Consider the following 61,012-nt stretch of genomic DNA (forward strand, 5'->3'; position numbering starts at 1 on the left):
AGTAAAAGTTTATTTATATAGCACCTTTCACAGGCATAAGGCCACAAAGTGCTTCACAACAAAACATGACTATCAATAAAATACACACAATAAAAGCAAAGACAATACATGATCATAACAACCCACAAATAGCTAATTGAAAGCCTGAACAAATAAATGCGTCTTAAGTCTGCATTTGAAGACATCAACAGAATCAGAAAAACGTATAGACGGTGGAAGGTCATTCCACAACCTGGGGGCAACAGCCTGAAAACATCGGTCACCTCTAGTACGGTAGCGGGTGCGTGGAACCGTCAGCAGGTTCTGATCCACAGACCTCAGAGCACGCACAGGGGTATAACGCTGAATCAGGTCACTAATGTAGAGGGGAGCCTGGCCATGTAAAGCTCTAAAAACTAAAACCAAAATTTTAAAATGTATCCTATAAGACACTGGTAGCCAATGAAGTTCTTTTAGGATTGGGGATATGTGAGACCTCCTGTTAGTACGGGTTAAAATTCTGGCTGCAGAGTTTTGTACTAATTGCAGCCGAGAGAGCTCCTTTTTGTTTAAGCATAGAAATAAACTATTACAATAGTCTAACCGCGAAGACACAAAGGCATGAATGATAAGCTCCAAATCATTTCTTGAAACTAGATTTCTAAGTTTTGAGATTTTTCTTAATTGAAAAAAGCAGTTTCTCGTCAGCTGCTTACAGTGCTGCACTAAAGACATGTCTTTGTCCAGGATAACTCCCAAATTTCTAAGGCTTGGCTTAGCAGACTGACCTAAATCCCCCAAGTATTGTTTAATCCCAGGGATTGCATCCTCAGGGGCAATGATCAATGTTTCTGTTTTGCCTGTATTTAGCTGCAGGGAGTTTTCACTTAACCATTTTTTGATTTCCACAAGACAATGAAGCAAGGAGTTTAACTTACTGATTTCCGATGGCTTAAAGCAACAGTAAAGCTGGATATCATCAGCAAATAGGTGAAAAGAAACATCATTAAACCTTTGTATGATCTCTCCCAAAGGGATCAGATATAACAAGAATAGAACAGGGCCTAGAACAGAGCCTTGAGGCACTCCACAGAGCAAGTCTGCAGACTCAGACCTTATTTGGTTAGCTGTAACACTGAAACTACGCCCAGACAAATATGAAGTGAACCACTGCAGGACTGACCCTGACAGCCCTACTTGATCCCTTAATCTTTTCAGCAGAACCTGGTGGTCGACGGTGTCGAAGGCTGAAGACAGATCCAAGAGAACTAGAACAGTGTGTTTTCCAGAGTCAGCTGACATCATAATGTCATTTGACACTTTCAGTAAGGCCGTTTCGGTAGAGTGTTGTTTACGAAACCTTGACTGAAATGGCTCATGGATGTTACTAAATAATAAACACTGCTCTAGGCAACTGTTTCTGTCAGACTCCACGTCATCTATTCTTCAAGGAAATGGTGTGGAGTCATAACAAACCCAGTTGTTTTCCATCAAGAAGAAACACATCACCATCAAAGGCATCATAAAGATACATGTAGGCCTATATATATCTATGCAAAGGCATCAGATCAAAGTAAATTAGGCTAGTCATGAATCAACGCTCCTACACAAACATTACTTGACAGCAGTTGTTGGCAGTTAATTTAAATCACAGATGTGAAGTAGACACAATAATTTATTTCTGTTGTCATTTTCAGCCATAACTGTAACTTAGGTATAGGCTATAGATAAACATTGTGGTCTCTTGCTTAGCTAATCTTTTATTAACCAATTCTAGCCTTACGAACAGCATCATCTCACCACTGGTCAGACTAACTGCTAGTTCAGGTGTTCAAGATCTTTTCCACACTGCTCTGTGATCTCCAGGGATTGAGAACTCATATCGCCTGTATGTGCCTGAGAAGCCTCAGGGGCTGGTATTACCCAAAGTGAGGACTGAGGATAAAAGAAATAAGGGAGGTCAGGGAGAAAAAATGCAGAAGAAAGCGGAAAGAGTTACATTTGGGATTGATTGACAAGAATGGAAATGGGACTGCTAAATTTGTGGGCCAACTTGAGTGTCTGGAGCAAAGAAATCCAGTAGAGATTAACTGCCTGAATGAAGAGCTGAATAAACTTAAGACTTGTTTAAACAAAGCTCAGCAAGACAAAGATGAGCTCAGACAGAAGGTGGCCAGACTCGAACACAATGATAAGATACTGCAGACAAAGATCATAAACCTATTGGCAACAGTGCAGGATCATGAGGAAATGGAAAACTCTCTAACCAAGCAGAACAAGACCATTAGTGATGAACTAGCCAGGCTTGAATCTCAAACAGACAAAATGCAGGATGAGGACGATAATTTGTGGGCAGAAGTTCAAGATCTGCAGGAAAAAGAGAATATCCTAACTGCAAAGAACCAGAGCCTGAGTGATGAGGTGAATCTCTGAAAGACAAACATCAAGTAAAGATTGAACATGTACCTGAAGAAGTGCATGATCTTCAACGTCAAGTAAGAGAAGCTCAGAAACTTTGCAGGGATAAATATGAGGAAATTAGCCGGCAGAAGCTGACTAATGATGAATATCTGACAGAGATAAACAAATTGAGACTAACACTGCATGGTTCTCAGGTTAACAAAGTCTTTCTGAAGGAGCAGAATGAGAGCGTCACCAAGAAGTTGGCTCCACTTGAGTCCCTGACAGTGAAACAAAATGAGAAGATTGAAAACCTGAAGAAAGATGTGCAAGCTCTTCAGTACCAAGTAAAGGATGCTGAGCAAAGCATCTGTATTAAGGATGAGATAATAAGTAAGCTATCCCACAACCTTGCTTATAAGAATGAAGAGTTAGAGGAGCTTAAAGGGGTGATAGAATGCAAAACCGATTTTACCTTGTCATAGGTGAATAACGACAGTTCAGTGGGTAAATAGGACATACATAGAAGCTCAAAATCCCATTGACATGCCTTTCCTCTGAAAATCTCACATTTTGAAACTGCCGCTGAAAACGGGCGAATCCCAACAAAGCTAAAAGATGACCTCAGGATCTCAGAACCTGTAGCTTTGTCACGCCCATGGACGTATAAGGAGAACGGTAACGCCCCGACATTTACACACAGGCCACTGACCTGAGACCAGCTCCTAATGGAGGTGGCGTTAGGTCAATTAGATGTCCGACTGCTTGTGTAGTTTAACGGGATTTACAAAGAAGGAAGCATGGAATACTTTCCAGGATATTGACAAGAAACCAGGGTCGTAAATGCAGAGTTCCAGGCTGTACAGGGAATGGAGACACTTCTCATAGTCTTCCCAAGGAAGCAAACACTCGACGGGCTCGGCTAAGGAAATCCCTGAGAAGGTCGACACTCAATTATTAATTTGCTCGAACTTTGGACAATTTAAAGCAGGATTTGCTAAGCTGCTGTTGCTGTTCCGACTGCATGGTCATCCCAACCACAAGCTGTAAGTACCAGGGCTGCCAACTCTCACGCATTGGCCGTGAGACACACGCATTTGACTGGTTTCACACGCTCACACGCCACACCCCCGATTTCTCAAGCTGAAGTGTCATCCCGGTTGGTCAAATTTCTGAAAGATGAGTTTATCTATAGATCTAACAGTTGGGCCACTCGTGATCGACTAGTTGTGCTTTCAGAGACTGTTAGGGGGTTCAAGAGCGCTCCCTGTCTGTAGTTTCGAATTGTCGCAAACTGAGAAAATTTTTGCATGAGCCATCCCAGGTGCATTTCCCCAGCTTCAGGTATGAGCTCTGAGTTTTACAGACCCGTCCGCCGCTTCGTTTCCACTCTCTCTGTAAAGATAGAGGTGAGCAGCGCGGCTGGTAGCGTAGCAACTTCAGTTCATGTTAGTGGACTCGCTCGGGGGGAGCAGTGACAAGTTGCATCCGTGTAGTCCTCCGATAATGCGTAGCGTACAGCCGCCTCTAAACTTTGTCAGCGACCAGAGACCCAAATGGGCATCTGTCTGTGCGACGATCTGAGTGAGATCCACCATATCAGCGGAGCAATGACATGCACAGCAGACTATATTACAACTCTCCACATCTCGGACACAAATGGGAGGAGTTATATTTTGAATGTGCATAAAGTTGTAAACAAGAGCAGAAATCTGATGAAACACATCAGAGCTATACTATACTATATATACGATACTGCAACGTTGGGCCACTATGGTGCTTCTCTAACCTCTGTGCATCTCTAAATGTAACTGTAAATAATTCATTCAATGTTTTATAAAATGAACAAATAGTCTTTATTTTCCCAAAAAAGTAAATCCAGTAAGGGGGGCCCAGAGGATGAGGGTCAAACATTACTGAACCTTGGCACAAAGGTTAAAGGATTAGAATTTATGCAAAACAGTGGTTCTAAATCTTTAGAATTTCAGTGGTCCTAGTTGATTAATTTAACTTTCTCCATTTGTTTTGCACAAAACTCTCACACATTACAAATCCCAATTTAAACCCTGAAGGATAATGATGCTGAAAGAGCCAAAGAAATTGCTTTGTTTGCAGCAAAATATGGGTTGGCCCCCCCAAAATCTCACTCCAAGGTTTTGGGAAAATTTGGCAGCTATGCCCTAGGGAGAGCCCCCCATCCCCCACACATAACAAATCCCAATTTACACCCTGAAGGACAATGATGCTGAAAGAGCCAAAGAATTGCTTTGTACACAGCAAAATATGGGTTTGCCCCCCCAAATCTCACTCCAAGGTTTTTGGAAAAGTTGGCAGCTCTGTTAATACTGGTTCCACTGGCTCAGATTATGGAAAACAACTAAATAAGATACCGCGAGAAACAAATTTACATAACCTTATCGCCAGGAGGCTATAGTCCAATACAAAAACTGATTAAGTGCATTTAACAAATTAACGGCTGGATGTGCCAGAACTTTCTGAAATTAATTTAAATAAAAACAGAGATTGTTGTATTTGGAACAAAAGAGGAACAATTAAAAGTCTGCGCTCAGCTTCAAACAACAATGTTAAAAACAACAGACAAAGCCAGAAATCTTGGTGTAGTCATGGACTCAGACCTGAATTTTAACAGCCACATTAAGACAATAACAAAGTCAGCCTATTATCACCTTAAGAATATATCACGGGTTAAAGGACTTATGTGTCAACAGGATTTGGAAAAACTTGTCCATGCTTTCATCTTCAGTAGACTTGACTACTGTAACGGGGTCTTTACAGGTCTCCCTAAAAAATCAATCAGACAGCTGCAGCTGATTCAGAACGCTGCTGCTCGAGTCCTCACTAAGACCAGGAGACTGGATCACATCACTCCAGTTCTGAAGTCTTTACACTGGCTTCCTGTGTCTTAAAGAATTGATTTCAAAATACTCTTGCTAGTTTATAAATCCCCAACCCAGTCTCATATAAAAACGTACACTGACTACGTTGGTCCTATGTGCAATAACGTAGAGGGGTTACAATAATGGTCCTTGAATTGTATGACTGTTACGTTTTTTCTGCCTATTCTTTTTCTAACGTTTTGCGTCCAAGCCACGTGACTTTCAAGATTCCGGCCGTGAGAACAAAAACATGGCGGACATTTCTCTCATTTTTAGTGAAATAATCAATATTTTGACTTAGTTTCTGCATAAAAATGCGTTTTGATTACATTTCAGGCGAGAAATATATATTCTATTTTCATAATATTCACTCAGTGAATGCACATAATCACTCGCTTGCTCGTTGTTGCGAAGATTTTTCAGATGTCCACCGGAATAATGTGAAACTGACACGTTTTGGTTGCTACGGACGCTGCGTTTTGATTACATTTCTAGCGAGACATGTATATTTCATTTTCATAAAATCCTCTCAGTGAATGTAGCTACATAATCACTAGCTTGCTCATTGCTTTTAATTGCGTTTTCCGATATCGCCAGAATAATGTGATACTGACACGTTGTGGTTGCTATGGACGCTGTTTGGCCTAACATAGCTAGCTAGCGTTAGCTGGGACCCCAGACCCCACATAGGAATCTATTGCGATTTCACTCCATCTGACGGATCAAACCCTCGACCAATACATGCGTTGTGTCTGAGGTGGATTTGCTGATCAACACATTATTCCGCGGTAGCGGGAGAAACTTATGTTGATAAAGTGACGAGTTACGATCGGGTTTGTCCGCTGTGTTTAATTTTGAAAATCAACCGGATCCTCTGTGCAATTGACTTCCTGTGTTGTGCGATCTCATTGATGGGTTTTGACGCGTCAAGGCCCCACGAAGAAGAAGAAGAAGAAGAAGAAGAAGAAGAAGAAGAAGAAGAAGAAGAAGAAACGCAGGAAAAGCTAAACGAGGAGGAAAAGGAAACGTGGAGAAAACAACCAAGCTGAACAAATGAATCACCTTGACCCCGAAGATGCCATATTCTTGGTTGATGCGTTCCTGGATGAGAGCAAGGTAACATTCACACGTTAGAGCCAGTGAGAGTTTCATTCAATATTCTGCCAAAAAGTTTCACCTTCTTTTTTATTTTTTAAATGTAGAAATGATTTTCTATCTCTGTCAATACAGGACCAATAGACTGAATTTGTACAATGTAATATTATAACATTGGTTTTCTAATGAGATGTTTGTAGGTGGCGATAACTTTGGGAAGTGGTGGTTTATTCTGTTGCTCGATTGTTTATTTAGGTGGATCAGCATGAACACACAGAAGAAGGTTCAAAAAATTCCCCAAAGCTGTGTGTTTGGCTTGATGAGGACAAAGATGGTCAACCTCTGCCAAAGAGATCTAGAGCTGGGGAGAAACGAAAGCGAGATTCAGCCACTGGTTGGTTTTTTGTTTTTTTATTTCATCATTAGTTGCATTCATTATTCATTGAGCAAGTTCTAAATGGATATCCATATTTTTGCAGTTTCTTCAACAAGTGTAACACCCTCCTGTGCTCCGTCTACCAGCACAACTGAAGACACTGTGACCATCGAAAATTTAGGTTTTTTTCCCTTAAAACTTGTTTCCTCTTTTGTTATGTGATAATTGCCCAGATTTATCATTGCCTTCTTCACTTTTCATTTTCAGACACCCTCATTCAAGATGTCCGAGACCTCTTGGGAAGTGGTGCTGAACAACCTCTCCCCTCACACTGGAGGAACAGGCAAACTTCCTCTCTGGAGAATTGGACAGTGATGAGGCCCGTCATGGTGAACAATATGTTGTCATCTGAGAAGCCCAAGGAGGGGGTTTGCCATCACTGTGGACACAATGCTACTGTAGTGATGTGTAGGGACTGTCTACCACGATCACTCTACTGCACAGCCTGTGACCTTTCCACACATGAGGCCCTGGTGCTTCATAACAGAGCATCCATGGTGGAGGGGTTCTTCAGACACCTGCCACCATCCACCTTTGTTCAGCAGCACGAGGGAGGGAAATTCTCCTATCATGAAAAAGGTAGTTTTTTAAGTCTCAGGTTATATAGGCTGTTTACATTTTACACGAACACACTCACTGTTGTTTTTGGGTTCATTCACTCTAATATGTAAACTAATTCTGCATTTTAGATTGCATGTTACCAATTGTTCCTCCCTGCTGCGACTGCTCCACCGGGAAAACAAGCTTTTCAAAGGGAAAGCCAGTTATTTTAATTGGAATAAATGGTAACATTTTTATTTTTTATTTATTCATGTTCTGTTTTTGTTTGTTTTTTTAACAAGAGATAATTGTTTTTCTCTGAAATTTCAGGAAGATACAACCTCTTCCTTCCATCAGTAAACTGCTCCTGTGGAAAAACCTTGCCAGTGACCATAAGTGATCTGGTTGAAAGTGGTTACTGGCCAGCCACTGTCAATTTTGAGACCTTGTACATGGTGGACTTGTTCACCACGTATGAGGATCTAAAAATCACCGCCCCAGGGATGTCAAGACAAGCTTTTGTCAGCATGCTCGAGGGTCGAACGAAACTCTTTGGGCGAGTGAGTGGATTCATAATTTACGTTTGTTTGTTTGTCCGGATCACCTTTTAAATAACTGATTAATTGTTAGAACTTGTTCTTACAATCCTTGATGATTCAGCATACATTTCTTGACAGAGCCCTTTTGTTCATCATGACCATGGTCTGAAGCCAACCTTCTAAACAGTTACTAACGGTTTTGTTTTGTTTTTTCTCAGAGTGGTAAGATATGTGGGGACACAATGCAGAGGGCCTTCCTCGAATGGGCCTATGCCAAATTTGAGGTTGACAAGCTGTCTCAGGTCCAGCACTTTCAGTGCCCTGCATGCACACCCTCCATGTTGGCAGTTGCAGTGGATGGGAACCGCAAATTATATCGTTTCAAAAGCCAACCAGGGTGTGTAACATTCATGTACAATTAAATTCTAGCCACAAGTTACTTTTATACAGTAAATGTAACCTGCATTTATATATTTCTTTCAAGACCTGATGGGTTTTTTGATGGAGTCTTTTTGGCCAGTGATCCTGAGGTGTCCTCATTTGTTGATTACATCCATGGAACAACTGGACATGTAAGCACAATTTTATATGAATGCTTGCCTTTTCTTTTCTAAATTTAAACATCATTTAGTTTATTTAAGTAATAGAGTGGCATTACTGCATCAAATGCCATTATACCATGATTTACAACTTATTTTGTCAAATGTAACTGTAAATGTCTGTTTGTGCCCTTATCTGTTTAAGAATCCAGGGAAAGGGAGATGTGGTGCGGGTCAGTGGACAGCAGCACGAGAGTCCGCCAACAAGTCTGCAAGCAAACTAGACGAGGAAGGTGTTGAAGTTGCTGTCTGCCGTCATGGGGTTCTGCTGAAGGGACTGAATATGTTCCGTGGAGAAATATTTGCATACCCGTTATATCTCCAGAAACAGCTCGCTTCACATACTGTCCAGTTTTTTTGCTCTGATGTGGTCTGCAAATATTGGCCATATCTGCAGAGAGTTGTGGACCACTGTCCAGAGTTGGAGGACTTGCTGAACATGCGCCCATTTCTCTCCATCATGCATGCAAAAGCGCATTCATGGATGTGTGAGGTAAAAATGACAATTAGATGAATTTCTTTCCATTTGTACAACATATTATGATTGTCTGCCCTCTGCCCCTAGTTTTTGTTTTCCAACTGATAACATTCATGTAAATATGTTACAGTTAAAATGGGGTGGACGCAATCAAGAAGGAGCTGGAACAACAATCGGGGAGGAGGTTGAACAGGTTAACAGCTTCCTCTCCAGAGCAGCCATATGTTCCAAGTACATGTCAAAAGCCGGTAAGCATTTTCCATGTATAGTTGTGTCCAAATTGAGAATACAAGCTAACATATTTTTTGTTTGTTTTGAGTGTAGCGCTATTTTTTATTACAATCTTTGGTCTTCAATTGGTTCTCTCAGAATGAATCCTTCTCCACATAGACCAAATCAGAAGGTGTAGCACCTCTTTACAATAGAGTGCTTCCTCGTGATCAGGTGGAGTCCAATCTCTGCAGGTGTCTAACTCCCTAGAAGACAAACAGTACCAGATGTTATAAATGTTAATATTTCCCATATTTCCACTTCTGAGAAGTGGTTTGAACACTGATGCTTTTTTTAGGGTTCTGTGCATAGTGCATGCTCCCTTTTGAAAACAACTGTCTCGTCAGCACTTTTACACTGATCAGGATACTCTTTATGATAATTTAACTTCTGACACATTAAGTGTATGATTCTTTCCAGTTTTATGTGACAATATTAGAGAACGATCAATGTAGTATCTGATCTTTGTTCCTCAGTGTGAACCTAAATTACTGCACAAACATTGTGTGTCAAGTCCGCACAGACATGCTGACTATCCAGGCAAGTGGCTGGAACAAGCGAAAGGCAGAAAACCTTGACCGGACACTGGCCAAAAGATACATCAAGGTACTGACTAGGCAAATATATTTAAAATAATTGTTGTTTTTAAATTGTGTCTTAGCATTTGTTAACACAGATATTTCATTTGGACAGACTGTACAAAGGATCACAGAGGCATCAAAGGACCTGGAGAAACTCACCACTGAGTTATCTCTACAGCAAGACACAGTTCAGCAGTGGGTGGCTGATGTTCAGCAGTGGTCCTCAGGTACAAAAAATGTCATGGCATATTTAAAGAATCATTTGGCTCTGCTCTTATACAGGGGATCTGAAAAGAGTCTGATTGTAAACTGAGATGGGCATTAATTAATTTGTTTGTTGTCGTTAAAAGGAGCAACAATCCAAAATGACCTGCAGAAGACCATCGAGGGATTATATCTGGGCATCAAACAGCGAAAGTTTCAGCTGTATCGTCAGTCCGGTGAGAGCAGAAAAGGCCACTAGGAATGTAGATATGTGAAAAAATGAAATCACTACTGATTTATACATAGTAAATATAGCAAGATTATAAGAATAAAAGTAAAAAAAAAAACATCATTAGAAGATGAAGTACCTTTCCTACAAGCCAGGGCAGCATACTATTTTTTTAATTGTTGTTTCACAATTTTTCAAATTATATCGAAACTTGTGATGCAAAAATGATCACACAGCTTCTGTCACAATAATCGTAACACATACTGTACATGCATATTGTGAAGCCTTATTTTGTATGGTGCTTTTGTGTAGTAATCGTGTGAGTGCACACTCATTTTGTGTTTTCTCATTGTAGGTGGGAATAAGCGAAGGCATCAACTGAGAAGAAAGATTGTTGTTGAGAAGAAAGCCTTGGAAGTTGCCATCAATGACCACAATGCTACTGTGGGGGAAGATGAAAAACTGCCTCCTCCCAATGAACTCCTGGCTATGGACAACTACTCCTGGCCATGGGAATGTAAGTACTTCCTCTGAAATGCACTGAATACAAATTGTTTGATGCACACATCTTGATGTACATGTGGAATCTGGGATTCTAGCTCATCCTGTCAGGGTTTAGTTCTCTATAGTACTAGAACAACATGCAAAATATCTTCTGTCCCGATATGTTTTACAGGTCATGGTGATATGGAGCAGAAAAAAAATGTTTTTGACAAGGCAATGCTGCTGGCTAGACTGAAAGAAGAAGAAGTTATTGTGGTTCGTGAAGTCAAGCAGCACATGGAGTACATGAGGAATGTTGCTGGACTGATTGAAGAGTTCACTGAAGACATCAATGGGAAATGTAAGGACAGTAGTTAGTCTTTTTCTTCAATGTGCTTCTCTGGTAACCATTTGGCTCATTTTTTTCTAATTTTAATGTTATATTCTCAGGCAGTACAGCCGGATTAATGGAGAAAGGACGTGAGGGACTACTCTGTGTGCTGAAGAGAAGATTGTGTGAAGTTGAAGCACAACTGGCCACAGCACGCACAACATACAAAAGTATTCTTGGACTGCAAACATTGTCCTTAGATGACTTCTCGGAAGAGGAAGACTCAGAGAATTCTTCCTCAAGTGATGAGGAACTGGGAGAGTAGTTATTAGAGGGAGATGTGTATGGCTCTAAGAATATGTGTTGAACCCAAACAGTGGTGTAAAACTTGTATGTGAATCCTGAGGCCATTACTGCTGTTGGAAGATTTCTTTGTGTTTAGAGCATGTACTGCAAATTCCTCTGAAATGTAAACCCCCTTATGTTAGTTAGTCCCCACCCTCTGCCCCTAAAGCAACAGAGTGCTATTATTATGTTCCACATGTTAGTATAGGAATTCTCTCTCCCTCTTCTTTTACCTTTTCTACCTGAAGACATATAGTCTTTATTTTGAACAGGGCATAGTCACTTTGCTCTAGAAAACCAACTTTGTTAATTTCACCCAGTAAAGTGAACTCTTGTTTCAACTATAGTCAATGTCTCTGTTGTTTGATTCATTAATAGTTTTCAGTAGTCAGTTTCCTGTTTTATCCCATTGTGTAAGTTGTTCCTTTCAGGTAAGTCTGTAGTAAGCATTAGGCCTATATTCCAAGGCTGGGGTCATCAACTACACTTTTTCAAGGGCCAGAATATTTCTCGGCAGACACTATCAGACGCTCTTGTAAAATAAAAATGAATATTGTATCCCAAGTAATATTTAATAAATCAATTTGCCTTTGAAATATGTTATTTTTAGCCGTCAGTGTTGACAGACTCATATTATCTGTAAAATAGCAAGCCACTATGCTTCATATTCATAAGGCTGTAAACTGCTAACATGGGGAAGGTGATTGTCGCTGGACGAGGCGGCCAATCACAGCGAACTGATTGACATCCAAACGGCTAGTGACATGAAGGCTGCTCTCCGTGGTGCTGCAAGCTTGAGCACCTATTGGGTGGCTTGTCACCATAAGTATAACACACTGAAGACATTGGTAATGCATGTGCTCATCATGTTTGAATCAACACACACCTATGAAGTTGTGACTAAAGGAACTAGGACTGCAGGCGCATAAGGCAGGCATAACAGCTGTCAAGCCCGATGTTAAAAAGGTTTTTGCAAATGTTTTGTTTTGTGTCTAAATCATATGACTTGTGAGCTTCCTGTTGGGAAAACAAAAACAGCAGCCATGAAGTGGAAAATTTAACGTCTCTTGTTTTAAAGAAATTTGTGTTTTATAATGCAGAACTAGGCCTACAGTAGATTGATGTAAAATACGTCAATTTTAAAAATCACACCTTGAATTATGAAAAATAAATTACCATTACTATGGAGATGAGGACAGTCTGCTTTGCGTCATGTGAGGAGAGCATGTGGTGCGCTGGTCTCCTGTTTTAGTTAAAATATCAACAAACAAAAAGTGTTGTTTTTTCTTAGCATAGATCATATAGGCCTACATGCAGTATAATTATTTATTAGGTGCTGATGTCAAATATAAAGTGTTCTTTTCAGTGGTGGATTTTTTTTGTTTTAACACCATAGCTCCCAACCACACCTTGGTGACTAATTATAACCCATGTCAACATCTTTCTATAACAGCTGGTTTCATGTCTGTAATCCTTTTTGTCTCATAATTATAAACCTTCAAATATGCTCTGAGGTCAAGGTTCAAAGGTCAATATCTCAAAGCAGGAATAATATGGAACCGTCAGATTGATATATGTTACTCTCCAGGTCAAGACCTTTCCAGTGATGTATGTTCATGATGGTCTAGCTCTATGACAAAGTTTTAATTTTTTCACATTTTGGACATGTGCTCTAACAGGCTCTGTTTCAGAGAGCACTTTGAGTGCTTCAAGTGTGTGTGTGTGTGTGTGTGTTATTGTTAATGTTCTATATCTTTAGGATTTCATTCAAATCATTTATATCTGCCACAGCAAATAGGCTACACAATGCATATTGTTAAAGTTAGCTGTGCAGTGCTTTATTGGATGGTATAACCTCAGCTGTAGCCAGGCACCCTGCTGGAACTATAACATACAATGAAATAAACTGCTTATTTTCCAATCACAGATTATAATATGCCTAAAAACAGAGACAGTGGTCTCTGGGTTCAGGTTACATTAGACTCAGGGGTCACCAACACGGTGCCCACAGTAGCGGTGCACAGGTGTCCCAAGGACCACATGATAGCCTTCAGGCCTGTTGTAAAACTGAAAATTGAATATTGATGATATCTGTTTCTCACCTTGTTAAGTCATTGTTGAATATAAATTGTGAGAAATAATTAACGTGATCAGTGTGTAATAAAGCTAAGTCTAAGTCTAAAGCTATGTCTTCACATAGATGTGTGTCATTAATCATTAATAATCATATATAACTGAAGGCAAACTAAGCAAATTTGTTACTTCAGAAGCATGAATCAAACTGGTAGCTTTATATGACTCAGGACCCATGAAGTAGCTCTCAGTTTCAAAAAGGATGGTGACCACCTGCGGTAGACAGTCCACCTTCGAAATGGAATGAGGCCCGCGGCAAAGTGGATCGCGCCCCTATTTAAATGTTGTCACAAAGTAGCATCACGTTTTTACGTGTGGGCGACGTAGCTGCGAGAGGTCGATGATTGACACCTGGGTTGACCTGTCACAGAGGCACAGAGGTCAGCAGATTGAGTTTGTGTCCCGGAGGTCCGCTGTCCCCGCCACCGCCATTCTTACTGTGCATCCTCACAGGTAGGTAATGGACCGTGAATGAACACACTTACTGATATCAACGTATGCTAACGGAACCTGAATAATGAAGTTAGTAGTTAGCGCTGTCTAAGCCATCATTCGTTAATTATTTATCACCATGAATTTATAGGGATTTGTCCAATGACATAGGGGTTTATCCAGCATTATATTAGCCGCACCGCATTTAACGTTAGCTGCAGTTGGCGGCAATGTGTAATGTGCTAACCGTGGTCATAAGGAAAGCTTTATAGTTTTAAAGCATAATCAGGATATGAGATAAGAGCTACAGTAAGACAAGTGGTAAAATCATACACACAAAAATACAATACAATACTTAGATGAAAATACCAATCATTACATGTTGCTTTTTTTATATTCTAGTTTTAAGATGCCACGAGGGTCAACGACTACAACTTGCGTGAGCTGCAAAGCAGCTATTGGTGTGGCCACCAAGATCTGCAAATATTGCCAGTCTGTACAGCCAAGAAAGCAAAGACTGGCAAAAAAACTGGAGAAATTTGAGGCCAGAAAGGAGACGTGGTTGAAAAACCAACAAAAAAACCAAACCACCTCTCATGTTGTTGATGAGGCATCCGTCTTGGTATGTGTTTAACTTCTGTATTTATTATTTACATAATTACCGCCCCCAATGTTTCAGACACTTGTAATTGCTTATATTTCTGTATATATTTTATAATATTTATCTTTATTTTCAGGTTGAAAAGTTAAATACATTGGGGTACAAGGCCATAGTCTTTCTTGGAAAGAAAACTAAGAAGCAGAAGACCTGGTCTGCACAAGTCCTCCATCCAAAATGGCAGCTGTCAGACCATTCTGAAAAATGCCTTGACAGGATGAAGGCTCTTTATGAAATGTTAATTAATGGTAAGTGTGTGCAATTATTTTAACTCTTAGAGAAAGGGCACATTTGTTCTTATTACAGGAGGTTAATAAGTTCTTATTTTTGTACCATTGAGGTTGGACTAACCAGCAGTCCACCACCAGTACTGCCATCCAGCCCACCACCAGTCCTCCTCCCCTCCAGCCCACCACCAGTACTGCCATCCAGTCCACCACCAGTCCTCCTCCCCTCCAGCCCACCACCAGTCCTCCTCCCCTCCAGCCCACCACCAGTCCTCCTCCCCTCCAGCCCACCACCAGTCCTCCTCCCCTCCAGTCCACCACCAGTCCTCCTCCCCTCCAGCCCACCACCAGTCCTCCTCCCCTCCAGCCCACCACCAGTCCTCCTCCCCTCCAGTCCACCACCAGTCCTCCTCCCCTCCAGCCCTCCACCAGTCCTCCTCCCCTCCAGCCCACCACCAGTCCTCCTCCCCTCCAGCCCACCACCAGTCCTCCTCCCCACCAGCCCACCACCAGTTCTCTTCCCATCCAGCTCCGCACCAGTCCTCCCATCCCACCCATCACAGAACCACCTCAGCAGAAGCGTGGTAAGTTCTGTTGATAATTAGAATAGAATAGATAACCATGTTAAACATGTAATCTGTCTCTCCTTACACTGAAAGATTGGCCAAATGAAGAATTGTATTTAAATTTGGAGAAAAAAATACAAGTGACCGATTATTGTGGGGTGACTTTTGAGGTGATAAACCAGTAACTACTGTAATATGTAGGTCTTTATAACTTTTACTAAAGGGAAATATAATGTTTAAAAATTCTGACAGGATGATTGACTGATGCTGAAGCAAAAACAAACTTTTGGCAAGTGAATTACTGAGATGGTATAGAGGCCATAATGTGCCACCAGAACAGCTTCAATCATCTATGATGATGGAGAGCACTGTTGCACATCCAAAGTCTGCTGTAGGTGCCTCATTTTTATCTGTAAAGAATTCACCTCAGTCTACTGTGTATATGGACAAGCTCAGTATGTGCATACACATACACACACACATCAAAATACATGGCTATAACAATTCAAACCCTATGCTGGCTTTTGTTAATGAATGATAATCAACTCAAAATATGGTGTAACTCAGCAAGCTTTCACATTCTGTGGGGAGCATGGGTTTCTGCCTACATCACCAGTTACTTATTTCTCAGTTTGTTTAGGTCCCTGATGATAAAGATAAAGATAATCTGTGTGGGAGGAACTACTTTCATTTTTTTCCACCCCATCTTCCTGGGTTTTCCTTTAATTGGTCACCTGTTTCTACATCTTGTAATCTATAACCCTTGGTAGAGCAAAGAAGTGACAATACAGCATATGGTTAAACAATTTCCGTGTATTTCAAAGAGTGCCCTGCAAAAGATTACAATCTATATCTTTAGAATTGTAATGTGATATATATAAATATACGTAATTGGAATAGAGGTATTTAGACCAGTATTCATTGTATTAACAGCTCTTCACAGATAAATTTCTTTAATTTTAACAGATATGCCTGCAAAAAAAAAAAAAAAAGCTGAAGAATTCTGCAGCCTCAGACATGCCTACAAGGAAGAAACTGAGGGGGAAGAAATCAGCCAAAGGTTATTAAGCTTTCCTATATTTAAATTTGACCATTTCAAATCAGTCTTCTACAGTGATTATTTTGTCTTAGCCAGAAATACTTAAGTCATAAATATATCATGTGTTGTCTGTCAAAATCATTTTCTAATTCATTGATGAAGATGTATGAGGTCAAACTAATTACTTTTTTTGCTCTTTCAGAATGTGACCATGGAATCCAAGAAGGGGATCCTTACTACCCCGTGAAGAGAGAGATCCGCTGCAAAAAGCGGAAGGTTAGCTTTACAATAATTTAAAGTCTTAGATGTACTCAGTGGAATTGCATCCCTAAACCCCCCAATTCTGATGTTTTTACAGGGGATCCAAATGAAGTTGGTGGAGTGGGAGCCCTGTTCACTCTGGTATGTACAATTTATCTTAGTTTTGATTGGAATAACCTAAATCTCAGTACTTCACAACTTCAAGTAATAGCCTTGGCTTGTATTTGTCGGCAGCTGTGGCTCATTGTGTCAAATGGCGGTTTTCCACTGCGTGGTATCTACTCGACACGCCTCGGCTCTACTCGCTTTTTTTGGTTTTCCATTACGAAAAAAAGTCCCTGGGACCTGCTACCAGGTACTTTTTGTAGTACTACCTCAGTCGAGGTTCCAAGCGAGCCGAGGCGATACCATAAGGTGACGTGAAAACCTGCAGACTGCTGGTTGGTCGGAGAGAATCGTCACTTATGACTGCGTTGTTAGCAAACAAGAGTGCAGAGTGTGTTTCCAGAACAAACGGGACATTTAAAACAAATCTAGCCGGACACCGACAGATTATCCACTCTCTGCACTATTCTCACTTTTAAACTGTTCGGGCTACTAGCGGCTTCATGTCGTTTCCAATATCGCACACTGTTACTTTAAAAAACAAGACAATATATATAACAAAAGTTTTTATTTAGCTTTTCAAGTAGCGCATCAAACCCTCCCAAACTTCCCGGTCTTCTTCCTCTGCACCCTGGGACAGTGTCCCCGCCGGCTCTGCTGGCCCAGATGCATCCCAGTCGTTGTCATAAGCCTCTCCGTGACTCATAAAGATTATACAAAGCACAGTAGTCAAAACCAGAGGTTTCACCGGTCGGACATCGCCCACCAGACGGTCTGCGGCGGAGATTTTGCAAAGCGTGAATGCTCTGAAACACAAACAGTACACAGCAGACATGTTGGTGTGTAATCATGTTGCTAAAGTTCATATACTTTATATAGCGTATAGTAAATACTGACTGCGACGCTGAACACATGCAGATGTTAGCTAACGTTACCAGGAAACTTAACTTACCCTTTTGTGTCGGCGAACAACCGTCATGTCGACGTCTGAACTTCGTCAGAATTCCCAAACTCGCGTTTTTTTAGCGGTGATTTTTGTTGCTTCCTTTAGCTTCTTTTGAAAAAAAACATTTGTTCTGGCCGCGGCGAGTAGCCGACGTGCTGTTGTGAGTCACGTTGAAAATTACGTCATCACGCGTTGCTATGGTGACCAGCCACGCTGAGGCGTTACTCAATCTGTAATGGAAAACGGAAATAGAATGGGCCGAGGCGAGCCGAGCCGAGCCAAGCCGAGGCGAGCCGTTACCAGCAATGGAAAAACGCCAAAAGTGTCCTTGGGCAAGACACTGAACCCACACTTCCCCCCTAGTGTGTCATTGGGTGTGTGAATGCGTTGGAATCCAATCTCCAAAGCCTGTCAGCAAACAGTGCAGTATGAATGTGTGTGTAAAAGGGTTGTAGTGATGAACGTTGTAAAAGTGCTTTGAGTGGTCCCAGAGACTATACAAGCGCTATATAAGTGCAAGTCCATTTAACATCCACAATTGCTTCAGCCACTTAACTGAATGGGTTAAATTTGGGATAGCCATCTATATGTGGTTTGCTTTTCATTTATTTTTGCACAAAACTCTTGCTCAAATCTAAATTAATTATAACTTGGTGCATGATATTAACTAGAAGGATAAATTGTTTAGAATCAAAACTAAATAATGATATGTTACATGCTCCCTAAAGTTTAATTACGCTAAGCAGCGTAGGGGAACGGAGATGTACTTCACAAAGCAACTGAGACTTTCATTTACCAAAATGTGATAATCCATCAGTCCCATAAGAGGGCAAACAATTTAGACACTGAGCTTTTAGTTAAAGTTTTACAGTATTTGTGTATTTTATCAGTTATGTGGTGCTTAAGGCAGATAAACCGGAGTTCCATAATAGAGAGATATATGTTAGACATAATCACCAATTTATTCTGAGCAAAGATTTCCTTTTTCTTTTCATTGAATTTTGATTAAATGTTGACATTGGGATGCTAAAATAACACACATTGGTTAAAGGTACTTACACAAGTAATTCCTGGCTGATGTAAAGACCTAAATTAATAACAATCTCTTTTTATTACAGTGGGAAGACTTGGCCGCCACAGTGGGTGACAGAGGAGAACACCACCAATTAAGGATTTGTTCAATCCCATTGTTTTGTTCTATTAACTATGTTATACAATTTATTAAAAAAATTCAAAAGCCTGAAAGACTCCCACTTTGTAGCAAACCAGAGAACACATGCTGTGTTTGCAAAAGCTTGACAGATCATCTCTTTCCTTCACACATAGATAGATAGACAGATAGATAGACAGAGAGAGAGAGAGATAGATAGATAGATAATTTAATTTTAATTTGTTTATTAGTCCCCAATGGGGAAATTACTGCACTACACTCTGTGTACACACTTTTGTTAGTACTCACACACAGGCCTGAAATACACACACATGCTCAGGACCTATACATGGAGAGATGTCAGAGTGAGTGGGCTGCCAGCTGAACCAGCGCCCTGAGCGGTCGGGGGGGTACGGTGCCTTGCTCAATGGCACCTGGCAGTGCCCAGGAGGTGAACTGGCATCTCTCCAGCCACCAATCCACACTCCCTACTTTTTGGTCCCCCGTATGGACCATAGAGAGAGAGAGAGAGATAGATAGATAGATATTGCATACTTCCAATAATATAAATACAATTAATTAACCTCCTTGCAGAAAAAAACTTGATCATACTCCAGAAATAAGTTATTACTAAGACAGACAGGTGGTGGCAGCACTGTGTACGTCGTGACGTCATCACTGCCTGGCTACTTATTGAATAATCGTGATCGAGGAGTAATACCACAAATAAGACGCCAGTCCATATTCTTACTAAGTGAAAACATTCAAACAGCTAACAATGAAAGATTGCAACAAGCATGCTAAAAGGACTTCTTCTTCTTCTTCTTCTTCTTCTTCTTCTTCTTCTTCTTCTTCGTGGGGCCTTGACGCGTCAAAACCCATCAATGAGATCGCACAACACAGGAAGTCAATTGCACAGAGGATCCGGTTGATTTTCAAAATTAAACACAGCGGACAAACCCGATCGTAACTCGTCACTTTATCAACATAAGTTTCTCCCGCTACCGCGGAATAATGTGTTGATCAGCAAATCCACCTCAGACACAACGCATGTATTGGTCGAGGGTTTGATCCGTCAGATGGAGTGAAATCGCAATAGATTCCTATGTGGGGTCTGGGGTCCCAGCTAACGCTAGCTAGCTATGCTAGGCCAAACAGCGTCCATAGCAACCACAACGTGTCAGTATCACATTATTCTGGCGATATCGGAAAACGCAATTAAAAGCAATGAGCAAGCTAGTGATTATGTAGCTACATTCACTGAGAGGATTTTATGAAAATGAAATATAAATGTCTCGCTAGAAATGTAATCAAAACGCAGCGTCCGTAGCAACCAAAACGTGTAAATTTCACATTATTCCGGTGGACATCTGAAAAATCTTCGCAACAACGAGCAAGCGAGTGATTATGTGCATTCACTGAGTGAATATTATGAAAATAGAATATATATTTCTCGCCTGAAATGTAATCAAAACGCATTTTTATGCAGAAACTAAGTCAAAATATTGATTATTTCACTAAAAATGAGAGAAATGTCCGCCATGTTTTTTGTTCTCACGGCCGGAATCTTAAAAGTCACGTGGCTTGGACGCAAAACGTTAGAAAAAGAATAGGCAGAAAAAACGTAACAGTCATACAATTCAAGGACCATTATTGTAACCCCTCTACGTTATTGCACATTGGACCAACGTAGTCAGTGTACGTTTTTATATGAGACTGGGTTGGTGTTTGTTATGCTTCTGCTTTATTTTGGCGGTCAGCTTCCTGTCTTGTCTTGTCTTGTCTAGTCTAGCTTTACTTTGTTTGTCTGATTGTCTTGCCCCGCCCTAATGTGATCCACCTGATGTCTCACCTGTTCCCTGTTACCTCGTTACCTCTTGTATTTAACCCCAGTGTTTCCTTTGTCTCTTGTCGGATCATTCTGGTTGTTCCCCTGTCTTTACGTCACCTCGTTGCTGTGTTCCTGATTTCGTTCCTGTTCCCTAGTCCTGGTTATGGTTTGTTTTTGGGTATTTTCCTTTTCCTCCTTGGATTTTGGATGTTCGTTCCATCGAGGCTTACGTTGTGTTTTGGACAATAAAGACTATTTGTGTTCCTACTCCTGCCTGCCTCCTCCTCACTGCATTTGGGTCCGATCCTCATACCCCCCCGTAACAGATGTGATGTTAACACGTAACTTCATTCGTCTTTGCTGTTGCATTGCAATAACAAATATCTACATTTGTGTAAAGTAATCGACAGGCTTTATGCCCATGTTGAGTAGGGAGATAAATGTAATGCATACCCCTACGTTTTATCTTCTTCTAATATTTATCATGAAACGAGGAAGCGATATAGCGCCCTAGTAAACAAAAAGGGAGAAAAACAGCAGCGATAGAAACAGATCAAGGGACTGAAGAGCAGGAAGAGGGAGAGCCAGAGGAGTTCTGGGAGTTTGGAGAGAGGACGTGTGATGAAAGTGAGGGCTCTGACACAGAGAGGGATATTTCAGAGGGTGAGGAAGATGAAGAAGAGGGTGAGGAAGATGAAGAAGAGGGTGAGGAGGATGAAGAAGAGGGTGAAGAGCATGAAAAAAAGAGTGAGGAAGAAGAAAACATAAATGGGACAGGGAGAGGAACAGCCAGAGGGACAGCAAGTGGATCCATGTGGATCAAGTACTGCACCATCAGGTTTGTGATGAAGAAGGTTCTTACTATTTTCAAAGCAGTGCAATTACAATTTCATTGTAGGTCTGCTGTGTGTCCTTAAAATGGTGCTTTCTGCTTTAAAATTATTTTTGTGTCAATACAGCTCTGTTTCTTTTTTATGAGTACATACTTGGACTACATTTTGAAATACATGCTGGTATACATGCATACATTGGTATTACAGTGTTACTTTTTGACTATGATTTATACCATTAGCAGTGCAAGCATTTTGCCCAGGTTTGATTTCCAGCCACCACAGTTGCATTTACAGGTTTTGAAGCCATATACAACATTAACATTACATGTTTTACCCAAGTTTCTTCTTTTAGTCAGTGATATTTCAATGTCTTAGTGGGAGTCATCCCAAAAGTATTAATAAAGATAAGTCTAAGTCTATCTCAGAAAAAAGTCTGAAAATCTGAAAATCTTCAGGGGATGTAGCTCAGTGGTAGAGCTCATGCTTTACATGTATGAGGACCTGGCATCTCCAGCAGGTATTATGGTAGAGTCTGTAAAAGAGCTGCAGAAGATATTACCTCCTGTGGTAATCTAACTGGTAGGATTATAGAACGTAGTGGTAGACTAAGACCTCCTGGGACACAAACTAAGCAGTCAGCTCTCTCTTTTATACCTCAGACCATCAGACAGGACAACAAGCACTTTAAATGTACATGTTTTACAGTTTCTGTTTTACTGTATTTATGTTCTTGTACTGTAGTGTAGTATATTTATTGTATTATGCTCCAGTTTTTAGAGGTGTTACAGCGGTTATGAGCACTGTAGTTTCTATTTTTATAGATGAAATAAACTTGACATGCCATTAAGTTTTAAGTTTACTCTTCAGCAGGTGGAGACATTTCACTTCAGACAGTTGCAGCAACAGATGCTTTGTTAAACATCAAAAGACTGGAAATAGACTTAAGTTGGTCAGTAATTGTTGCTTTTTCATCTTTATTGTGATTGTTGTGGGCCTTTCATATCACACATGTGGATATTACAAAAGAGAAAACCTGCTACAACTTGTAAAGGTTCCATGGTGTAATGGTTAGCAGTCTAGGCTCTGAATCCAGTGATCTGAGTTCAAATCTCAGTGGAACCTGTTTTTAAGCCACAGCACAGGTGAAAAAAATCAACCTTTCAACTTTCCACATCTAGTTTAAAGTAAGCTTACAGGTTTAATGTCCTTGACCATTTAGACAGTAACCATTATATTGGTGGGGGCATGTTGAGGAGTCACCTGGTTGTTAATGTAACTGGAAGGAGCTCCAAATTTGACAGTATTGACTGGAAGTGATAGTCTTTGAGTTACATGGGGGATACACACTTTGCGTTCAGTCTCGTGATCACCATAAAAATTAGGTATCACTGAAATCTGAACTTGTGTTGCTGCAGTCAGAGTATACAGTGCTCATCCTGAATGGGCCAGTATAGTGCATCAGAACTGCTTGTTGAATGGTCTATTAGCTTTGGGACCCCCCTTTCCCCACAGCTTTCAATTGTCAGATATGGGTGGGGGAGTGGGTACTGTGTCCAACCCTTTCTGTTTAAAAAAACAACTAAAGAGGTCTCTTGGATGAGAGACAAAACTTCTGCGGAGGACCTTTTACCAAGTCCAATTGCCCTCGGCCTAGTTGTGCACTTTTGGGGTAATAGCATGGATCAGGAACCAAAACGGACACATCTGGACTCAACGTGGGCGTTGTACGGCAATATTTGACACGTTTAGACCATAAAGACATTTATCAGTTTATTTCCCATCTGGCAGGTATATTTGTGGACTCGGTTGGACATTTTGAAGATAATTGCACAATGTTGACCCAATTGTCAGTCTATTTCCCATCTGGCAGGGACATTGTGGACAGAAACATTGGTGGATCTTGATTCCCACCATAGGATTTGGCCTGTTTTGCACATTGCCTTCACATCCCACGCAATGTATTGCCATTGTCAAGCACATTGCCACCCTGGTGACTTTCTTCCATGTCTCCATGAACGCCCATATATTTGGACTGACAATTGAGAATCCTTCCCTTGTTAACTATGACATGGATGACAGATAACCTGGTTATATTTTACCAAACCAGAGTGTTGATTATTGGAACAGTGGGAAGATGAAAAACAAACTATTTAAATAAACAATTTCATCAAAAGCTATTATTTGGTTTCATTTAACAAAGACATGGATTATTTTAGTATTTTGTCACAATTGGGCACAAAAATAAAAAAGACTTACTGAAGAATATAATAAGCAACTTATTTGAGTTTCAATCATTGCAGAATACTCAACTAAGTGCTGGAATTGATACGACTTGATAGCATTGAGACATTCCCTTTATTTCTCTTTCCATTCAGGAGTGATTGCTTTTCCTTTTAACATTTTAAGGCCTCTCTTTACTCATACACAAAATGTTCCCAATTTTTTCTTTGACAACACAATCCATGAATAAAAGATGCATTATCATCCCAGCTGACAAACACAAGTGTTATGATTTCATCTGTTGGACAGAGGTTTATTTTAAATAGAGCTGGAACAATCTGTCATCAAGCTGCATCATTGCAGTTGAAAGTCTCTAATCTCTTTGATAAGTTTCCCTTTACAGCCCAAATATATATTAATAATCTAATACATTTTCACTCTATGAGAAAAACAACAATATTAAAAATGTTATCTTAATCACACTCCGATGGTTACATTGAAGAAAACAGTTTAAGCTACACGGTAAACAGTGATATAGGCTAGAGCAGGGGTGTCAAACATATGGCCCGTGGGCCAGAAGCAGCCCGCCAAAGGGTCCAATCAGGCCCAGTGGATGACTTTGAAAAGTGTGAAAATTGCAGAGAAATAATTAATTGCAAATTCACCACTTTAATTATCAGAGAATATCTGAGTTCTTTTTCTGTAAATGTACAACTTTAATCTTAGAAATTCTGAGTTTTTTTCTCAGATTATTACCTCTCTCTCACAGGTCCGTAACATTATTATTTTTCCTACTTGCGTTTGCCAACATCAAGCTGACAAGAAACTCTGTGGCAGATACAGTTGCTGATCTTCCTGGAGTCGTTTACTAGCCCCCCCAATAACTTAAAATCAAATTTACTAAATGAGTTTGACACCCCTGGGCTAGAGTGCACTGTAATCATATTGGTAATAGTAATCTTATTTCATTTGATAGATGCAATACAAAGTGATTCCCAAGTCAAAGCTTCCCATATATAATATATCATCAGATTATCACATTAATGCACACACACTTACATAAACCCCCAAACACCTTAATATTTAAAATCCCTAAACCACAATTTAAATATTCACTTTAACTCCACTCCATGTGGGTTGTGTAATAGTGTTATCGTGGGTAGTGTTATAACTTGTCCTGATTATAAGGAATACACACATAATACACAGAATGCACACAGAAGCCTAAATATTCCTGATAGCTGAATACACCGGTCCCCTACAACATGCTTCAGTTTCATAACATGACATTTAAAGTGTGTTTAATAATCAAACAAAGATATGTGTTCAGTGTTGAACAGGGCTCTAAACAAACTGAGTATATGACCCAAACATGCAGTAATTTATCCTGGTACTCATTTGTTTTTGGGAGAAACAGTGTCTAGCACTGCACTGTGCTCATACTCACCTTACAGAATAATCTTAGACAATAAGTTTATAAGTAATAAGGGAGTTTTTGATTTCTTTTTCACTTTTTATTCTCTATGTTCCAAAACTTCTGGTGGAGTGTTCTGGAAGAAACGAGGGGAGCACAGACAATAAATCCACAGGGGTAACGAGATAACGAGAGGCAGGTGAAAGGAGGGCTGGGAAACAGGTGGAAGACATCAGGTAATCACAGGAACTGGATAACACAGGAAGTAAAACTAAAGACGAGACAAAAACCAGACTTCAACATAAAACAGGAAACAGAACATACAGACATTCAAGGGGAACTCAAGACCAGGGAGGAAACACAGAAAAATAACAGGAAACAGGATGCAGAAACAGGATAAGAACTGAAACCATAAAGACTTGTCCAATATATAACAGCCTAGATGTAAATATTACCTGAGGTTCTGGGAAGCCCTTCTCTTTACACCACTTGGTGAAGTGCTTCCAGGCAGCCTCCACACTCTGCTCATCAGTCTTCCTACTGTAAACCCTGATCAGCTGCTCAGAAAAGCATTCTGGGAGAAGCTTGGACACCTGACAAGAATGACAGCAGCCTGGAGTTGAGAATAATGTGATAACAGAGGCCGCCTTACGGAGTGATTGCTATATTTCTGACCTGGTCTCTGGTGATTGGTTTTGCTGTGTCAGGGCTTCTCTTGCTGTAGAAATAAACATTATTGATGGGGTCCTTGTCTTTCTTTCCATAGTCAAAAGTAGCAACCTGAAGGAGAGGGGGAGCAAGAAGTCTGTTTTTGTATTCCCAGAAAAAATTATGCCAATGGTAGAAAGCAACATCTTACACATTAAATGTTAATTAACAAAACCCAAGCTTTAAAAAAATGGAGTTCAATGAATTAGACTAAAAACTCACCAAAACTACAAAGTCCTCACGTGTCAGTGTGACACCCCCATCGCCCCCCTCAGGGACAGCTGCAGCCAATTCCTCTTCCCATTGAAGATGGCTCTCCTTGGGGGAGAAGTGTTAAGCAGTTCAACATAAAAACATCTAAAACAGCGGTTTTCTCATCCCAAAATGGAGCTGTTCCAAAACTTTCTTCAGCGTGTATAAATCTTAAAACACCAGAAAATGTTGACTAGTGTGGTTGTTTTTACAATAGAAAAGTCCAGCCTGCAGTCTACATAACTGAATGATATAAGATTTTGTTCACACTGCTATCACATCCTCTAAATTAAATTTCTAGAAATCTTGATCTTTTGTAGTAGCCCATATGAAATCGAGGTACAATACCCATGGAGACTATGTAAAATAAAAGATAAAACCGAAGGAAAAAAAAAATAATGTACAGTTATCGACCACAAGAGGAGCATAACATCAACAATATCTAATGTTAACAATCATTTTTCCAACCGAGAATCTTCTCCATAGGGAGGGAGGAGAAAAGGTGAGAGATTTAAAATGCCTTCCATTTTGACAAGTCACAGTACAAGTACTTCCACATGACTTTGTTTTTATATATACGAAGGATTGTTTGGATATAATTTATAGTTCTGATAAATCTTAACATATAAGTCTGGTATATCAAAGCTGTCCCGAGGGCCGGAATGCCTACCGTTTTGGAAAATATTATTAATAAAGTTAGTCTGTAGGTCTCCCTACACTGGGCGACATCAGGCCAAAATTATAATTCAATTAGCAGCATTTCTCCCCGAGTTTTTTTTACTTTTTTCCACCAGTCGTCATGATTCGGTGTAAGGAAAGAATAACTGCCGGGGTCATTAACATATTTATCAGCATTCACAGGTGAATGGAGGTGTTTTACATTGACTATTTATGGTTAAAAATGGGCGTGTACAGGGCGGGATAAGAGGCTGATCCACGTACACACACACACCTGTGGGTCATCTCTGATTTATAATGTGGACGTTGCTTACAAATGTTCGTACAAACGGTTTTATAAGTCAAACTTTTTTTTGGCATAAGCCACTTTGGGCTTTAGGGCGTAGGTACATTTTTAGTAAGGATCCTAGGCACCGTTTTATAAGTGAGACCCCAGTTGTGTAAATATAAACAGCTACAGTGGTGTGAAAAAGTGTTTGCCCCCTTCCTCATTTCCTGTTCCTTTGCAAAAAATCCTAACCATCATGGCCCTGTGTGAAAAAGTGATTGCCCCCTAAACCTAATAACTGGTTGGGCCACCCTTAGCAGCAACAACTGCAACCAAGCGTTTGCGATAACGTGCAATGAGGCTTTTACAGCGTCCTGGAGGAATTTTGGCCCACTCATCTTTGCAGAATTGTCCTAATTCAGTTACATTAGAGGGTTTTCGAGCATGAACGGCCTTTTAAAGGTCATACCACAACATCTCAATAGAATTCAGGTCAGGACTTTGGCTAGGCCACTCCAAAGTCTTCATTTTGTTTTTCTTCAGCCATTCGGTGGTGGACTTGCTGGTGTGTTTAGGATCATTGTCCTGCTGCAGAACCCAAGTTCGTTTCAGCTTGAGTACACAAACAGATGGTCGGACATTTTCCTTCAGGATCTCTTGGTAGACAGCAGAATTCATAGTTCCTTTTATCACGGCAAGTCTTCCAGGTCCTGAAGCAGCAAAACAGCCCCAGACCATCACACTACCACAACCATTTTACTGTTGGTATAATGTTCTTTTTATGAAATGCAGTGTTCCTTCCACGCCAGATATACTTGGACACACACCTTCCAAAGAGTTCCACTTTTGTCTCATTGGTCCACAGAATGTTGTCCCAAAAGTCTTGGGGATAATCAAGATGTGTTGTGGAGAAATTGAGACGAGTTTTGATGTTCTTTTTGCTCAGCAGTGGTTTTCTCCTTGGACTCTGCCATGCAGGCCATTTTTGCCCAGTCTTTTCCTGATGGTGGAGGCATGAACGCTGACCTTAACTGAGGCAAGTGAGGCCTGCAGTTCTTTGGACGTTGTTGTGGGGTCTTTTGTGACCTCTTGGATGAGTCGTCGCTGCGCTCTTGGGGTAATTTTGGGCGGCCGGCCACTCCTGGGAAGGTTCACCACTGTTCCATGTCTTCGCCATTTGTGGATAATGGCTCTCACTGTGGTTCGCTGGATTCCCAAAGCTTTGGAAATGGCTTTATAACCCTTTCCAGACTGATAGATCTCAATTACTTTCTTTCTCAATTGTTCCTGAATTTCTTTGGGTCTCGGCATGATGTGTAGCTTTTAAGGATCTTCTGGTGGACCTTACTGTGTCAAGCAGCTCCTATTTAAGTGATGCCTTGATTGTGAACAGGTGTGGCAATAATCAGGCCTGGGTGTGGCTAGAGAAATTGAACTCAGGTGTGGACAACCACAGTTATAGTATGTTTTAACAAGGGGGGAAATCACTTTTTCACACAGGGCCATGATGGTTAGGATTTTTTTTCACCTTTAATAATAAACACCTTCATTTACCAATTGCATTTTGTGTTTACTTGTGTTGTCCTTGACTATTGTTTAAATTGGTTTGATGTTCCGAAACACTTAAGTGTGACAAACATGCAAAGGAACAGGAAATGAGGAAGGGGGCAAACACTTTTTCACACCACTGTACATTGTGACTCTGGCTGTATTAAAACGGGCCGTCACTGACTGGCAGGGTAACCAGCAGTGTCTGTAACCCAGTCGCAGACGGGACTCTATATGTCAGCAAAGTTAGAGGAGAACTTAGTTATCTTGATTTTATCAGACAATGCAGCGACCATAAAAGCACCTTACCAGATGTTGGCTGTGATGCACAGTGTGATTTAATACACAAAGACATTAATGCATACCCCGGTGGGGACTTGTTCAGGATTAGTTTCACCCAGAAACCTGTAGTGGTCTCGAGAGATGATCCTTTCTAGAATCTTCTTCGCCTCAGCCAGCTCCACAGAGGAAGAGTTGAGTATCTGATCAAACACATGATCTACAGGACAAAGTGAGTGAAAGACAGCTGAGTTAAAACAAACCACAGAAAAGGTCACACATTCCTTCACAAATAAATAATTGATTGTAAACAGAGGCATAACTCAAAGAATTAAGCAATATAAATATGACTATGCAATAGAATTACTTCATTAATTATGTTCTTGAAAATGTATGCCTATTCTATTAAACTACTACTACCATAAAATTAATTTTATTTAAACAATTTTGATAAAAGTTTGCTCAATCTGGCATGTATATCACCTATTATAACTTTCTTAGTAAGTATTATAGATGACAACCGGTAAATAAGAAACTTCAGCAAGTTGCTTCTACTCCTAATTGATAAGATAAGATAAGATAAGAAAAACTTTATTGTCTGTCAAGAGTGACAGACATTTGTCTTCGACATGGCAGGGCAAATGACATAAAATACATAAGAACATGAAAGATACATATAGAAACAATAAAAAAAACAAAAAAAACTGTGCAGACGTGCAAATAGCAAAAACAGTGCAAAAAGAAGCTTGTTATATTTAAGGACTAACTAGCTCTACACTGAAATACTGTTTCTATGTCTTCTAGATCAGTGATTCCCAAAGTGGGGGTCGGGACCCTCAGGGGGGTCGCGAGCCAGAGAGGGGGGGTCGCGAGTTGATTTCCAGAAATAAAATAAAAATTTAAAAAACGATTAGAAATAGCATGTTAGCCATGATTTTAACACAAGATAAAACCAGTGGCTAAATTTAAAATAAAACCAAGCAACTAAATAAAAAGGGAACAGCTGTTTTGATTTTCTTTCTTTCCGAGCAGCGTCTCCAACATTAACACCACAACTGCCGGGATTCCAAAAGTACTGGAACCGCTTCTAAACTCTATAATCTGTCATGATAAATACCTAATTGCAATTTTAATGCAGGTATTGTGTTAGGATATCTTTAGAAAAACGGAATAACACCAAAACTTGAGTTGCCCATGGTGCTTCAATAACTCATATCATGGCGTAGTAAAACGTAATTATTCCATTCACATCTGAAAAATATGGTATGTAAACATGCAAATAACACCTAAAAGTATTTTCTTTGAACATTTATAACCTAACCTAACCTGTCACTGCCTCCGTGTTGGTGTCTGCTGTGGTGCGCATTGCTACCGAACTACCGAATACTGTATGGCCGAAATAGGTACAAGGGATTTTATATTTTTTTGGCCTAGTGTGTAATGTATATAAAAACTATTTTAAATTAAAATATAGAGCTTTTTAACTTGCTGTGCCATACTGCACATCCACCTCATTAGGTGAGATTAAGTTCAAATTAAAGTAATGAGTAAATTACTGTAGAATAATGTCATGGCTGTTGTGTTATTTTGTGTTGTCAATATGCTCATGTTTGGATACGCCTGTAGTGCGTGCGCGATTGCGCGCAATGTTTATAGTGGGGGGAGGGGGGGGGGGGGGGCTTAAATGGCGAGACGCACACTGTTCTAGATAGATAGATTATTAAAACGTGAATAAAATATCCTATCATGGTCGACTGATGGCTTAGGTTTTGATTTATAGTTTTGTTTTATTTACAGCTTTGCTTCTTGCTAACCCATTTGTATGCTTTCTGCCTCAATAATTAGTCTCCTTATGTCCAGGTAAGCAATCAAAATCATTAGAATAGTTCAAAAACTGTCAGTTGTTTTTAATGTTAAAACACAAGCTCACAGCAAACAGTGGTATCTACATACCTGTCAGCTTGGTGTAGGCCTTCATGTCTTCTATGGCTGTAGAGAGAGTGCACAGCTGGCCTTCTGAGCCTTCAATCTGGATATGCTTGTCTGCTTTTAAAAAGGCCTCCGCAATCCTAGATGACCATACCCAATATATTATCACTTTTATGCATACCACACAATAGAGTGAATGATGAAGCTGCATCAGAAGAAGCTAATTGTTGTTAGAGGCCCAACGTGGGAAGGTTAGCTACTCACATATACTCTATGATCTTGTTCACTCTGTGCTGGTAGGCTCTTCTGTGGAGACAGTTCCTGGTGTAGAACATGTCATACAGATTGTTCACCTCCTGCAGAGGATTACTTATAGTTTAGTCATTAATCACTAATTTACTATCACTATCACATTAGTCACTAATCAGACAAGGCAACTTTATGTATTCAGCACATTTCAACAAGACAATTCAAAGTTCTTTCCAACAAACATTTATGGTGGCTGACAGGGAACAAACACACTGCAACTTAATGAAATACAAGCGAATTAAGAAAACAACTTCATTAGGTTGACAACACATGTGCAGCATTTAGAAAATGCACTTTAAATACTCACAACACAACCAAATACACAAACGTGCGCAAATACAGAAACGATGCTAAAAGAAAAGCACACAAACCCAAAAAAACAGAATTATTTTATTGGCTCAGGTCACAGGTGATACTCAATCAGCAGAGACGTGTCTGTAAACTTGCGGTAATACAAAGGTTGAGCTCTCTCCCCGTGGGGTCGAAGATCAAGCTGTTCCACTGAGCGCTCCCCCTAGAGGCCTGGAGACCTTCAGTTGTGTAATCTGAAGGCAGCGGTGGGGGGGGGGGGGATTGTTTGCTTTTCATTTTGCATCGCATCTGTTTTTGGGGTTTGTGTGCTTTTCTTTTTGCACCGTTTATGTATTTGCAGCGCATGTGTTGCAAAATTCATGAAGAAGTTTTCCTAATTTGCTTGTGTTTTTTATAGTTGTGTGTGTTTCATTAAGTTGCAGTGCATTGGTCAGCCCCCTCGGATTATTCTTGTGAGATTTCTTCGTTACTCTGCGCGACAGAAAGTTCTGGCTGCCGCAAAACAGAAGAAAGGCATAGTATGGGAGAATTGTCGCCTGTCATTTTATGAGGACATGACTGCCGAGCGTGCTGCGCAAAGGAAGCTATTCTCCCCGGCAATGAAAATGTTGTGGCAGCACCAGGTGAAACACACACTTGCACATCCAGCAATACTACGATTTACATGGAAGGATGAGCGGAAGAGTTTTGACAACGTTGAAGAAGCAGAGACATTTATACGTGATAACATTCAAGACAGGAGGGAGTGACCGGTTAACGGGTTCAACTATGGGGGAGAATAGGTGACAAGTTTTTCCAGAAGACGGGGGCGGGATCGCTGGGGCACCGCCTGGATAGCCAGAGGAGCGGAGATCGCTGTCTGTGGGACCCACACGGACCAGAGATAACTTTGTTTCTGCCTGGAGGGCATTTGCACTGTCATGTTTATTTTTAGGTCAGTGCTAGATTTGTTTTTTGACTGTTCCAGTATTGGTTTTCAAAGTGAGGTAATCTTATCTGTATTTTGGTTCGCACACAGCTGCCACTATCTGTTTAATTGTTGCAGACTGGGAGGTGCAGGGCTTCTATATAACTTGTCATGGTATAACGATGGGTAATGTAGATGTTAATATTGTATCGTGGAACATAAATGGGTGCGGTACGCCAATCAAAAGGAAAAAAGTACTCAATTATCTTAAGTCTCATAACACTGATGTTTTGTATATTCAAGAAACACACTTTGAAAACGAAACCGAAGCCTTGAAGTTGAAGAGAGATTGGGTTGGGAAAGTATTCCATAATTCAGTATCGAGTAAAAGCCGCGGGGTTGTGATACTTATTAATAAAAGACTTAATTTTGTTTTATTACAACAATTTAAGGACGAAACTGGACGTTATTTATGTCTCCAGGCACTTATTAATGGCGTTCAGGTCGTTTTGTGCAACATTTATGCTCCAAACAAGGATGAACCTAATTTTATACACAAGGTTAATAAGATGTTGGGAAGCATGCAGGGACATGTTTTACTAGGTGGGGATTTTAATAATGTTTTGGACGAGTATATTGATAGAAACGCCAAAAATGTAACTTCAATCACTAAAACAGGTTTGGCATTGGGTTCTCTAAAAGAAGATATTGGCTTGGTGGATATTTGGAGACTTGTACATCCTCTGGAAAGGGAGTACACCTTTTATTCTCACTGCCATAAAACCTATTCCCGAATAGACTATTTTCTGATCTCTAACTCATGTGTTGGGTTAGTATCGAACTGTGAAATAGGTGTTATTGCCTTAACAGACCATGCACCCGTGGAACTACATATAAACTTAAATGTTGAGAAAAACCGTAAAGGGAGATGGAGACTAAATACAGGCATACTGCAGGATGAACGATTTGTGTCAACATTGAAGGATGACATAAAATATTTTCTAGAGGTGAATGTTGGGTCCACTAACAGGTTGGCTACAGTGTGGGATGCTCTTAAAGCGTTTGTTCGGGGTAAATGCTTGGCTTTTGGCTCTAAAAAAGTTAAAGAAAATAAGGCAAGGATTCAAACTTTGGAGGAACGTATAGCTGCTTTGGAAAAACAAATAGCAGGAAAATTTGATGATAGTAAATTTAAAGAAATTTGTCGGCTCAAATTTTGTCTCCATGAAATCTATAACAAGAAGGCAGAGTATGCTCTTTTCCGTCTTAAAACTACTTTCTATGAGAATGGGGAAAAAACGGGGAGGTTATAGGCAAGACAACTTAATAAATTAGATAATCAGAATGTAATTACCGCCATCAAAAAGGACGACACATTGGTTACATCTTCCTCAGATATTAATATGGCTTTCAAAATGTTTTATCAAGACTTATATACATCTGAGAACATGGTTAGTGTGGACCAAATGGATGCATTTTTTGACAAAGTGACAATACCGAAGATCTCCCAACCTGATAAGGACAAGTTGGAAACTCCTATAACGGTGGTTGAAGTGAATAAAGCCATTGGTGCAATGAAATCTGGAAAGTCACCTGGGATAGATGGCTTTCCGGCCGAATTCTACCAAAAATTCATAGATATAATTTGCCCATTCTTGACTGAAGTATTTCATGAAGCGTTTGAATACGGATCACTTCCTGACAGTTTTAACCAGGCAATAATATCTCTAATTCCAAAAGGCAACAAAGATTTAACTGATCCAGCCAATTACAGACCCATAAGTTTGATAAATGTTGATTGTAAAATATTATCCAAAGTGTTAGCAACAAGGTTAGAGACTGTACTGCCACAAGTTATTCATAAAGACCAGGTAGGTTTTATCAAAAACAGATCTGCATCGGATAGCATGAGAAGATTATTACATCTCTTATGGATGAATAGAAACAACGTGAACCCTGTGTTAGCTATATCTCTAGATGCCCAGAAGGCTTTCGACAGGGTAGAGTGGAGTTTCTTGTTTACCGCCCTGACGAAATTTGGTTTTGGCGAAAAATTTGGCAGATGGATTAGAACCTTGTATTTGGGACCAAAGGCAGCTGTGTTTACAAATGGGGTACTTTCTCCTTTTTTCAATATTTCCAGATCGACCCGCCAAGGGTGTAGTTTGAGTCCACTGTTATTCACTATCTTTTTAGAGCCATTGGCTATTTTGATTAGAGAAAACTCGGGAATCAAGGGTGTATCTGCTGGGGGCAGGGAACATAAATTGTTTTTGTACGCGGATGACATTTTGGTGTTATGTCAGGACCCCACTAACTCTACCACAACCCTACTTGAAGTTATTGATAATTATTCATGGTTCTCTGGTTACAAAATTAATTGGCACAAATCTGAGGCGATGCCAGTCTCACAAGCCTGCACTCAAAGTTTAATAACTGGTTTCAATTTTAGATGGTTAAATAAAGGCATGACATATCTTGGAATTGAATTGAATCCAAATGTTGAGGATATTGTGGTTGATAATATGGGGAGAGTGCTCAACAAAATTAAGACAAACTTGGATAAATGGAGTAAGCTGAATTTAACATTATGGGGAAAAGTAAACACAGTGAAGATGGTTATAGCCCCTCTTATTAACTATTATACTGGGATGTTACCCCTATGCATACCGCAGCCAATTTTAACCAATTACAAGAGTATGATAAAACACTTTCTTTGGAATGGTGGTAGACCTCGTATTAATATTTATCGGCTTTGCCAACCAAGAAAGGAAGGGGGTTTGGCCCTGCCCAATATAGAACATTACAGTATATCTTTTGAAATGTCTAGATTAGCCAAACATTGGGCAGGGAAAATCGATTTAGACTGGATTTTAATAGAAAAAGAACTTGCTTCTCCTTTCACACCGATAGATATTTTATCACAAAAATTGATTAAAGGAAATAAAATACAAAATCCTATCTTGAAATTTTCTAAGGTGGTATGGTTGGAGGTACACAAAAGATACAAACTTGTTACACATGTGCAGAAATACGCCTCATTGTGGCATAACCCAAAAATTAAAATCAATAAACAGTCTATTTATTGGGCACAATGGCTAAGAAAAGGTATTAGGACTATAGGTGATCTGCTGGAGGGGGACATATTTATGTCATACGACAATATTAAAAGGAAATTTAACTTGGAGGGCCCTGGCCATTTTTGGAAGTACTTACAAATCAGAGATTGTTTGAAAAGGAGTGTTAGGCTATTAAATGGGAGGAATCCTATAGAGACCTTTCTGCTACTACCTCCACTTCTGTGCAAAGCCTCAAAATGGTATAATATCTGCCCCTGGGTTAAAAGCAATACGTGTAAAAGTTTGAAAGTAATATGGGAAAGAGATTTAGGATATACAATGGATGATGATACATGGGATTCTATTCTGTCAAATAGTGGGTTGCACATTAGAGAAGCTAGGGGCAAGTTTATTCAATACAAAATCCTCAATAGATATTATTATACTCCTTCTAGACTCTACAAAATGGGTATTGGCGAAAACGATCTTTGTTGGAAATGCCAAATAGCTAAAGGCACTTTGATGCATGCCCTTTGGGAATGCCCGGTGATTTCTGCTTTTTGGAGCAGTGTTTTGAGCTACATGCAGGGTTGGTTACCCTGTAGTCTGCCCAGATCACCTAGACTGTGTTTACTTGGAGACAAAACAGAAGTGCCAATGTTGAATAAACATACTTTTAGAGTGTTAAATACTGCTTTGGTAACATGTTCCCGACTCATTTTGAAATTCTGGAAGCAAACTCATGCCCCATCACTTAGAATGTGGAAAGAAAGAATGACTGAAAATTCTGCATGCGAAAAGATGTTGGGAAGACTACACTGTATGAATGAAACCATGAAAGAACAATGGGATAATTTCTGCACTTACATGTCTACAATGTAATTTGGACATCAGCTGCTTACAAAGACAGATTTATATTGAACCTCACTTTTTATTTTATTATTATTATTATTTTTTTTTTTTTTTTTTATGTTGGGTTTTTGTTTTCTCTTTATATTATAATTATTGTTCTTGTTATTATTGCTGTTTTATTTTTTTTTGTTAAAAAATGTAAAAATTCAATAAATATTTGAATTATAAAAAAAAGTTGCAGTGCATTTGCCCCTGTCGGCCACATTAATGAGCAGTTAAAACTATTAAAAGCCTTTATTAAAGAGAATTTAAATTGGAATAGAATAAGACAGGTGTAGAAGAAAAGTAAATAAAATACATAGATGCTGTTTTAAAATTGGATTTAACAAAAGCAGGAGTAACAATGTCAGCACCTTGTCTCTACTGCAGATGTGTTTCCGCTTTTCCACCTCACACACTCTGGCAAACTGAATGAAGCGGAGATGGTCAAAGTTGTTCTTCATGCCCAGGTGGTGGCAGTCCCTGAGAAGAGACAGAGTGAAGAAAAAGGTAATAGACCTCTTACATTAAATTAATCAAAGCTACCAGGAGGATGCCATGTATTGTTAAAATAATCAGGAGAAAATTATAAATGTCAAGGAGATAATAATATATTAGGTTCAGGTTCAGGCTACTTTATTGGTTCCCGTGGGTAAACTGGGTTTACATTCTAAGAGGCAGGACATTCTTAAAACGTAGACCACCACATAACATGCAACACACCAAACATTAAAACATGTAATAAACATGGATAAAAAGAATAGAAAAAAGGAACATGACCAAAGTGCTTGTGCATTTTGTGCAAGTAATTCTACAGTTTGTTCAACAGAGTGATTGCCGCTGGGACAAAAGTGTTTTTAAATCTTGTAGTTCTGCAACCGGGGACTTTTAGCCTCCGTCCAGAAGGGAGATACTGGAATTCCCTATTCAGAGGGTGTAGGCTGTCTTCTAAGATGGCCCTAGTTATACGCTGTAGTTGTTTGGCATACAGGGATGGGGGGTGCAGCTGGGACTCCCCAGTCAGCTTACTTGACCATTTTACAATTTGATTGAGGCAATTCTTGTGCTTAACTGAAACCCACCCAAACCATGACGCTAACAAGAATGATATGATGGATTCAATAAAAGCATGATAAAATAATTCCAACATGGTCTTGTCGATATGAAAATGGTAGTTTTCTCAAGCAGTATAGACACTGTTTCGCAATTCTCCTCTCTTTAATTTAGAGTTGATAATTGTCCCTAGATGTCTATAGGATTCTACATGATCCACTAGTTGATCATTTATAATTGTGACCTCATATCCTAGAGTTTTACCAAAATCAATGTACATATCCTTCATTTTTTTCAAAAATTTCAGTCCCTCCCAAATCGATCATTTTTCTTAAATCTTTGTCCTACTCAAGATGTTCTCAACATCTGTGTACGTGATGTTGAAATGCTGGCCATTCATGAGTTTATGTTGGAGTTCAGATTTAAACCCTCTAGATAGACGGGGCTATTTTTAGTCTGATTCTAGATGCCCGCTATGGTTTTCATACACGACCAGGCAGAACCAAGGGTGTTTTCAGTCAGACTTTTTCAAGTTTAGACTTATATCTTTGTTTTGCTTTAGATATCTCAACTTTAAGCTCCTTGGAGGCTACATGTAGATCAGAGGCAGTTCCATGTCTTTTTTTCCGTACACTATCTTTTATGGACCTATTCATGGTTTATTATTGGGAAATATTTGTACTTGTTTTCAGGGGATAATCATATCTCTACAGAAGGCCACAGCAAACAACATCAGTCATTTCATCCAAGTCCTTACAGGATTCTTTAAAAATATTCCAGTCTGTGCAATTGTAACACTCCTGGAGAAACATAACTGATTCCTCAGTCCATTCCTTATCACTCTGCATCAAACAATGACATGCTCTACAGTTTCTGTTCAACAAGCCCCACCTGACAAAGTAGTCAAACTTGTCCACATCAATGCCATTCCATTCGTTGGCCACGATTTCATAGAGGAAGGATTTTTCCTTGGTCCGACCCTTATATGGCCACTGTGGAGATAATAGCACTATAATGAAATTATAATCAATGATGATGATGATACTGACTGATTTCACTCAATTCACAGGCAGGACTGACCTCGACTGCATCAGGTTTCTTCTTTCCTCCCTTAGGGTCTTTTGGTCCATTAATCATCTCTCTGATGAAATCCATGTCCTCGGGCAGCTTCAGCTCATCCAGCTTCAGATTATTAGATTTCACCAGATGATTGAACATCTCCACAGAGGCTTCTTCGTGCTACAAGATACACATTATTAATATTATCATGAGACTTTAAAGAGAATGACTTAAAGAAGTTTCACAGGATACAAAGACTGTGAGGTCTTGTCTTATCTGCCATGTTGGACAGACAACACATTATCGCTGACCTCTCATGTTCCTATTCTGAGGTGGTAGGCAGGTTTTGTTACTATTGGACAGAGCCAGGCAAGCTGTTTCTATTGGCTTCCAGTCTTTATGCTAAGCTAAGATACTTTCAAACCAATTACATCATACTGGAAGAAATTGAACTCCAGCAAAGCTAGGGAGAAATCTAGTGAACTAAAGCTACTTAGAACAAGTGGATTAAACTACTACTACTACAAGTGAAATTGACAATGTCCATGTAATACAAAACATTAACAAAATATAAAACGTAAAAGTGAGTGGCAACTTGAGATTACTGCAAAAAGTGCCCACTTGTTCTCAGGTCATGTTCAAGTTCAGTTTACAAGTTGTACTATTAATACACAATTATTACATCCCACCCTACTAAGATTCACTGAACATGGAAAAAACAAGGACTGAGGTATGTGTTGGTACAGATCAACGATTAATTAGATTAAAGAATTAATCATTTTTTTATTTTTCATTTTGGCTCACAAAGAAACAAGCCAGCAATAGGTTACTTTGACTCTTTAGTTTTGCTGCAACCTTGACTGCTAAACACAAACCTTTCGTTTATGTCTTTACCCTGGCTGGTGGGTTAATATATTACACATCACACAACATAAATAGTAATAATTTCTTACCTTCCACTTTGCCATTTTATCACCTAGTGGACCTGGTGGTACTTTGGGTATGAACATTTGATCATACAGATGGGAAAAGGGCCCATGTCCTAGATATGGAGAAATAAATATAAATGAACCAATTGTAGATCTAGTAAATCTTACAGGCTTGTTTCTTTCAACATTTCTTCCATGTTATTTGTTGATCTGATGAAGTCAGGATGAGTGACATTTTATCTAGCATTGTATCCCGTCAACACAACAGCATAATGGCAGTCATGCCAAAGTCACAGCTATGAGTCGTTCAATAAACACTCACTAATTTTGTAATGCACATTTCAACCGAATATCTATCAAATTGAAGTTGTTAGTGAATCTAAACAAGTCTCAGATCGTGACTGCTCACTAAAAGAAACTGTTGAGTTTCTATTGTATTAGTAGGGAACAATGGAACTAAAGTCACTTTGTGTGTGCTAACACTATGAATGCCTTCCAGGAGAAAAAGTTCATTGTATGAACCATTTGTATCATATTTGCCATGCAAGCTTCTGAAACCTCTATCTTATCAACATGAACTGCTGTCGTTAAAATCCTCAACACTTTTGGCAGGAAAATCTTTGCAAATTTTCATGAAGTTATGGTAAAAATAACATTTACATTAGTACTCTTTTTTAAATATATATATTCTTTATTGAAACAAAACATAATTACAATTGATTATTTATGGCGTACTGCACCTTTAATGCATGCCATAACCCTTACCATCATTGTAGATCAGCACTGTTTTATTGACAATTCATGCATAGTTTCACTTTCATTTCATTTGGATTGTTGTTTTAGATGAAGTTTATTGTCATTCATACTATTTCACAGGGCACGTGCACAGCAGAACGAAGTTATGTTGCATCCGGCTCACAAATTTACCAAAAATGTTTAAAAAAAACCTCATGTAAACATAGGCATAGGATAGTGCACACAGGATAAACGCTGAAAACTAAAGATTTTCATTCTTAATCACACCCAGTAATAACCATTTAAAACATATGGCGTGTTATAGTGAAAACTGGTGTATCACTCACCCAGGTCATGGCAGAGACCAGCAATCTTCACACATAGGACGTCTCTGTCACTGATGAGTTCCGGCTGCCTTGCACGCAGAGCTTCCACAAGTTGACCTGCCAAGTGCGCCACCCTTTATCAACACACACAATACACAACAATTAAAACCTCATGAAACGTTTACCACACAAGGAATCTGCTGAAAGACTGGAGATATTTCCTATCTTTTATACCTGTACTGATGTATGCAATGTGTTAACTTTGGTTTTATTGATGTTATTGGTGCTTTACTGCAAACTAGTCTTAAATTAATTTGGATTGTGATTCGACGATGAAGACACAAAACTGTTTATCTGACAACACCCGAACTTACCCGATGGAGTGTTCAAAGCGGTTGTGGGAGGCTCCAGGGTAAACAAAGTAGGCCCCTCCAAGCTGCTTGATGTTTCGCAGTCTCTGGAACTGAGGTGTGTCGATGATTTTGATAAGAAGTGGGTCTAATTTCACCGTCCCGTGGATGGGATCATTAAACACCTGACGGAGCACACAGACAGAGACGGCAAAAGTACTAACTTCCCGTACTCAAGTAGAAGTACAGATACTTGTGTTTAAAAATAAAGTAGAAGTACTGATTTAACTACTTTGCTCATGTAAAAGTAACAAAGTACAGGCATTATGAATGACAACCATTTTTTAGAGTACAGCTGAGAAACGTCAGTGGACATGGAGAAAAGGCTCTTTGTATGCCTTTGACTACATTTAAATGGATGTCTGCCAACAGATTTAAAACATCCCGTATGTGATTATTGTGAAAGAGAATGGGACTCCAGGTTAATAAGATTCACACTGAGAAGCAAGATATTAATTCAGTTGTGATTCTGTGAGAATTCCCAGATCCAGTTTCCAGTTTATTATACTGTACAAGCTCTTCAGCTTCCCTGTGTTTAGTCTTCCTCTTCTCTCAAGTCCTGAAAATGTAGTGTGATGTACGGTTAGGCTTGATTTCTTACCTTGCTATCGTCCATCTTCAATTTCTTCAGTGGTATTGTGGAGCTGTCAGACATTGTATCTGCGTCGAACCGATGTTAGGACAGTCAGGATCACGTTGTTTATACAGCTGATCAGGGCAGACCTGTCCAAAGATAACCCACCCTGCCACACTTTTATATCTTCACCACACCAGGTCACACCTGGCTGTTGATTCATAATGGTGATTGTTGAACCCCCCCCCCCCAGGTAACGTTTGTATTTTAGCTGCATTGTTCACATGATGAAGTAGTTACACTGCATTAAGATAATGTAATTAATGATGGGTTTATAATGGATGGTACAGCCAAGGTACGTTGTTTGGCATGTTGTGCTGCAAGTTTTGCCAGACAGTGATATACACTAACTGTTGTTTCTTTTTATCCATACATACATTTTTACAGAGTGGTGCAAGTCAACTTTTACTAACATTAACGTGGCAAAAACTAAAGAAATGCTAATCAATTTCAGAGAGAACCCCCCCCACCCTCTCTTCTACTCTCATTAATGATCAAGCTATAGAAGTGGTGAAGCAATACAAATACCTGGGTATTATAATCGATGACAAACTCACCTTCGAGCCACAAGTTGACGCTGTCTGTAAGAAATCACATCAACAATAAGACTTTTATGAGGATGTTTTATTGTTGTTTTATTGAATCTATTCTTTGTTTTGCCTTTGTGAGTTGGTTTAGGTCCCTCACGCTTAAAAACAAGAACAGGCGGCAATATAAAGTTAAGCTGTGTGGCAAGATGTCCCACAACCCTCTGACTGACTTAAACTCTGTCTATGAGACAAGGTCCCTCAAGAAGGCCCAGTCAGTCCTGGCCGACCCTAATCCCCCCCTGAACAGCTGTTTCATTTTTTTGCCACAGATTCAGTCTAAAGCCTAAATGGAGGACAAACAGACACAAAAACTCTTTTGTCCCAGCTGCTAAAGGCTTCTTGGCTGATGTATGGCTGTTGTCTTGTATAACCTGTGTGTTATTTATGTTACATGCTGCTGCACAATAAATTGCCCCCCCCCCCCCGGGATAATAACGATTCCTTGACCTTGAACCTCGAATACAGCCAAGTCATAGCGCCACTGCTGTTTTGCCTAGACTAGATTGTTTACTCGCGTGTTCCAACTTGTAGGTTACTCGTACTGGAAGTTGTTTTATTGTTAATGATTGTGTTTATTTGTATGGAGGGAAGTTTGTCCTGGGCTAGGGTGTCTTTGTTCTAGTGACTTTTAATCAGGCCAGAGTGTTTTAGAAACAGTGGTTGCTTAAGTTAGTGGTTTCTACGTGGTGACATATAACTAGCTTGTTTTATTAGTATATTGCATGGTTTTAGGGTTTTGATATTTGCATGTGGTGTTTTCCTTGCTGTCTTAATCTTGTAATAAGATCCATCTATGAGGACTGTTGCAACCAGTTTTAAATAGTTTCTTACAATTTCTTTAAACTTAACTATAACAAATGTCACTCCTCCTGTGCCTGGATATTTGGTTGTCCTGTTACTTTATTGCATTAGTTTTGTTGCTAACTGACTGTTCTTTTATAGTTATGTGAAGTGTTTTTTTTGAGGTTGTATAAATTATTTTTGTAGCTTCAAACAACCGCGTCTCTGATCTTTTATGTGTGCTTGCCTGTGTAGTGGAGTCCCTGGGATTGGTAACAACTAAAATCATATTTTAAACTCTTTGGGTGAAAGTCCCAAGATGGCGTTGTCAATGGTTAAATTGCTAAAGTTTGGCATAGCGCTCTATTGGTCCTGGTTACACTAGCATTTACATGATTCCTATGCTTGTGTATGGCAGTTTTTACAATGTTATTTATTTCTTTGCAGAACCGCAACACACACACACACAGCCATAGCAGAGCTACCCAAGCCCATGTTTATCCTGATGTTTGATTGTAATAAATCACCAACAGAGAGAAGTTGTCTCCGTCCGTGTTTTAACAGACACACCTGGGGCCAAGTTGGAAACCAGAATCAGCTTTAAATCCAGTCCTAATCTAGTTCTCACTAACAAGTTTACAATACTTCACTGGAGTTACCATTATTATTGTTTGCGTCATCAATACCAAATTCAATCTAATTGGATGGGACTACACAGTAGGCTACAGCACGTACACTTATCCTTATTTTAGGTTCCTTTAAATGTGAAGGGAAAGATTAAAAAAGAGAAACTGGATCTGTGAATTCTCACAGAATCACAACTGAATTCATTTCTTGCTTTTCAGTGTGAGTCTTTTTAACCTGGAGTCCCAGTCTCTGTCACAATAATCATATATGGGATGTTTTAGGTTTTTGGATGGGAGTGGACCCCCATCTAGTAGACTGGATCAGAGACTACCTCACTGACAGGCCACAATACGTCAGGCTGAAGGACATCATGTCTGACACTGTGGACAGCAGCACTGGAGCCCACCAGGGCACAGTGCTGGCCCCTCTTCTCTTCACCCTGTACACCTCGGACTGTTACAACTCAAAGCTGTGTCACATACAGAAGTACGCCGATGACACAGCCATTGTTGGGTGTATCAGGGGTGACAGGGAGGAAAAGTATCGGAGTCTGGTGGGGGACTTTGCTCTCTGGTGTCGCACTAACTGCCTACAGCTCAACAGCTCTAAGACGAAGGAGCTTGTCATTGACTTTTTGAGATCCAGACCAAGACCGCAACCAGTCTGCTAGAAGGAGTTGAGGTGGAGGCAGTTCAATAATACAAATACCTCGGGCTGTGGCTGGACAACAAACTGGACTGGACAACACACAGCAGCCACCTACAGGAAGACACAGAGCAGGCTGTACTCCCTGAGGAGACTAAGGTCCTTTAACATTTGCAGCAAACTGCTGTGGATGTTCTACCAGTCTGTGGTCACCAGTGTCTTCTTCTACACTGTGGTGTGCTGGGGGTGCAGCATATCCAAGAAGGACACCCACAGGCAGGATAAACTGATCAGGCGGGCCGGCTCTGTGGTCGGCATGATGCTGGACTAACTGGTGACGGTGGCAGAAAGGAGGACATTGGACAAACGGCTGGACATTAATGACAATGCCCCCCCCAGCACACCGTCATCAGCACCCAAAGGAGCCTTTTCAGTGGAAGGCTGCTCCTTCCCAAGTGTCGAACCAGCAGACTTAAGAACTTCTTTGTCCGTCATGCCATCAGACTATACAACTCCTCACTTGGGGGGAGGAGGAAATAGGACAGAGAGGACAATACATACACACATACATACATACATACATACACGCACACCTGGACTTACATTTGTCACTTTAACACACTTTTGACTGATAATATATGGTTAATGTCTTTTTATTGACAAATCTTCTTATTGTTATTGTTATTAATATTATTATTATTATTATTGTAATTTTGTTATCTTTATACTGTATGTTTTCTTGCTAAAACGGATGCTGGAAATTTCAATTTCCTTGCAGGAGTCATCCCAAAAAGTAAGAAATTGTTTTTTTCCCTCGGGTAACATGTTTGTGAATGAAACTCATCCACAAAGAGCAGAACATGTACCCTCAAATACGTTGATTATGCTAATGATTACATGCAGTGTTGGCAGTGGTTGTTGTTTTTGTTTAGCGTTGCAGAATAACAAGTGTATTGTTCAATTAGTTTTTAAGTTGAGCTAAAAAACAGCTATAGTTGGTGGGTCCTGGGTCGGCTAACATGTTTGTGTTTGTGAATGAAACTTGCCCACATACACAGCAGAACAAATAGCAATATATGGTAATATGCAGACTATGATTATTCTCATGATGATGATGACGTCTCACAAATGTGCATAGATGGTATTTTATTAGGATGAAATTGACAAAAGGTTTGTGAAGAAAGGGTAAGTGAATCAGACTTGTAGGAGGAAACCTCACAGAAGAAAGTGAGATTCAGGATAAGAATGGAAAAATGTTTTTGCATAAGGCCCACTACGCCCTAGCAGGGTCAGAATGCTAACTTTGCATTAAAAGTGTCCACATTTACCAAATGACACTTAATGACAACAATTCATGAACACTCAATGACTCCTTTATGTTCATGACAGGGGTCATGTCAAAATAATGATGGTGTCATGCCAGTCTTCTGCCCACCCCTGAAAATAAAGTGTTACCCATAGTCTTTTATATCAGAAATATTTCTTACAACAACATTGCCCCAAAATAACTTGGATGCATGGATGTTTTATGGAACACAAGTCTTTGCTGTGAAAAAGCTGAAATCAAGAGAGGATGGCTTCTACAAATGGATAATGATCCTAAACATACCGCAAAATCCACGGTGGATTACATCAAGAGGTGTAAACTGAAGGTTTTGCCATGGCCTTCACAATCTCCTGACCTCAACATAATTGAAAATCTATGGATAGACTGTAAAAGAGCAGTCTGTGACAGACAGCCCAGATATCTCAAAGAAGTGGGAGACTTTTGGAAGGAAGAATGGGCAAGACACTTTAAACAAGGATTAAAGACTCTTGGCTGGCTACAAGAAGCAATTACAAGCTGTGAGACTTGCCAAAGGGGGCAGTACAAGGTATTAACTCTGCAGTGTGCCCAAACTTTTGCAGACCCCATTTTTTTGTTTTCTGTTATTTTGAAAGTGTAAATGATGGAAATAAAATCTACCTTTTTGTGACATATAATTCGAATGTCTAATGCACATTAATGCAAATTTTTACCTGGGGTGCCCAAACTTTCGAACCCCTCTGTATATAGATGGAGGCCTGAGAATGAGAAGAAGAAATGGAAATGCTGTAAAACAACCTTTGAAAATTTGCGATCAAACAAAACCAATGATTAAATGCCTTTTTTGGCAGCTACATTGGAAGTCATAAACTGTTGGGCAACATCACAAACAACTGATCACATTTTCCCATGATTGCTAGACCCCTGTAATAAATTGGGATAACCACAATTATTACAAATTGTCCTGAGGGAAAAAAGAATTTGGCGACAGTACGTCCAGTAGTTGGACCATGAATGTTAGTAAACCATTTTATGACACATGATCTAATAGTTGAGATATTTCAGTCGGGGCCAAATTGGTAGACTAACCAATCGACATTGCCATCCCAAGAGCCATTTCAAATAAAAAAGAACTGAAAATCATTAAGTTATTAATGAACACCCACCTTATCAGCAGTGTTGGTTTGTGATCGTCCTTCTCTTGCATCTCCTAACAAACAGACTGCCCTTCACCGGGTCTAGGTCCAAATATATCAATGCTTTTGCATGTTTTTCACATGCTTTTCCATGTGTCAGAGTGAAAGATGGAAGCAGCAGGTGTTTTGCATGTTTTAAAACAAATTCATGATTACTCTCGACTGTAAGTCAAAGTAGGCAAATTTTCCTCACATCTTACCAGGACACAGGGTCAGCTGTAGAACAACACTATTGATAGTGATGTAGGAGGTCATAGGGGGCCATAGTGTTATAGCAGATCAGAAAGGTGTTTTGGACCTAAACCGTTTTGTGATTTATAAACTAAAAAACGTATTTTGAAATCCATTATTTGGAGCTCATAAACTGTTGGGCAACATCACAAACAACTTATCACATTTCCCCATGATTGCTAGACGCCTGTAATAAATTGGGATAACCAAAGTTATTACAAATTATACTTAACTGACTAAGTGCATTGTACAAATTAACGACTGGATGTGCCAGAACTTTCTGAAATTAAATGAAGGAAAAACTGAGGTGGTTGTTTTTGGAGCAAAAGAGGAATGATTAAAAGTCTGCGCTCAGCTTCAAACAACAATGTTAAAAACAACAGACAAAGCCAGAAATGTTGGTGTAGTCATGGACTCAGACCTGAATTTTAACAGCCACATTAAGAGAATTACTCCACAATCACCTTCATATCCATAACATATATGAAAAATTTCAGTCCGGTTTTCGAGCAGCACACAGCACTGAGACAGCCCTGGTACGCGTCATGAATGACCTACATATGACTGCTGACCAAGGCTCACCATCTCTCCTCCTCCTACTGGACCTGTCGGCCGCCTTTGACACCGTGGATCACAACATCTTGCTCCACCGTCTCCAGTCTGTGGTAGGACTCTCTGGGTCTACACTAAGTTGGTTCCAGTCCTACCTCACAGGCAGGACGGAGCATGTGGCTCTAGGTCAGTCCCAATCATCACCCCACACAGTCAGTTGTGGAGTGCCACAAGGGTCCGTCCTCGCCCCAACCCTTTTCACCATCTATTTACTACCCCTTGGCCACATCATCCATAAACACAAAGTTTCATTCCACTGTTATGCAGACGATACTCAACTTTACATAAAAATGGACTCCACACCCCCCTCAGTCTTACCGTCTGCACTTCAGGTTTGCCTGGAGGAGATAAGGGCATGGATGTCTGACAACTTCCTTCAATTAAATAGCAGCAAAACCGAAGCCATCCTGATCGGTACCCCACACCAAACCCAGTCCTCCTCCCTCAGCAGTATATCCATTTTGGTCATCACATCGCCCTGTCTACCTCTGTCACAAACCTTGGAGTCAGACTAGACTCAAATCTTACATTTGACACCCACATCCGCCACCTTTGTAAGGTCTCCTTCCTTCACCTCAAAAACATTGCCAAACTCCGCCCCTCCCTCTCCCAACCAGATGCTGAGAAGTTGATCCATGCTTTTGTCTCCTCCAGGTTGGACTACTGTAATGCCCTTCTCGTTGGGACCCCTGGCAGGAGCCTGCAAAAACTCCAACATATTCAAAATTGCGCTGCCCGGGTCCTGACGAGGAGGCGCAAATATGATCACATCACCCCGGTCCTGAAATCCCTCCACTGGCTGCCCATTAAACAAAGAATTCAATTCAAAATCTGTCTACTTACCCACCAGTGCATTCATGGAACTGCCCCTACCTACCTCAGTGAACTCCTCACCCCATACACCACCTCACGAAACCTCCGCTCCTCCATCTCCACCTACCGCCTGCTCCAACCTAGGACTAAACTGTCCACAATGGGAGACAGGGCTTTCCAGGCAGTCGCCCCTCGGTTCTGGAACGCCCTCCCAGAGTCCCTGAGGGCCCCACAAACTGTGGAGACTTTTAAGAAGGGCCTAAAGACACTATTATTTCAAGAGGCCTTTTAAACAGTCACTGTTTTAATTTTAGTTCTATGGTCTTTTATTATTGCTTGTAAATTGTTATCGTACTCTGGAAACTGTTTTTAACTCCCTATTAACTGTAGCCCTTTGAGATTTCCTTGTGAAATGTAAAGGGCATTATAAATAAAATGTATTATTATTATTTATTATTAATTACAAAGTCAGCCTACTATCACCTTAAGAATATATCAAGGGTTAAAGGACTTATGTGTCAGCAGGATTTGGAAAACTTGTCCATGCTTTCATCTTCAGTGGACTTGACTACTGTAACGGGGTCTTTACAGGTCTCCCTAAAAAATCAATCAGACAGCTGCAGCTGATTCAGAACGCTGCTGCTTGGGTCCTCACTAAGACCAAGAGAACAGCTCTAGGTCTAGTGTCCCCGTTTTAAGTTTTACAAAAATAAAAACATGACGTGTTTCGGAGGTATATACGCTTCTCAGCTGAAAATGTCCCCGGATTTGGTCTGAGAAATTTGGAAACCTTACTTTACACTGGCTTCCTGTGCCTCAAATAATTGATTTCAAAGTACTTATGCTAGTTTATAAATCACTTAACTGTTTAGGGCCCAAATACATTTCTGATCTGCTACTACACTATGACCCCCCCAGACCTCTCAGGTCATCTGGGACAAGTCTACTTTCTGTCCCCAGAGTCAGAACTAAACAGGGGGAAGCAGAGTTCAGTTTCTATGCTCCTCATATCTGGAACAAACTCCCAGGAAAACTGCAGGTCTGCTGCTACTCTCAGTTCTTTTAAATCAAGGCTGAAGACCTTTCTTTTTGATGCTGCCTTTCTTTAAATGACTTTTCATTTCTTTAATGTTTAATTTCTTGTGCTAAACTGTAAATCTTATTCTTGTGTTTTATCTATTTTTATTTTTTAACTGTTCTTTGACTGTTTTTGTGTAGAGCACTTTGAATTGCTCTGTTGCTGAAATGTGCTATGCAAATAAAGCTGCCTTGCCTTGAGGGAAATTTGGCGAAAGTAAATCCAATAGTTGGATGAATGTTAGTACACCATTTTATGACACATGATCTAATAGTTGAGATATTTCAGTCGGGGAAGAACTGAAAATCATTAAGTTATTAATGAACCCCCACCTTGTCAGCAGTGTTGGTTTGTGATCGTCCTTCTCTTGCATCTCCTAACAAACAGACTGCTGTTCACTGGGTCTAGGTCCAAATACAACAATGCTTTTGCATGTTTGGGTTTCCATGTGTCAGAGTGACAGGTGGAAGCAGCAGGTGTTTTGCATGATTTAAAACAAATTCATGATGACTCTCGACTGTAAATAAAGTAGGCAAATTTTCCTATCATATCTTTTCAGGACACAGGGTCAGCTGTAGAACAACACCATTGATAGTGATCTAGGAGGTCATAGGGGGTCATAGTGTAGTAGCAGATCAGAAAGGTAATCATGACCTAAAACATTTTGTGATTTATAAACTATTAAAAGTATTTTGAAATCAAGTCTTTGAGGCACAGGAAACCAGTGTAAAGACTTCAGAACTGGAGTGATGTGATCCACTTAGTGAAGTCTCAAACAGCAGCTGTCTGATTGATTTCTTAGGGAGACCTGTAAAGACACAGTCACAGTCAAGTCTACTGAAGATGAAAGCATGGACCAGTTTTTCCAAATCCTGCTGAGACAAAGGTCCTTTAACCTTTGATATATTATTAAGGTGATGATAGGCTGACTTTTTAATTGTCTTATTGTGGCTGTTAAAATTCAGGTCTGAGTCCATGACTACACCAGGAAGTTTCTGGTTGATTTTAACATTGTTGTTTGAAGCTGAGCGCTGACTTTCAATTGCATAACTATGGTAATTTATTTTGTTGTTTTCCATAATCTGAGCCTCAGCATGTCATATTTGTATGCTCAGATGAGTAATTACCTATAAACACAAAGTAGTCCCTATTCTTTAATTCGGATTCAAACCAGTTTAGTACTGAGCCAGCAATGCCAACCCAGTTTTTCAATCGGTCTAGTAATATGTCATGGTTGATCCTGTCAAATGCAGCACTGAGATCGAGTAATACTCTCTCTCCCTCTCCCTCAGTCCCTCAGGTTCACGTTTCCGTTAACATTTAGGGTTTCTTCCGCTTCAGGTTTGTTTTTAACTTCGGTTTGAAGTACTTACACAGTAACCAGTAGATTTCTGGTAAACGTGGGGTTTGTTCAGACATGGTGCTGGCAAAAAGTGGCAAAAGTACTCACTTCCTGTACTAAAGTAAAAGTACAGATACTTGTGTTAAAAAATACTCTGGTAAAAGTGGAAGTACTGATTGAACTTCTTTACTCAAATAAAAGTCCTTTAACCTTTGATATATTCTTAAGGTGATAATAGGCTGACTTTTTAATTGTCTTATTGTGGCTGTTAAAATTCAGGTCAGAGTCCATGACTACACCAAGATTTCTGGTTGATTTTAACATTGTTGTTTGAAGCTGAGCGCTGACTTTCAATTGCATAACTATGGTAACTTATTTAGTTGTTTTCCATAATCTGAGATTCTGCATGTCATATCAATTTTAGGCTAAATAAATGTGTCTGCAGTTCTGCTTGTAGTTTCTATTTATCACCACCAGAGGACGCATTTACACCAGCAGCTGACAGCTGGAACTCAGTCACTGAACCTTCAAAGTTGTTTTTTTTATGAATTATTTAACAATTTTGCCATTAGAAACATCTTAAAAATGGAATATTAAAATTATAATAATTTATTAGATTAAAAATCTTTAAGTTGATCAATTTTAGGCAAAATAAAAAATAAAAATGAGAGGACAAACCTGACAAAACTTGTGTACAGCTCTGCTTGTAGTTCCTGTTTATCACCACCAGAGGTCGCATTTACACCAGAAACCAGCAGCTGACAGCTGGAACTCAGTCACCGAACCTTCAAAGGTTTTTTTATGAATTAGTTAATGATTTTACCTTGAAAAATATCTTTAAAGAGGAATATTAAACTTTTACTACTTTATTAATTTAAAAATCTTTAAATAGATCACTTTTAGGCGAAACAAAAAATAAAAATTAGAGGACAAACCTGACAAAACTTGTGCAGCTCTGCTTGTAGTTCCTGCTGATCACCACCAGAAGGTTTTATTTTATGAATTATTTAATGATTTTTCCATTAACAACATCTAAAAAGGGGAATATTAAACTTTTACTACTATTTAAAAATATTAAAATTAGTGGAATAAAATGGAAATGTGTCTACAGTTCTGCTTGTAGTTCCTGTTTATCACCACCAGATAGCGCATTCACACCAGCAGCTGACAGCTGGAACTCCGTCACTGAACCTTCAAAGGTTTTTTTAATGAATTATTTAACAATTTTGCCATTAGAACCATCTTTAAAGGGGAATATTAAATTGTACTAATTTATTAGATTAAAAATCTTTAAGTTGATCAATTTTAGGCAAAACAAAAAATAAAAATTAGAGGACAAACCTGACAAAACTTGTGTGCAGCTCTGCTTGTAGTTCCTGTTGATCATTTACACCAGAAACCAGTAGCTGATATCTGGAACTCAGTCACTGAACCTTCAAAGGTTTTTTATGAATTATGTAACGATTTTGCCATTAGAAACATCTTAAAAAAGGAATATTAAAATTTTACTACTCAACTTTATTAAGTTCTTTATTCCCAATATCAATCTCAGACATTAGTTCCAAATGAAAACAAAAGTGGGATTTGAACCCACGCCTCCAGGGGAGACTGCGACCTGAACGCAGCACCTTGGACCGCTCGGCCATCCTGACTGATACTATAGCTGTTCAGTAGGACCTGTCTGAAAAATTATAATATAGTAAATTAAACATGTCATGATATAGTAGGTTCTCAGTCATCCATGTCATAGTTAACAAGGGAAGGTTTCTCAACTGTAGCCCAAATATATGGAGACATGGAGACATGGAAGAAAGTCACCAGGGTGGCAATGTGCTTGACAACGATAATACATTGCGTGGGATGTAAAGGCAATGTGCAATACAGGCCAAATCCTATGGTGGGAATCAAGATCTACCAATGTTTCTGTCCACAATGTCCACCTGAATCCATAAATGTCCCTGCCAGATGGGAAATAGATTGACACTTGGGTCAACATTGTGCAATTATCTTCAAAATGTCCAACTGAGTCAACAAATTTACCTGCCAGATGGGAAATAAACTGATAACTGTCTTCATGGTCTAAACGTGTCAAATATTGCCGTACAATGCCCACATTGAGTCCAGATGTGTCCGTTTTGGTTCCTGATCCATGCTATTACCCCTAAAGTTCACAACTAGGCCAAGGGCAACTGGACTTGGTAAAAGGTCCTCCGCAGAAGTTTTGTCTCTCATCAAAGAGACTTCTTTAGTTGTTTTTTTAAACAGAAAGGTTTGGACACAGAGCCCACTCCACCACCCATATCTGACAGTTGAAAGCTGTGGGGAAAGGGGGGTTCCAAAGCTAATAAACCTTTCAACAAGCAATTCTGATGCGCTATACTGGCCCATTCAGGATGAGCACTGTATACTCTGACTGCAGCAACACAAGTTCAAATTTCAGTGATACTTAATTTTTATGGTGATCACGAGACTGAACGCAAAGTGTGTATCCCCAAGATTTGTGTCCGACTTGATCCCGACTTGCTCTGACGTCATGCACATGTGGGCAAGGCGGCCGCAGTTCTGAGACGCAGGCGGCGCAGTTGCTTTACACCGACTGCAAGAGCCAGGCGGACCCAGGCTGACCCAGAGCATGCTGGGAAACACCGGCTTCTCAGCTGATTTAACACCTGATTGGTTTACAACATGATGACGTTTTATATAACTTTTTATTGTTTTTGTCTGATTTAAAGACTTATTCTGTACAGAACACATGTTGTGTGGCTGATAGAGACGTTTAGAAGTCAGAGAGACTAAATCTGATCAGATCACTGATCATCTACAGTGTGTTGTTAATTAAAATCAGCAACAGATCACATGTAGAGCATTCTGAGAGCTACTCTGTCATAATCAAAACAACTGGAGACTGTGTAAAAGCTGATATGTGGATCTGATTATATTTTATTAAATCGGAATCGCACCACAGTGTTTTTGTCACTTCCTGTCCATCCTGAAGGCGGCTGGAATCGGCTGGAAACTGTCTGACTTTACCGCAGCTTTTTGTCACCCCCCCCCCCCCCCCCCCCTGCTGCCGCCTGCTCTCGTCCACTTTACAGGCGAGGCGCAGTTCACCTCGAACGAGCCTACAATCTGTATCTGTATCTGTGCTCGGACTGGGAGTGGACAGGATTTAATCCGGAAGTGGGTCGGGTTGTCTTGAAATGGGCGGGGCTTTAACCGGTATGTTATTTTAAGCATGCAATTGATATGGGTTGATCAGAGGCGGGGGGGACTGTGTTCTACGGATCAAATAGATTGAATAAATTAGAAAATAAAATAAAAATCTCTGACAGGCATGATTCTCCTTTTTCAAATGAACAAGGAGAGTCATGTCCTGCTTGTTTGTTCCTCATATTTTTTCCTAGCTTTTTCTGTCGTATGAAGTTGAAGATATGGAAAATTGCCAACAAGCTCTAATGCAATTTTGCTTGCTCCTAATGTGGGTTAAATTAACATTCACCTGGATTTTAAATTTCAGATTAATGTTGTAACAGTTTCTGCCTTCAGGGCTCGTCCGGGAGTTGAACCCGGGACCTCTCGCACCCAAAGCGAGAATCATACCCCTAGACCAACGAGCCACGTAGAAACATCACAATAGAAATTTTCCATCAAGTAAATGTGATCAGTCAGTGACTCGAAAGGCAATTGTTAAGTACTTTGTTTGGCATGTAGTGTTTTTATGGCTCCACTGCTAGATTGAGCTTTCTGACTATAGGTTTCTTCAGCTTCAGGTTTGTTTTTAACTTCGGTTTGTAGTACTTACAGACTTAGAAACCAGTAGATTTCTGGTGAACGTGGGTTTCAGACATGCTGCTTGGTTTAAATGTGACTCGCGTTGCATCTCTGCCATTGGAGATTTTTTTTTTTGACAGTCAGCCGCCCCCTCTCTCTCTTTCTCTCTCTCTCTCTCTCTCTCTCTGTCTCTCTCTTACTCTCACACACACACACACACACACACACACACACACACACACACACACACACACACACACACACACACTCACACATACCTGGGGCCTGTTGCACGAAACTAGGATAAGGGATTAAGCCGGGATATTCAAGTTATCCTGGATGAATTTAGCTTGGACTCGGTTGCACGAAACCAGATTGAATTAAGCCCAGCCAAGTAACCATGGAGATTTATTCTTTGCGGCTAGCCTGGTCCAGAGCAGGCTAACAGCCAGGCTAAGATTAATCCTGGAGTCTTGTGTGTCAAATCAGCTTCGGCTCTGATCCAAAATAAACGTGTTTAACAGTTATTCCGTGGTCTTCTGCATGTGTTCTGCTTTATTTTTATTAACACGCATTAGCTACTTGTCACTATTGTTGTCGCGAGTTGGATTCAAACCCTACGGTTGTTTAGATGTTAGAAATGGTTGCACTGGCACCCAGATGCGGAGTGGGACTTTTCCCGGTGGGACGGTACTGTGTCGAAGCCTGGCGTGCGGCCGCTGGTCGGTGGCTGTTGCCTGCCGGCAGACCTGCGAGTCGCGTCAGTGTCCACTCTCTCTGTAAAAGTAGAGATGAGCAGCGCAGCGTCCGTGGTCTCAGCTTCAGGTTTATACAGGACACGCTCCGGAGATTAAGTGTGACGATATTAATGTAGCGATATTCCCAGATGATATTAATGTAGTGATATTCCCAGTTATTGATAACCTTCACTTCCTTCCAGAACTCATACAAATCATTCTGTTGCAACTTTCTGGCCATAGAATTTGCCCTCACCATCTGCTCATTACTTTTGATAAAACGTACAGCATATTTAAACCTTGCATTTGCCTTTTTCTTATGCTCAAATTCTGGTCCATACCTAGCTTTACCAGATGATACCCAGTTTAAAAAAGCTTCCTTAGCCTCCACATGGAGTTCAGACACATATTCGTTCCATCCTGGTCTAAAGGTATACTTTCTTTCGTCATGGATTAAAAATTTACTAGCATTAATTAAACTGTTCACAATTTTGTCATACATAATACCCATATCACTGTGATGTTTTTGACTCATACAATTTAAGTTGCCACACAGAATAGCTTCAAGAGGTATATCAACACTACTGAGACTATCATCACTCAGTGCATTATACTTCCATAGTTCATGTTCTGTGAGTTTTGCCCAGTCCACTCTTCTGTGTTGCTCATTGATATTATCATTATTATAGCTAGTCAGCTCAGGAAGACTGTGAAGATGTATTACCATAGAGACAGGTATGTGATCAGTTGTGGCTAAACCATACAGAATCTCAACTTCCAAGCAATCATGTGCATCAGCTGTACATATACAGTGGTCAAGCCAAGATGTTGTTTGCCATGCTTCACTGATATATGTATAGCTCTCTACTGGTAACAGAATTGTACTTGAAAGAACCAACTTACTGTCAAGACAGTATTGTTTAAGATGTTTGGCAAATATAGAGTTATCATCGGACTTATCAGCATTCATATCACCAACCACAAATATGCAAGTACTTTCACTCTCTTTAATTAGTGTGTTGATAAAGGCTAGCCTATTAATATATTCATTTTTATTTTTATAGCATTCATATGGCATGTAGACATTTAAGATAATAAAAACATTTTTGTCATGTACAACTTTAATTGCTATGGCCCAGTCCACCTCTAAACGCATCACCTCGATCAATGGGTCAAGTTTCCTATGCCATAGAATGGCCACCCCACCAGGTATTCTGCCACGCACCATTCCCATACTTAGATCTGTTGTCGACTCACCTGCGCCATAGAAATTATCATGCACTGAATTAAGTTTATGTAGATCTTGCTTGGGTAGCAAAGTCTCTTGTACACATAAAATGTCAGAGCTCTCTAAGAGCTTGTCAATAACAAAACGTCGCGCTTTATCCCTGACCCCCTGTCCAAGGCATAACCCACGCGAGTTATATGACACAACTCTCATAATCAGTTCATAGTCCAGTCTTCATTGCAGCAGTTGCTCCACCCTCAGACTCATCATCATTCATAATCTCTGTTACATTTCTTTGAACCAATGTTTTACGTGCTTCATAGAAGCGCCGCACAAAGACTCCGCACAAAGACCTCCGGCCACAACTGTGGCTCATACATTTCGCTCACCTCATTGCATTCTACACTTACTTTGAAGGAGTTATACCATCTTTGGGCACCCTCTATCTTTTGGCATATAACATCTCGACGTAGTTTGCCTTTCAAGTAACTAGCCAACGTTTCCGTGTTTACATCTGGGGAGAATTTTGTCGCAAAAACACTCACCAACTTAGTCTTTACAACCCGTATGCTTCCTCCCACACTGGTTCCAACAATACAACTTTTCTTTGCCTTCCCGTAAGCAGTCGGTTTGGCCTTGGGTTGAGTAGTTTCTCCAGTTAGCTGTTGTCGGCGGCCCCGCTTCACCACCCCACTCCACGCTGGGGCAGCCGTCCCTCCGCTCCCGCCACCAGAGACGTCCTCCAATCCGCTGGTATCCACAACCGCACATTCAGGTACCTGCTTGGCATTCTCCATGCCCCGACTCGGAAGCTCCTCGGTGACCCAAGGAGCAGACTTACTTCCTCCAGGCTTCTCTATTTCACACAGGCGTTGGTCTAGTCCAGTTGTCACTGAACGGAGATCCTCGCCGATATCTATTTGCACAGACATAGCCTGCTTCATAGTTGCTACATCCATACCTAGACGTTCAATTTTCCTTAGCAGGCAGGAAACATCGATACTGTTGAATGTCACAGGTGGAAGATATGTGGAAGAATGTAGCAGGCAGGAAACATCGATACTGTTGAATGTCACAGGTGGAAGATCATCCAGATGATGAGACACAAAACGAGGAATGTTTTCACCAGCCTCGTTAAGCACTTTCAGACAGCTCTTAACGTTGTTAGCGTCTTTTTGCTGTCCTTTGCGTGAAACACAGCGTTGAGTAGTATTAGGGCAGAGCTCAAACAAAACTTTCTTGGAGTTCTCAATCCACTCTGACCCGAAGTGGTTGACAGTCAACATAACAATCTCATCCTGACTTAAAGTTCTCATTTTTACCACAAGGAAGTTCAGCAGTTTAAGATACAGTGGTCAGTATTGTGCCAATATGCCTCCTCGTTGTGTTGTGTAAAATATTTAACATTGATAAGTCAATCGTTAAGATACTACTGTAGACGATACATATCTCACACTGGCTCTTTTATTTTTTTTATTTTTTAGTATGAATTTGACAGGTGAATTATCACATTGTACTGTTTTCTTTTTTACATAATACATCCAAATGTAGAATTTGGCACGTAGGTATGTTTTAAATTTATTCCTGATTCATCCTCATGTCAAGATGACTGTGTGTGTGTATATATATGTACAGTATATACAGTGTGTGTGTGTGTGTGTGTGTGTGTGTGTGTGTGTGTGTGTGTGTGTGTGTGTGGATAATACAGGAGTCCACATTTTATTACTGAAATTGTTTGATGTATTTCATTTGATAGATGCCTTTTCGAGATCAACCCAGACAAGGGATGGAAAGTGGAGAAGAATGCTACCAGAAAGCAGCTGGCGGTCAGTCCAAAGGTTCTTTCCCTGATAACAAAACTTGAACTATGAATGGAGGGAGTAAAAATAAACTTTTCAGAAGGGAGACCATTGCAATCCAATGTCCCTAGTTGCACAGTTCACGTTGGTCTCATTCTTGTATTCTTGAGTGTTCTTTAATTGTTGTCAAATAGTACCACTTTCACCCAGATGAATACTAGATACACATTGTAACCATCTTTCGAATATAGAATTGGTTCACAGTACTGGACAAAGTTACTACTTTTAAATTATAGGCTTCTTCAGTACCTTCAGTTTTTAAAGTACCAGACTGACTTTTACATTTTATTGCTTGCTTTGTGTTTTTATTTCACTGTGAACATTAGCTGAACCTACTGTAAACTGTTCTTGAACTGAAGCAGGCAATTGTTGGACTGCTAGCAGAATGTAGCCATGCCACGTTAAGCTTTGTAAGCAAGTATGTTGCTAGAGCATTAACTGTTTTCTATTCTTATCTGTTGGTCGACAGAATAAAATACACAATGAACGTAGTAAGTGTGTCCTGGTTGTTTCTAAGAGCGGTTATTGTTAAGCAAATCTCCTTTTTATAGATTGTCATTTAACTGCTTGTTATAGCTCAATATTTTAGAAATTGTCCATTGCATTTGCAGGTTGAATGTTTATAAATATACATTTAGTATGAGTATTATAGCAGTGTTATGAAATTTGACAAAATTATCAGCAGGTTGTTGCTATAATCAATTTCTTTGACAGTATTTGGACTTTTAAACAAAGGTAATCCATTGCTGGGCATACTTTTTTAACGTTAAAGATTAATTAAATGTACATGATTTGCATGTAAATTGCATTCAAAACACATTATACTTGGTAGATTGCTGTAATTGTACTCCACATTCTTGTTTAATAACATTATTTGGTTCTCTTTTTAAAAGCAAATCCACTGTTTTTACGGCAAAGTATGCTTATTTTACATTGAAGATTAAATAAATATACATGATCTTTATGTAAAACTACATATAAAGACTCATATTATACTTAATATATTCTAAAATGAATGGTAAATTGCTGTAATTATACTTGTACATATTTGTTTAATAACCGTTTTTTGTGTTTTTTTAACGGTAAATTAGTTGTATTTATGGCAGAGTATGCTTTTTTCACATTAAAAATCAATTACATACACAGTATTTATTTGTAAATTTACATGTAAAAACTTGTAATAAACTTAATAAGATCTTAAATTAAGGGTAGATTGTTGTAAATATAAAGCTTATTATCCGTTTTACAACAGTATTTTGACATTTTTAAAAAGTAAAATCAAATTTTTTTTGGGTGATATAATCGCTTATTACATTTAAGATGTGTCAAATAACATGATTTTTACGTAAAATTACATTATAAAACTCAAATAATAGTGGCACTTTTCTGCAATTTTAAGACAGATTATTTGTATTATAGAAGTGTTTGACTGTATTTATAGGTAATTTAATTGTTTTAAAGGGGTAAATGTCCTTTTTTAAACATTAAAAAGCCCAAAAATTACATACAAATAAATGTAAGATTAAAGATATTTCCTGTTATTTCATTATGGAAAATTACTGTAATTTTACGTGATTAGGTTTTACCGTAATTTTACGGTAATTTTTTGGCGCCCCAGCTGCCGGAATATTACCGTTTTTTCACAGGTTTTTTTTTTACAGTTTGTGTTTTATCTGTTTAACTGATTTTGTGTAAAGCACTTTGAATTGCCCTGTTGCTGAAATGTGCTATACAAATAAAGCTGCCTTGCCTTGCCTTACATTTTAGATATTAATAATAGCATTTCTCCTGGTCAAAGTGATATTCTAACTAGTCAGAATGGTAAATAAAGATATGCACAATAACATTCTTACTTGTAGAAATTGTTTTTCAAGATATCTACAACTTTAATCAGTCAAAACTACATTTAAATCCGTAAATAGTACAAGTGGCTGTTTTAATATTTAGTAGCTAGACTGGATATTTATTGCAGATATCTGTATTTAATTCTTCCTAGTAAGAAAGAACTTTCTAGATATCTGAACTAGATTTTATTAGACTATGTCCCCATCCTGTTGTGTAGACCAGTTTTTATTAAAGAACAGCAGTGCTGACAAAGCTCTGCTTACTGAACATGTCCTCCAGTCACTTTAGAATACGCTCAAAATTGGATTTATTCTTTCACTTCTTTTGATTTCATTCTCAAAACGCAAAAAACAACTTCTATCTCTGATTTATTCTTTTAATTCTGGCACTGGCTATACTGAAAGTTCAACTTTCTCTCAACAATAAAGATCATCCTCGACTGAAATCCAACTTGTGTGTAAACAAGTTCTCACTGCTTACGCAGGCCTGTGTTCAACACCTGCTTTATTTCACAGTTTTTATTCTACAATCACATAGTTACATGTTTCTTTGACTCATAAACCATCTTACAGAATTCATGAAACAATAAAAAATGGCCAAAGTGACCAGTAATTATCCAAAAGACTTTTCACACAAGATAGACCACATCCATTAACTTTTCTACCCGTATAACCTGACACCACTGTGTTCTGGTGACATTATGGGATGTAATAGCCTCGCTCTTAATGAAGCTTCATGACACAATAAATATTCAGCAATATGTTTTCTGTGGCTCCACATCAAATACTAATAAATGTGTATCTGATGACATAATCAACACATTAATTTGATGCATCATGACACAC

General features: G+C 39.6%; 2 protein-coding genes and 1 non-coding gene across 3 annotated transcripts; 1 reads left to right on the top strand and 2 right to left on the bottom strand.

Moving 5' to 3' along the window:
- Positions 1 to 2,229: 2,229 nt before the first annotated feature.
- On the top strand, positions 2,230 to 11,386 carry LOC116674625 (uncharacterized). Its single transcript, XM_032507008.1, has 13 exons — positions 2,230 to 2,400; positions 2,595 to 2,772; positions 7,015 to 7,386; positions 7,678 to 7,907; positions 8,105 to 8,283; positions 8,371 to 8,458; positions 8,631 to 8,978; positions 9,094 to 9,211; positions 9,748 to 9,839; positions 9,927 to 10,041; positions 10,165 to 10,254; positions 10,603 to 10,764; positions 11,181 to 11,386. The coding sequence occupies exons 1-13, from the start codon at positions 2,230 to 2,232 to the stop codon at positions 11,384 to 11,386; spliced, it is 2,349 nt and encodes a 782-aa protein (XP_032362899.1).
- A 12,534-nt stretch (positions 11,387 to 23,920) lies between these two features.
- On the bottom strand, positions 23,921 to 49,758 carry LOC116674624 (deoxynucleoside triphosphate triphosphohydrolase SAMHD1). The gene is made up of 17 exons (XM_032507007.1): positions 49,718 to 49,758; positions 46,169 to 46,213; positions 42,065 to 42,088; positions 41,475 to 41,596; positions 40,838 to 40,998; positions 40,485 to 40,597; positions 39,427 to 39,515; positions 38,495 to 38,653; positions 38,306 to 38,406; positions 36,736 to 36,844; positions 31,148 to 31,239; positions 30,908 to 31,023; positions 29,041 to 29,174; positions 26,152 to 26,247; positions 25,897 to 26,001; positions 25,677 to 25,814; positions 23,921 to 25,357 (listed from the first exon to the last, which is right to left on the bottom strand). The coding sequence occupies exons 4-17, from the start codon at positions 41,526 to 41,528 to the stop codon at positions 25,322 to 25,324; spliced, it is 1,503 nt and encodes a 500-aa protein (XP_032362898.1). The 5' UTR covers positions 41,529 to 41,596; positions 42,065 to 42,088; positions 46,169 to 46,213; positions 49,718 to 49,758; the 3' UTR covers positions 23,921 to 25,321.
- Positions 49,759 to 54,272: 4,514 nt separating this feature from the next.
- trnap-ugg (transfer RNA proline (anticodon UGG)) lies at positions 54,273 to 54,344 on the bottom strand. The gene has a single exon. It is a non-coding gene; the product is annotated as a tRNA-Pro (tRNA).
- Positions 54,345 to 61,012: the final 6,668 nt, after the last annotated feature.

The sequence above is a fragment of the Etheostoma spectabile genome, unplaced genomic scaffold, assembly GCF_008692095.1.
Source record: "Etheostoma spectabile isolate EspeVRDwgs_2016 unplaced genomic scaffold, UIUC_Espe_1.0 scaffold00000894, whole genome shotgun sequence".
In the NCBI taxonomy this organism is placed as follows: domain Eukaryota; kingdom Metazoa; phylum Chordata; class Actinopteri; order Perciformes; family Percidae; genus Etheostoma; species Etheostoma spectabile.

Coding starts and splice junctions, on each gene's coding strand:
- LOC116674625 (XM_032507008.1), top strand. CDS start 2,230: ATGGAAAACTCTCTAACCAAGCAGAACAAGACCATTAGTGATGAACTA. Junction 2,401..2,594: donor ACCAGAGCCTGAGTGATGAG/GTGAATCTCTGA, acceptor CATGGTTCTCAG/GTTAACAAAGTCTTTCTGAA. Junction 8,459..8,630: donor TCCATGGAACAACTGGACAT/GTAAGCACAATT, acceptor TATCTGTTTAAG/AATCCAGGGAAAGGGAGATG.
- LOC116674624 (XM_032507007.1), bottom strand. CDS start 41,528: ATGTCTGACAGCTCCACAATACCACTGAAGAAATTGAAGATGGACGAT. Junction 40,999..41,474: donor TGAAGATGGACGATAGCAAG/GTAAGAAATCAA, acceptor GTGCTCCGTCAG/GTGTTTAATGATCCCATCCA. Junction 38,407..38,494: donor AGAAACCTGATGCAGTCGAG/GTCAGTCCTGCC, acceptor TTATCTCCACAG/TGGCCATATAAGGGTCGGAC.